General features: G+C 47.7%; 16 protein-coding genes across 16 annotated transcripts; 9 read left to right on the top strand and 7 right to left on the bottom strand.

Annotated features, from left to right (window-relative positions):
• Window positions 1-2,933: 2,933 nt before the first annotated feature.
• Window positions 2,934-6,418, top strand: DFJ58DRAFT_914520 (uncharacterized protein; the record flags this gene model as incomplete). The annotated part of the gene is made up of 12 exons (XM_041395392.1): window positions 2,934-3,013; window positions 3,100-3,225; window positions 3,286-3,560; window positions 3,740-3,883; window positions 3,974-3,984; window positions 4,177-4,386; window positions 4,445-4,627; window positions 4,676-4,929; window positions 4,986-5,221; window positions 5,272-5,611; window positions 5,721-6,278; window positions 6,326-6,418. 12 exons carry the CDS (start codon window positions 2,934-2,936, stop codon window positions 6,336-6,338), a joined length of 2,430 nt encoding a protein of 809 aa, XP_041243047.1. The 3' UTR covers window positions 6,339-6,418.
• Window positions 6,419-8,262: 1,844 nt separating this feature from the next.
• Window positions 8,263-8,862, bottom strand: DFJ58DRAFT_623116 (interferon-inducible GTPase-domain-containing protein; the record flags this gene model as incomplete). The annotated part of the gene is made up of 1 exon (XM_041381061.1): window positions 8,263-8,862. A coding segment is annotated over one exon (600 nt), but the record flags the coding sequence as incomplete, so codon positions are not given.
• A 2,644-nt stretch (window positions 8,863-11,506) lies between these two features.
• On the top strand, window positions 11,507-12,506 carry DFJ58DRAFT_792424 (uncharacterized protein; the record flags this gene model as incomplete). The annotated part of the gene is made up of 3 exons (XM_041390353.1): window positions 11,507-11,875; window positions 11,943-12,068; window positions 12,127-12,506. Coding segments are annotated over exons 2-3 (494 nt in total), but the record flags the coding sequence as incomplete, so codon positions are not given.
• Window positions 12,507-13,158: 652 nt separating this feature from the next.
• On the bottom strand, window positions 13,159-15,070 carry DFJ58DRAFT_684875 (interferon-inducible GTPase-domain-containing protein). The gene is made up of 3 exons (XM_041383286.1): window positions 14,989-15,070; window positions 14,795-14,880; window positions 13,159-14,733 (listed from the first exon to the last, which is right to left on the bottom strand). Exon 3 carries the CDS (start codon window positions 14,643-14,645, stop codon window positions 13,581-13,583), a length of 1,065 nt encoding a protein of 354 aa, XP_041243050.1. The 5' UTR covers window positions 14,646-14,733; window positions 14,795-14,880; window positions 14,989-15,070; the 3' UTR covers window positions 13,159-13,580.
• A 6,112-nt stretch (window positions 15,071-21,182) lies between these two features.
• Window positions 21,183-23,353, bottom strand: DFJ58DRAFT_746276 (uncharacterized protein; the record flags this gene model as incomplete). Its single annotated transcript, XM_041387452.1, has 11 exons — window positions 23,200-23,353; window positions 22,880-23,003; window positions 22,758-22,829; window positions 22,624-22,707; window positions 22,492-22,569; window positions 22,359-22,438; window positions 22,200-22,300; window positions 22,106-22,155; window positions 21,852-22,047; window positions 21,664-21,798; window positions 21,183-21,613 (listed from the first exon to the last, which is right to left on the bottom strand). Exons 1-11 carry the CDS (start codon window positions 23,220-23,222, stop codon window positions 21,183-21,185), a joined length of 1,374 nt encoding a protein of 457 aa, XP_041243051.1. The 5' UTR covers window positions 23,223-23,353.
• Window positions 23,354-24,820: 1,467 nt separating this feature from the next.
• DFJ58DRAFT_792440 (glycoside hydrolase family 31 protein) lies at window positions 24,821-28,259 on the top strand. The gene is made up of 9 exons (XM_041390354.1): window positions 24,821-25,604; window positions 25,658-25,990; window positions 26,052-26,287; window positions 26,356-26,625; window positions 26,685-26,786; window positions 26,847-26,937; window positions 27,108-27,351; window positions 27,407-27,548; window positions 27,606-28,259. The coding sequence occupies exons 1-9, from the start codon at window positions 24,908-24,910 to the stop codon at window positions 28,179-28,181; spliced, it is 2,691 nt and encodes an 896-aa protein (XP_041243052.1). The 5' UTR covers window positions 24,821-24,907; the 3' UTR covers window positions 28,182-28,259.
• Window positions 28,260-28,989: 730 nt separating this feature from the next.
• DFJ58DRAFT_728894 (uncharacterized protein) lies at window positions 28,990-29,541 on the top strand (the record flags this gene model as incomplete). The annotated part of the gene is made up of 5 exons (XM_041385662.1): window positions 28,990-29,022; window positions 29,076-29,171; window positions 29,227-29,255; window positions 29,307-29,345; window positions 29,397-29,541. 5 exons carry the CDS (start codon window positions 28,990-28,992, stop codon window positions 29,539-29,541), a joined length of 342 nt encoding a protein of 113 aa, XP_041243053.1.
• Window positions 29,542-29,832: 291 nt separating this feature from the next.
• DFJ58DRAFT_423757 (uncharacterized protein) lies at window positions 29,833-30,258 on the bottom strand. The gene has a single exon (XM_041380330.1). It carries the CDS (start codon window positions 30,166-30,168, stop codon window positions 29,926-29,928), a length of 243 nt encoding a protein of 80 aa, XP_041243054.1. The 5' UTR covers window positions 30,169-30,258; the 3' UTR covers window positions 29,833-29,925.
• A 1,369-nt stretch (window positions 30,259-31,627) lies between these two features.
• On the top strand, window positions 31,628-33,388 carry DFJ58DRAFT_684876 (uncharacterized protein). The gene is made up of 4 exons (XM_041383287.1): window positions 31,628-32,096; window positions 32,152-32,220; window positions 32,270-32,678; window positions 32,729-33,388. Exons 1-4 carry the CDS (start codon window positions 31,733-31,735, stop codon window positions 33,267-33,269), a joined length of 1,383 nt encoding a protein of 460 aa, XP_041243055.1. The 5' UTR covers window positions 31,628-31,732; the 3' UTR covers window positions 33,270-33,388.
• A 587-nt stretch (window positions 33,389-33,975) lies between these two features.
• DFJ58DRAFT_423833 (family 31 glycoside hydrolase) lies at window positions 33,976-34,932 on the top strand. Its single transcript, XM_041380331.1, has 4 exons — window positions 33,976-34,241; window positions 34,296-34,555; window positions 34,612-34,753; window positions 34,811-34,932. Exons 2-4 carry the CDS (start codon window positions 34,368-34,370, stop codon window positions 34,883-34,885), a joined length of 405 nt encoding a protein of 134 aa, XP_041243056.1. The 5' UTR covers window positions 33,976-34,241; window positions 34,296-34,367; the 3' UTR covers window positions 34,886-34,932.
• A 583-nt stretch (window positions 34,933-35,515) lies between these two features.
• DFJ58DRAFT_914527 (uncharacterized protein) lies at window positions 35,516-36,218 on the bottom strand (the record flags this gene model as incomplete). Its single annotated transcript, XM_041395393.1, has 4 exons — window positions 35,516-35,718; window positions 35,770-35,837; window positions 35,915-36,130; window positions 36,188-36,218. Coding segments are annotated over 4 exons (516 nt in total), but the record flags the coding sequence as incomplete, so codon positions are not given.
• A 970-nt stretch (window positions 36,219-37,188) lies between these two features.
• DFJ58DRAFT_661599 (uncharacterized protein) lies at window positions 37,189-37,917 on the top strand (the record flags this gene model as incomplete). Its single annotated transcript, XM_041382230.1, has 2 exons — window positions 37,189-37,251; window positions 37,303-37,917. Coding segments are annotated over 2 exons (678 nt in total), but the record flags the coding sequence as incomplete, so codon positions are not given.
• Window positions 37,918-39,420: 1,503 nt separating this feature from the next.
• DFJ58DRAFT_423887 (uncharacterized protein) lies at window positions 39,421-40,757 on the top strand. The gene has a single exon (XM_041380333.1). It carries the CDS (start codon window positions 39,572-39,574, stop codon window positions 40,406-40,408), a length of 837 nt encoding a protein of 278 aa, XP_041243059.1. The 5' UTR covers window positions 39,421-39,571; the 3' UTR covers window positions 40,409-40,757.
• Window position 40,758: 1 nt separating this feature from the next.
• On the bottom strand, window positions 40,759-41,597 carry DFJ58DRAFT_423886 (uncharacterized protein). The gene is made up of 4 exons (XM_041380332.1): window positions 41,428-41,597; window positions 41,163-41,366; window positions 41,036-41,103; window positions 40,759-40,980 (listed from the first exon to the last, which is right to left on the bottom strand). The coding sequence occupies exons 1-4, from the start codon at window positions 41,498-41,500 to the stop codon at window positions 40,780-40,782; spliced, it is 546 nt and encodes a 181-aa protein (XP_041243060.1). The 5' UTR covers window positions 41,501-41,597; the 3' UTR covers window positions 40,759-40,779.
• An 812-nt stretch (window positions 41,598-42,409) lies between these two features.
• On the bottom strand, window positions 42,410-42,890 carry DFJ58DRAFT_746284 (uncharacterized protein; the record flags this gene model as incomplete). Its single annotated transcript, XM_041387453.1, has 3 exons — window positions 42,410-42,612; window positions 42,675-42,763; window positions 42,816-42,890. 3 exons carry the CDS (start codon window positions 42,888-42,890, stop codon window positions 42,549-42,551), a joined length of 228 nt encoding a protein of 75 aa, XP_041243061.1. The 3' UTR covers window positions 42,410-42,548.
• Window positions 42,891-44,376: 1,486 nt separating this feature from the next.
• On the top strand, window positions 44,377-45,794 carry DFJ58DRAFT_886325 (uncharacterized protein; the record flags this gene model as incomplete). The annotated part of the gene is made up of 4 exons (XM_041394651.1): window positions 44,377-44,445; window positions 44,499-44,516; window positions 44,565-45,121; window positions 45,191-45,794. The coding sequence occupies 4 exons, from the start codon at window positions 44,377-44,379 to the stop codon at window positions 45,792-45,794; spliced, it is 1,248 nt and encodes a 415-aa protein (XP_041243062.1).
• Between the last annotated feature and the right edge of the window lie 12,824 nt (window positions 45,795-58,618).

Below are 58,618 nucleotides of genomic sequence, written 5' to 3' on the forward strand. Positions count from 1 at the left end.
TCTGTCACCGGGCATGCACCAAACACTGCATGATCTTTGTTATTGCAGACCGTGTCGGTGTTGGATACTGCCGTTGTTCACCTTGCTTTACACTTCTTCATTGTCGTGTCTCTCATGTTGTATAACTATTAATTTTACTGTTATTGCTCGTTCTAAACTGCTTGAAGCATTCTGAGTTCATTGTGTGCAAGTGTCATATACCATATATCCGGTTACAGATCCGATGATCTGGATCTCAGATCCGATCCAGATCCGATGAACATATCCATCGTCCGGTCCACAGATCCGCTTTGATTCTTATTTCATTTCCTGTTCATATAACTCTAACTATCGTTCATCTCCTTTCGGTATTCCTGTACACCGGTATACTGGTTATCCTTTACTTCCGCTTTGCTTACTGATCCGCTATGCTTACTGATCCGCTACACTTACGAATCCGCTTTTACTTGTACTTCATTCCCGGTTCATGATTCGTGATCCATCCAACTTACCAATACGCTCCACTTAGACTTTGCTTATACTTTCGTACATAGCCTCGCACCTTTGCTTATGGATCATTCCATTAGCTATCCGTAGTATATAAACCTTTGTATATGCGCTGTAGTAGATCAGTTCGAATATCATCTTAGATTGCACTCATTCCGTCTGGACTCTGAGTCCCTCCGTTATCCATCCGGACTTGAGTACGCTACTCTTGTCTACTCCGAGACTTAGGATAGATTCCTATAGTCTACATATCCGCCTCTGTCTTCGGACAGTCCTCACCCGTTAGTTTCTAGTCCGGATCCGATCCGGATTGGCCGTTACTCTATACACGCGATATTTTAGCTCTCTGAAATAAGGGGCAAGACTCGGGAAAGGGGCACAGCGCACGAGCTGAGGCCGAAGCCCTTCGGATCCGATACTACTTGAGTACGGTCTTAACAGTATATTCGAACTCATACCTTTCCGAGTTACTTAACATCTATCATGCCTCCTACCAAGACACAAACAACTCTGCACGCGGTCGGACTAACCTCCCTCCGTCGTGATCCGACACCTATAGTCAACACCTTCACCAGTTTCTCTCAGCGCCGTGTTAGCGCCCACGGAACTGCTCAAACCATATCCGAACTCCTTAATCGTCGACACCCGGAAACCCCAACACGCACTCCTGCCGTAGGACCTCCGGACGATGATGATCCCGATGATGGTGATGATGATTTCCCTGGTAATCCACCCGATGATAACGGTGGTGATCCGGATGATGATCCGGATGTTGAGGATGATGAAAATGACGGTCTAAACCCACAAGACCGCGTTATGCTTCGACTCTCAGAAGCCATCGATAACCTTGCTCGCAATAATCGTCGCGCGCCCGCATCCGAAGATTCTAGAGTCAAGGTCCGAGAACCGGATACCTTCGACGGATCCGAACCACGGAAGCTCCGTGCGTTCTTTGTCCAGTGTGAGCTTAACTTCCAGAGCAAGCCTAAGGCTTTCCGTACCGGAAGGGCTAAAGTCAACTTCGCCCAATCCTACCTTAAGGGTATGGCCCTTGAATGGTTTGAACCGGATCTCCTGTCCGATGATTTGGACGACCATCCGGATTGGATGGATGACTATTCCGTGTTCATGCTTGAACTCCAAGCCAACTTCGGGCCTCATGACCCATCCGGTGATGCAGAAATGCAACTCGAACAGCTCCACATGCGCGATGGACAGCGCATCAACAAGTACATTGTGGAATTCCAGCGTCTTGCTTCACAGGTTCGTGGCTGGGACGACGGAGCCTTACGACGCCAATTCTACAACGGACTCCCGGCCCGTATCAAGGATGAAATCAGTCGCATGGGTAAACCCTCTACTCTTTCCGAATACAAAGTCCTCGCTCAGACTATCGACGCCCGATACTGGGAACGGAAGGGAGAGATCTCTCGAGAAGCTAAACCCACTTCATCCACTACCCCTAAGCAATCCGCTTCTGACCGGATGAACTCCAATACGTCCGGATCCGGAAATCACAAATCCGGAAACTCCAATGAACAGAAGTCTACAAAGCCATCCGCGTCCTCGAACTCGTCCGCTCCTAAGGTTCCGGATCTTACTTCCAAACTGGGTAAGGACGGAAAGTTAATGTCCGAAGAGCGGCAGAGAAGGATGGACAAGAAACTCTGCTTATTCTGTGGCGGACCCGGCCATACAGCTCGGGAATGCACCAAGTCTACTTCGCGTGCTGCCAAAGGCCGCGCTGCAGTAGTCGCTCCGGAAGTCAAACCGGATGTCTCTACTGAGACAAAAAAATAGTCCGCGACTCTCCTAGCTCCGTGCAGGAAGAGGGTCGCGTTGACTCTGCCTGCACAAAGGAGTTAAGACTCAACGCTGTCGCGCTCTCGGATCCGACTTCCCTCTGTCCATATGTTTCACTTCCGTTACTTCCATCCGTATCCGAATTTCCAGCTCTCTGAAATAAGGGGCAAGACTCGGGAAAGGGGCACAGCGCACGAGCTGAGGCCGAAGCCCTTCGGATCCGATACTACTTGAGTACGGTCTTAACAGCAAGGAACAACAAAATAAGTAGCTAGAATGTGTGCAGTATTGTACACACAGTTTGAATACAAGCGCTTCAGGACAAAATCCCTGACGACATGAGATGTATTGATGATCCCCACATAATTTGTAGGGTTTTCATCCGACCGAAGTGGGTTTTTGTCTGATCAATTTCATTGGAGCATTCAAGTTACTAGTACATTGAATCATCCAGCCATAATACAATGAGACCATGTTTGCGAAGTAGATACATTCTATATAAACACCAACTAAGACCCTTGCATGAAGGGACTTAACATTCATGTAGTAGCTATGAATGCACAAGTTATCGTCCAACCACACTCCAAAAGCAATCTGTACTTCTTTTCAACCAAAAGATCCTCAACCTCCCAACCAACACCATCATGGCACGTCCTCCCATTTACAAGACAGATCAGGCCAAACTAGAGGCATCTCGTGAAAGACGCAGACATCACTATGCAAAGTAAGTTATTATACATTTTATGGCCTTGCTAGTTCCTGACCAAGTAAATAAAAGAAACAGGGACAGTATACTGCAAAGGCGGCGAGAGCTTCACATCATCAAGCCGTCACAGGAGATATTGGAAATTCAAAAGCTCTTGCCAAGGCCTTGGGCTATGAAGATGATGCTACTGCATCCGAGACGGAGGCAGACGATGATGAGAATGACCAACTGTATGTGTCGACATCATATTTTATAAATAGATGAAATGAAGTGTAATCAATGACCCACAGATTCAATCTCCCAGAGTGCCTCCTTGCTATCAAAAACATCAAGGACAAGATGCTGGCATTAGTCCCAGAACCCTGCACATTTACGGAGGGTGTCCTCCTTCAGTATGTCAAAAGCCTTCCGGATGATGGGAATGGCAAGGGTGACACCTCGATCATCAACACTCCAAAACTTAAGGTTGAAGCCTTACTCCGCCGTGCAATTCCTGCGCAGGACCAGATCACAAATTTCTGTGGAGTGTCAGCTGCTGAGTCTCGTGCCGCTGAATCAGTCTCATGTTACTTAAACACCGTGCTTGGTTATCTGGAGGACATTCAGTATTTTTTGAACATTGAAGGGATTTCCAAGTTGACAATTGCGCAATCAATGGGAGAATTGATGTACCAGAAGGGCATCCATCTCTAAATTTATGTATTTCTTGATTCATTTGGTTCATACTTGTAATGCAGAATACAGTTTGCTGTTTGTTCACGCGAGATATCCGTGCTGCCCTTAACGCACTTGAGGATCTTCATACAGATGCCTGTGCTGTCGAGGATGATGTACTCCAACAGGAGGGAGTGGGAGGCACATTGGAAGAGGCTCGTCAGGCTAGCAAAAGTGTCCACCAGGTTGTTAGCTTTCAGTGATCAAGTACTTAGATACACAATATCTAGCATTTGAATTCGAGATCAATGTCATATTTTTTAGTTAGATTGAAGGTCAGTTGGCTTTGTCATGCAAGAACGCAAACACCGCACAACCTTCTGAAATAAAAAAATCTTTCTCATCCTATCCTTACGCACCGAAAGTTTATACCAACCCGCTAAAAAGTACGCAACATATTAATAAAATATCTCCAAGAGTGCCGCTAACCTCATTTCAGATGGCTCCTCGACGATGGGCATCACCAGAGGAGGAGGAATTTGGTGTACACGTTCTACGAGCAGTATCAACAGTGTCAAGCAAGGAGGGACTACAGTACCTTCTGGAAGCCCTTTTATGAGGCTTGGGGTGCCAAATTTCCTGAGCGGCTTGTTGTCTTTCCCAATATTCCTTTAGATGAAGATCTAAATGAGGAACAAAAGCAAATTGTTAGTAAAGTGTACGAAGAGCGGAAGCTGGTATGTACATCAGATACTTGCCTGCCGTCACCATATACTGACACGTTCCCGGCATTAGCAACTCATGCACAAGCTTTGTAATGACTGGGGTTCATCAAAGGCATCACGCAAAGCAAAGAATAACGGAGAAAAAACTTGCACAAGCTTGATCGCCAGTATCACAGCCCCACAGAGAGCCCATGCTTTGCAATCCCACGAAGCCTATTCTAAGCTGTATTTTGCGACCCGCGTGAAGCCCGCTGTAGATGCTGAGATGTAATGTCTTCAACATGTTGCAAATCTGGCAAAGTTAGGTAACGGAATGGACGAGAGGGGGGGAAAGGATATCGATGACACCACTGCTGACGATCCAACGAGTACCTCCATGGAGAAAGGTCAGCTTCCCAAGAGGATTGCTGTCATAAAGCGAGTAACACGGGAATTATACAATCGCGAGACCCCAGAAGTCAAAGCTGAAGTGGCGGCATATATCGAGCAGCTCAACAAGAAGAAAAGTCAGGACTCGGAGGCTGCGAAGATGGGGGAAGATATAGATCATCAAGTGTAACTCACCTTCCTTGAATGTCGATAACTTGACGGCAGCTGACTTTCATGTGCAGGACCATTGATTGGCTTGTCGACATCCTGGCAGAGTTCTTTCAAGAGCTTGAGCGACTCACAGGGTGGTCCTTCTCTGTCCTCATGGGTGGGCCCACACCTGCATTAGGAGGAAAGATCAATGTCAGCAGCTTCCATGTTGGACGTACCGAGATGGGGAACCTCTTTTCAGAAGCATATCCTCACTTCAATAGCATGATAATGAAACCTTGGGTAGAGTTTGTTAATCGCGCACATTGTAAGCGTGAAACTAACTTACCTCGCATATAAAACTGATGTTCTTCACAGCAACTGCTGCGGCAAAAGGACTTCGGAAAGATGGTGGCGTAGAGTCGATGAATGACACCAAGACTGTCGGCATTGAATCAATTGATCTCAGTCACATGGTTATGAATCACCATGTGACAAATACATTGGAGCAGAATCCCGCAATGTCCAACTCATCCAACTTGGACACCGCCGCCCTTCTTCCACCCCTTGATGAGTCAGACGAACTCAATATTCTCGCTGATGCCTTCTTAGCATCGCCCGAATATTCCCAACATCAAGCTTCAGCTTCATCTTCCAATACATATTCCTCCATCAATCCATATTATGATTTTTCTTGGATGCCGCTAGCATTGCAGCCGTCAGCAGAAAACCTCTGAACAGGGCAAGACATACGCACCTGGGCTCTTTCTACCCCAGCCTTCGCCTCAGACATGCCCTTCTACACTTCCATTCATGTGTGCTCCTAGTCAGACTATGGCACTCCTGCAAAGCTTGCCAGGAGTCCCTCCTTCACAGATCCCTGCGCAAAGCCCACCTGCCGCTCTTGCACAGAGTTCACCTCCACCGTCAACCATAAATTCCATAGGTCCCTCCATAGTCAGCATCCCTGTGCAGAGTTCACCTGTTGTTCCTCCGCAGGTCTCCATGGATGCTCATGAGACGAGTCAGATGATGGCACTCCCACAAAGCTTGCCAGGGATCCCTCCTTCGCAAATCCCTGCCCAGAGTTCACCTGCTGCTCCTGCCCAGAGTTCGCCTCCCCTGTCAACCATGAACTCTACAAGTCCCTCCGCAGTCAGCATCTTGATGCCGCTGCCTGTTGATCAATCTGTGGACTCGCCTGATGCAAGTCTTAGTGTCCCTCCTCCCCACACTTCCAAACGACGCAGACACCACGATAGCAACAAGAGCGAAATCTCTGATGCTCTGGTCACTGGCCGCTCTAAGCGGGTCCACGTGGGATCAAAGCGCAATGATATTGCGAATACCATCGGGCAACACACTACTAAGTCGGCTACCCAAAGGTGAGCCTTGTTTTGTTACAGAATCTGATCACTGACATGTTTAACAGGAAAAGGGCCTGACCTGACTAGATAGTTGTTGCGTACAATGTATTCAATATGTAGCTTGTTTCAATGAATATCATTTCTTGTCGTGCACATAACATTTTGAGACCTCAAAACAAAAGGTTCAACACCAGCAACTGCGCATGAAGACTTAAGTTTCATGATACCAGGTGTGATGTATTAGCTATGATTGTGGTAGCAAGGTGATACATCACACCTCGGTACTTGAAAAAATGCTATGTACGCTGGGGTGTATGATTGCAGTAGCGAAGTGTGATACATCACACCTCGCTACTTGAAAAAAAAACTGCCAAGTACACTAGTACTGGAATGACATCATTGCGGTACCGAGGTGGGATACATCACACCTTGGTACTTGAAAAAAAAAATGCCATGTACGCTGGAGTAATACATCAGCGTGTCTGCAGCGCTGAGGATCCTCATTGATGTATCAGCGAATATTAGCTACTACTTACTCATGTGTTTTATACTAGTGATGTATCAGCCCTACTGAACAGACTAATGCTGATACATCACTTGTCAGCTGTACCTACTGGGAGGATCTGTGCTGATGCGGCTGGTACCTGATGGGAGGATCTGCGCTGATGTATCACTCCGCCCACAAGCCCAGACCACTCACAACATTCGAGTAATGTATCACTCTTATCAGTACCTACTGGGAGGATCCGCCCTGATGTATTACTCCTACAGCCTATCAAGCCCAGACCACTCACAATGTTTATGTATCACCGTTTTATGACAATTGTCACGTATTTGATGTATTATTCTGACAGTATCGACTGATTCAAGTTCATCGCCAGCACAGGAAGATTCAAGCCAGTCTTCGGAGATGTAACACCCCCCCAACATCAGGAAATTCACACATTCCTTATTTTGCCCTTAAACAGACTTATTCACACTTAACCACCTTGTTGAAAGTGGATCTACTTGTCCGAAATTTCAACTTGAATGTATTAAGAAAAAAAATGTTGAGATGTATTAATGGACATGTTTTATTATGTTTCACATTAAAAAATACAAGATATGCCAGGTGAATGATGTGAGAGAGAGAAAACAAGTTTTGAAATAAGTGAGATAAGCTGATTAAGGACGTTAAGGAATGTGTGAATTTACTGATGAAGAGAAAAACAAGAAAAGAAACTAAAACGAACCATGTCTTCCCCCCCGCTGTAACCAATATCTTCTCACCTTAAGCTGGTGTTATCGTCCGCGCCTCGGCCAGGACCATTGTACAAGACCCACCATACATGAAAACGCATATAAGTAGATAGATTAGTAACTGCATGTATTGTCTAACATAGGGCTACGCTCCAACAGACAATAAACAAGGATCCCAAAAACAAAAAAAAATTCAATAGATTAGTGCATACTCGATCACGCAGGACATGATGTGCAGTGCTCGCAGAACAAGTTAATGTGATATCATGTGCAACTACGTCTACAGATTGGGGGGGGGGGGGAGGTGTGCGGTCTGATGAGAAACTAAATAAAGATCAAAAACCAACAAAGATCAAAAGGAATCGGGATAACACGCTGCATGATGGACAATCGAGCGAGACGATCTGAACTAATTTTGAACAACCCCATGCAGATGCCTATGCACACATTCTGCAACATCATTTTGAAGCTGCCCCTCGTCAATTGCCATGGGGGAAGGCACATTATTCCACATCGCATGTACAGCGTCCTGGCAAACAATGTAAACTCCCTTAGGAGAGATATTGTTGCTCTCAAGGTTCGTTTGCACATTCTGGTACGTTTTGTTGACGAACTCCCTCCGGGTTTCAGCTTGATTTGCTGGAAACGAGAACGTGTCTTGTCGTCAGCACTACAAGGGTCGAACCCTCGTGGCATCTTGCCCAACGCCATGTTGTTGATGTGCTGGTCTGACTTCGAACGAACAATGAACACCTCAATGTTGGTGAAACTGCTCACAGGCCCGGAGAATGGCGAGGTCGGAGTCCAAGAAACGATTGTCGATTAGCACAATGATGCAATCGAAGATGTAGAGGCCTAAATTATTGAAGTACTGCCAGTCAGGCACATTCTGAGTGCCCGCACCGGGAACGTCGTACCAAAAGATCTGGGAGCCTGGGCGTGGATCAGTGTATCTCGTGACCGCATCGGTAGTTTCGACAACCTCCACAGGAGCAGCGATGGGGTCATTGTTGGACAGGCCCCGGACGGCATTAATAAAGGATGACTTTCCGCCTCCAGAAGAGCCAACGACCGCGAGGTGGAAGAAGCCCGGGCTGTAACGATACTCGGCCCTCACCCGAGCAATATCCGCCTCTGACGGAAGGCACTCGGGGCGAACTCCTTCAAACCACCGACGCTCTGTCGCGAGCCTTGCTTCCTCTGCTCTCCGAAGAGCTTCTGCAGCTTCAGCTGCCGCTCGTTCGGATTCTCGCTGACGATCTTCCACCGTTCTTCTTACTCTTTTTTCTTCTTCAACATCGAGCCTTGCCCTATTTAGTGATTTTGACATTTTGTCTCGCTCCTCGGTTGCCTCCCAACGTTTGTATGCCAAGAAACCTATAGGAAGGAGTGAAACCGCGACGGGTGCTGCAACAGCGGCAGTACCCAGGCCAGGAATAGCACCTAGTAGGCCTGCGATAGTACCTAGTATGCCTGTAATAGCACCTAGTAGGCTTGTAATAGTACCTAGTAGGCCTGTAATAGCACCTAGGCCTGTAATAACACCTCGGCCAGGGGGCATGCTGCACCAACAAAAGAGAGGGGGAGGATTGACGCTGAGAAGGGCTGTGCGCTAACGTGTTCTCCGTCTACGTGCGGTGTGACCTACTAGTAGTAGACCAAGATTAGCTAACTATGGAATGCGAAGCTTGAAGGTTCGCTCACCTTGATGAATTGTAGTATTGTGGAAACAGTGACAATTCGCCGAGAACTCTGCAGGGAGGGTAAACGAGTCGGACACGAGTAGCAAGGGGGTTCTTATAGTACTTGTGGAGACGAACACGAGGCCAGCACGAATCGGACCTAACGCCAGAAGCTTCCATTAATGTCGTCGGCAAGCTGTACAGTTATCCCATAGCTTCTAATGTGTACTCAGTTTCGACGCATCTTGGCCCATCCCAATAACCGTCGGACGCATGGTAGGTCACGGTAGATAACAAAGCCCTGTCTCAGCTTGTCGGTACGTCGAATGACATTGATTATCACTCATGACTGACAGATGTCTCTATATTTAGCCTTCTTCAGGCCATCAAAACGTGTCTGCGAGTACATGCGAACTTTTAGCTTACCATGTCTACCATCACCGCTAATACCCGTCAATATCGAGCATTGCTCCTTAAGTCTCTAGCGTCTGTCTAAAATCAGCAGATAAACGTAGCCTCGTGAGTAGTGAGTTTGACATATTGTCGTTGCTTCAGAGCTTGACTCATTTTTCATGATCGTCTTCTCGCCAAATACGGGGATTCTTCACTTTGACATGCTATGCATGGCTTATCAGTTGACATGTATTCGCGTGTGGCATTAATATTGCCCTCTTTGACCTGCTATTAATTCGAGGTATTTCATAACCGCATACCACGCACTCATACAATAGATTAATGCATACCTGATTACGCAGGACATGATGCACAGTGCCCGCAGAACAAGTTATGAGCAAATTATGTTATGCGAGGATAGCCTTGGAACGTATCCCAGCAAATGACGCAGTCATAGGTATATCGTCCCATACTGTCGTCACATCCAGAGGTCTGTCGCAATGTTAATGCTGTTTCATGCTATCCTGCGAATTGGTGTATGCGCGCAACGAAGTGTCTGTGTTCCGTGCCGAGGATCCAGTGCTCAGTATTGTGCGTGTCGCCTCTAGACACTGGAAGGGACCATTCAAACCTGTCAGACAAGGCAGTAAAATAACATTTTTCGAGGCGATTCGTCTCTGAACTATACAATTTCAAATAAGAGGAGCAGCGATTGTGATGCGCAGTGTGTGGTTGACGCGGTCTACCCTAGGCCCACATGGAAGTGACGTGCAACGTGTTAGTACTAACTGATTGCTGCCGGAGAGAACGAGAAGGACACCTGGCAGGTCCATTGACGAACGTATTAGCCATAAATGATGCTGCCTGAAGGAGTGTCATGGTCTTCATCGATGCTTCATCACATATTCAGCCATTGTCAGAGCTAGGAGCATCAGCTGCAATGTTGCGCTGCAAATCTACGCGTGAGATTTCGCAGATAGCGATAAAAATGAAGCTACCGCGCCTGTTCACCCTTTGCACACGGAAACATCGACTATGGGAGGCGGTGTATCCTGCACAAAAAGGCCGCTGGGTTAATAGGCGATATATGCGTGGTTGGAAGGCGATGGGTGCAGTGACAGAGAATAGGTGGGCGGCGCTAGCGTACGCTGAGACTGAAATACATATGCGATGTGATAATTGCAGGAGAAGACACACTCACATTCCCGCGGGCACCTGAATACGTCTGAGTTGCGGCCTGTGTCAAGGGAGAGGGGTTAAGATGTAGCAGAGAACTATATAGGATAATCATTGAGTCAATTGCCGGGAGGAACAAGATAAAGACACGTACATCTAGAGGATCGCGTGGTTGATTGCGTGAACAGAAAGGACTGGGTTTGTGCGAGGTGATAAGTGCAGAAGTTTGCGCAGGTGGGGAATGACAATAAACGCTGCGGGTCTATTGTAGGCAGATGTCTTGGGGGCATAGGGCAAAGGATAGTGTGAAAGGGAGCATCGCTATGTTAGACTACAATGATCATTCTTTCATCAGTAGAGAATTAATGGGCGACATACTTCAAGTATGTAAATGCCCGAGTGTTCGGTCGATCTTCAAGCGAATATTAGTGCCCAGAAGATGTATAATGGATAGACACACCTGGTGAGGTTCGCTTACCGCGCAGGCCTGTTGAACCGGAGCAAGGATTTGGTTGTGGAGTCTGGGGCTGCAACTTGCAAGTGAATGTAGCAAAGGATGACGTGTAAACTCGAGTCTCAACGTTGATTTTGAAGAACCGAAATTTCCACTGAAGACACTTTATGTAAAGGGCTGCTCAAGTCAAGCTCAAGTTGTGCTCAAGCCATATTTCTGAAAGTGCAATGTGCATAGGATGTTGCGGTTTAACGTTTACCGGCGGAAGCTAATTAGTAGGAGTTCCCGGATTGACCCGGTGACCTCAGGTGGGCGCTTCATTTGACCACCAACCAATTAATGTGATTTCTAGATCTATTCTCATTCGAAATCTCCTTCAACTCTGTCCTGGAGCATCGCTCTCAATATCTCATCCAACCAGCAGGCATATGTCACGGTGCACACCTTGAATAGAATGAGTACATGTTCTCGCTTTCTACCGTACCTAGCTATAATTACCAGCCGCATTGTGCCAGTGTCCATGTCCCAACCGTGACATGTGTACTAGCACAATTCCAGGAGCCATCAAGATTTATAAAATAACCTAACGACTGTCTTAATCCTTTTATTCAATGGGTCTGCATACAGATGACTAGTAATACCTGTTGGAGTGGTTGACTTTTGACGATGAGGTGAGTCGATTTCTGGCAACTGATGCCAGTGCCCAGCCGTTGATGTCTACCCAGCTCCCTCCTCTAGCCGCCTTCCCTCATGCCAACGCCCATTGACCCATGTTCTTATCGCCTCGCGCCCAAAACTGACTCACAAACAGGCAGGATCAAATTCTCGTTGCCTTTCGGAGCTTCTTACGAAGCTCAGCCTCAGGTGCGTCTTTCATCATTGGATTCCACGTTCGCTCATTACCTCGCTGGAATCCTAGCAGATCACTTCCTATGACTACGCCACCGTTCAGTATTTTGCATCCACACCAAGCTCCGCAATCGCAACCATTTTTCCCCGCACGAACTTAAGCAACCGGTATCCTTCATCTCAGGAGCCGTGCAGCGAGCACGTTCCTTCATATGTAGCCCCGCCATACACCCTACATGCATCTTTGTCTGAAGACGAGATTCAGACGGCGGTTTCTTTGCTGCGAAAAAAATCTGTGGCTGTGGACTTAGCTTCGAGACTTTATGATCACACGAGCGCTGCTCGTTTTGCGCACCACCGGTTGCATTTGCCTTGCATCACATTCCCTGTCACAGAAGTCAGCCTGAGGCCCAGTCGAGACCAGGACACATGTGTATGCAGTCAAGTCAGACGATGGGGCTCTGGCATGGAGATAATTAATATGTAGAGTCATTTATCATAGACTGACAATGAATATTTATAGATCTAGTCCTACAGTGGGCTCCCAATCGTCGATTTTGAGAACGGCTTCGATAAAAAGGTGAGCAAGGTTGGACTCGGCGTCGTAAGGACGGTTCAAAACGTTCAACGTTCAAGAGTCTCCTAAGTCGTGGTAGTTATATGCCAACTGATTGTTTATGTTTGTTTACGCGTCTCTAATTTGCTTGGGCCTTCCTTTGACCGTTTGACGCGATGGTGCTGGATTTGCAGAGGGTACAACTATTGTGTTTTCTGGATTTCGTGGATACTCAGGTACCTGCACAGTCTGTGAGCTGTGGACGGACGACATGGGAGTATAAATGTGCAGAATGTCGTCAGGCTCCTCACTGCTAAGCCTTCTACAATTCAATGGTGAGCAGTCCGAATCTTCCCCTCTCTTTTCACCGCTGACAAGTTGTCCAGCCTGAATCTACCGCATCTCCGCACGTGAGCTTGCACCTTCCTCCTGACTTCTCATCCTTTGGAGATGTTTGCGTTGAGTCGGATGCCACCAACAACACCGCCGACTCAAAAGACGATCACACCCACTGCTTTCAGTGACGATTCCCTTACAGAAGAACAAATACTTGATTCAGCTCCAAACGAGATCCGTCGCCTAAACCGTTTGCGTTTAAAGGTGAAGCGCCCGCCCATTTCCCAAGAATGAGTCGAGTGTCCAGTACAGTGCCATGCTTACATATAGATTGTCTGACTTCTTCACGGAACCTGGGCAACATGAGTTTTGCCTTTATTCACATACGATAGTGAGTGGATTGGACACCGGGGGGTAGCACGCCGCTACGATATGGTACATATAGTAGACAGGAGTATGAATCAGTCAAAAACACGTTCGGAGAATGTGATATCATGTACGTAGATCTACAGATTGAGAGAGAGGTGTACGGTCTGACGAGAAAATACATAAACAATAACTAAAAGGAATTGGGATAACGCGCTGCGTAATAGACCATCGAGCTATGTAGACAATCTGACCAATTCTAGAACATCCTAATACAGACGCCTACGCACACATTCTGCAATATCATTTTTCAGCTCTTCTTCGTCAATTGCCATGGGAGAAGACGAGTTATTCCATACCGCACGCATAGCGTCCTTGCAAACAATGTAAACTTTCTTAGGAGAGATATTGTTCCTCTTAAGATTCATTTGCAAATTCTGATGCGTTTGGTCGATAAACTTCCTCTGGGTTTCAGATTTAATTTGTTGGAAACGAGAACGTGTCTCGTTGACAACATTCAAAGGGTCGAACCCGCATGGCATCCTGTCTGACGCCATGTTGTTGATATGCTGATCTGACTTGGAGCGAACAATGAACACCTCAATGTTGGTGAACTGCTCACAGGCCCGGAGAATGGCGAGGTCGGAGTCCAAGAAACGATTGTCGATCAGCACAATGATGCAGTCGAAGATGTAGAGGCCCAAGTTATTGAAGTACTGCCAGTCAGGCATATTCGGAGTGCCCGCACCGGGAATGTCATACCAAAAGATCTGGGAGTCTGGGCGTGGATCAGTGTATCTCGTGATCGCATTGGTAGTTTCGACAATCCCCGTACGAGCGGCGATGGGGTCATTGTTGGACAGGCCCCGGACGGCGTTAATAAAGGATGACTTTCCACCTCCAGAAGAGCCAACGACAGCGAGGTGGAGGAAACCTGGGCTGTAGCGATACTTGGTCTTCATCCGAATAATATCCTCCTCCAATGGGCGGCACTCAGAGCGAACGCCTTCAAACCACCAACGCTCTATCGCGAACCTCGCTTCCTCTGCTCTCCGGAGAGCCTCTGGAGTTTCAGCTGCCGCCTGTTCAAATCCTTCCTGACGCCTCTGTGCGTTTTCTGCTGTTCTTTTTGCAGCACAATTGGCTCTTTTTTCTTCTTCCACTTCGCGCTTCGCCGTATTTACTGATTCTGGCATCTCGGCTAGCTCAATTTTTAACTGGAGATTGTGTCTCGCAGCTGTAAAGAGGAGTGTAGCGGGGAGGCATCCTCGAGCAACAGCACCTAGGCTGGTAGTAAAACTTGGGCGTGGAACTGGACCAGCATCATTGAACATGTTGCACCAACGAAAGACTCGGGGGGATTGACACTGAAAAGGGTTGTGTGCTAACGTGTTCTTCGTCTTCGTGCGGTGCGACCCACTACTATTAGTAGACCAACATTAACTGACTATGGCCTGCGGACTCAGCTTGAAGCTTCGCTCACCTCGATGAATCAGTGCAGTTCTGTGGATACAGCGATGAGGAGAGGCTCTGGAGGGTGAATGATTCAGACACAAGAACTTGAAGCGACTCCGAGTCAGTGAGGTCTTATCATAGTACTACTTAAAGGGACAAACACGAGGCCAGCACGAATCAGACAGGCACTAGGAAAGTGCTGCGCCAACGGGTCCGACTCACCCCCACGCTGTCACCTTTCTTTGTAGACTCGCGACCAGCCCCTCTGAGATCTATGAGGCAAGCCGTCGATATCGGAGGTGTCTGCACCGAGGCTATACTGTCATATTTATTAATACAAATCCAGGGATTGTAGAACACAGGGTATGCATACTTACGTGGGATCCCCGAACCCACAGAGTATGCATACACGCTGCGAATCTTTACAGGAAGTTGACAGGAAGCTTCGCTAAGCTTTCAATTGACTTGATGGTTATTTTTACTACTGAGGATAATTATAGAAACATCCTTGCTTCTGCTTTTTCGGTACCTGCCCCAATTCTTAAGTTGACAAGTCAAGTCCCACCGTGCCTTAGAGCCGACCGGGTGAGGCTCCATTTGGGTACCGTGCGCGCTTACTCCGCCTTATCATCGTCACACAACACAGTGGGATATGTCATACAAGCGCGGGGGGGCAGGCACGAATCTTTCAGCGCGGAGAAGAGATCTAAGATCGAACAAAGGTACATTAGAAATCTCCGATGCATGGCCAGGGTTGGCCCGCGGGGTGTGGCAGTGTGTACCGTGCCACAGATGCATACCAGGTAAAACTTTACAAATACCTTTGCAGGATCTTTGGGATCTGCCCGGGTAATTTGTGTTCGATCAAGCTTGCAAAATATCTCTCGTAGCTACAACATCCAAGAAAATTTTATTCTACTTGTACAATACATCATCTATAGGCACTCTGTACATGCTTGGATTTTTTCAGTGCCGGCTGATCATGGCGTTGAAGTGCTATGAACATTTTGCGTATTAGGTACCCTTTGCAGATTGGTGGGAAAGCGAGTTCCCAGATTCAATATAGGCGCTTCATTTGACCACCCACCATTCTGAACCAACGACTGTGATTTCTAGATCTATTCTCATTCGAAATCTCCTTCAATTCTGTGCTGGAGCATCGCCCTCGATATCTCATCCAACCAGCAGGCATTATCCCCTTGAATAGTATGAGTACATGTTCTCGCTTGCTACCGTACCTGGCTACCAGCCGCATTGTGCCAGTACCCATGTCCCAACCGTGACATGTGTACTAGCACAATTCCAGGAGCTATTAGGATTTATAAAACAACCTACTGTTTTAATCCTTTTATCCAACGGGTCTGCGTACGGATGACTAGTACCTGTTGGAGTGGTTGGCTTTTTGAATTGACCGTCGTCCTCGAATCTCGATCGCGCACTCATCAAATCCGATACCTCCTACATCTCATACCAACTCACTCACCCTATCTACGATGCGCACCATTGACGCTGACCACTTTATCTGCCGGATAAAGAACGAAAATCAACGATTAATCAACGTCGACCTTAATCGTCTCAATACCCCTTCGCCATAACCGACAATCGTGGTACAAAGAGCCCAGCTGTCAGATATAGATATGTTATTCAGTTTCTTGTGGACTCCTACTGCTGATCTTCTTCGCAGATCTCGACTTTCATCTGCTCCTCCCTGACGTCTGGCCAAAATGAATGACACCTCGACAAACCCACGACGCCATCCACGATCCTACTATGGTTGATACCAGCTTCTGGTGGATAACTCCCCCTGCACTTCTGAATAACCTGGAAAGGCTACATGATCAAATTTAGAGCTCGATCTCCCCATCAGTAGCAAGTAGCACTGACGAATAAGAAGTACCTGCTATCTTCTCGTACCCAGAAGGATAATGATGAGTTTTGTATGCCCGCCATAGAAGTTTTACTCAATCCGGCGATTGGCACGTCTGTGCAGAGACGTACATTTATAAATATGAATCTTGATAGCTTGTGACTCCCAAGCTGATCTCTTCTGACATGAACCGTACAGCCTCGATATCGTCAAGCATGCAGGCAACGGTTGTCGGATACGCCAGCGTAAACAATGGAATTTCCAGGCTGTTGATTTTATTCCCAACCTCCTTGTAGACACGCCTGTAAACGAGTCCCTGCAGGAACGATCAGAACTTCAAGCCAACGACAACTCACTACTGCTAGTCGTCGTGCCAGCCTTGCGGAATGTGCAAAGAGCTATCGCAGAGGTATCCTCATTCTGTCATGATATCAGCTTGCAGCACGCTGGAGTTCCTTCGCTGTGGATGATCTTGTCAAATTTCAGATGTCAGAATGAGTCGATCAGCACGTTTTTCTGTCTCTGTGCAAGCTGGTAGCCACTGAATCACATACTCTTCAAATGAAAGACTACGGCTGTCATGAGAACTTCGATTTTGAAGTAATCATCTCGGCGCTGACGGTGATGATATCTCAAAACAGGAACATCGAAGCGCCTGAGACACCTACTCAACATCTGCATGAATCTTTATGGGCGCAACCATGTCTCTGAGGAGTTTTCGGTACTTACGCGCACAAATCAGCAGCAGCATTTGAGTTTCACCCAGTCTACTATTCAGCAGGTCATTCAGTCGGACAAATATAAATTCAAACTCGGCACTAGGTATAAAATTGCCAGGGAATCAAAGAATCAAAATGTATACTCGATATTGCAGCAATAAATTGATCGTTACACAGAACTAGAAGGATTGATGTTAGCAACTACGAGGACGGACGGCAAAGACTAAGAACTCACGCATCTCGGCAACTCGACCAGCGTGTCCATGTGCCATGCGGCTCAAATCAATCTCAGGACCTCCTCTCGGAATCACCATTGCAGTGCCAGGAGAATAAAACGGGTATCGGGAAGCTGGAGGTACCCAGAAAAGGAGCCGATGATTGGGTCCCATCATCCATCCATCAATTTGCAGCAAGAAAGGGGTTGAATTAGAATTATGATGAGAGGTGGGTGCAAGCAAGTCAGCGGGGTCGGGCAGGGCGTGTTCCAGGCTGGATGAGAAGCAAATGAGGTGATTGTTTATAAGTGTTGGTTGGCATGATACGGTTGTCTTGGGGTGGAGGTGTGGTGCTTCGATGCAGCGAATATGCGGAAGAATCTGGCTCTCTGGACTCGGGAGATGGTTGCACTTTCACTGCACTCCACAGACAGACAGTATTATCGTCCGAACCAGACATGATGCGAGTACTATCCGGGGAGAATACCACTGAGCGAACACCGTCGGTGTGCCTCTGCAAGGGCTCACCCAATGGCTGTCCCGTCACTGCATCCCACAGCCGCACAGTTTTATCGGAAGAACCAGATGCGATGCAAGTACCATCTGGTGAGAACGAGACCGACAAAACTTGTTCAGTGTGCCCCTGCAAGGGCTCACCCAATGGCTGTCCCGTCGCTGCATCCCATAGCCGGACAGTCTTATCCTCCGAACCAGACGCGATGCGAGTACCATCCGGGGAGAACGAGACCGATAAAACCATTTCAGTGTGCCCCTGCATGGGCTCACCCAATGGCTGTCCCGTCACTGCATCCCACACCCGCACAGTCTCATCGGTAGAACCAGACGCGATGCGAGTGCCATCCGATGAGAACGAGACTGACCAAACCCCTCTAGTGTGCCCCTCTAAGGGCTCGCCCAATGGCTGTCCCGTCGCTATATCCCACACCCGCACAGTCTTATCGAAGGAACCGGACGCGATGCGAGTGCCATCCGGTGAGAATGAGACTGAGGTAACTGTTCCAATGTGCCCCTGCAAGGGCTCCCCTAAAGACTGTCCCGTCGCTGCATCCCACACCCGCACAGTATTATCGAAAGAACCAGACGCGATGCGGGTACCATCCGGTGAGAACGAAACTGATAAAACCCCGTCAGTGTGCCCCTCCAACGGTTTACCCAATGGCTGTCCTGTCACTGCATCCCACACCCTCACAGTCTTATCCTCCGAACCAGACGCGATGCGAGTACCATCCGGGGAGAACGAGACCGAACAAACCAGTCCGGTGTGCCCCTGCAAGGGCTCACCAAATGGTTGTCCCGTCGCTGCACCCCACACCCGCACAGTATTATCCAAAGAACCAGACGCAATGCGAGTACCATCCGGTGAGAACGAAACTGACAAAACCTCGTCAGTGTGCCCCTGCAAGGGCTCACCCAATGGCTGTCCTGTCGCTGTATCCCACAGCCGCAGAGTCTTATCGTAAGAACCAGACGCGATGCGAGTACCATCCGAGGAGAACGAGACCGACAAAATCCCTCGAGTGTGCCCCTGCAAGGGCTCACCCAATGGCTGTCCGGTCGCTGCGTCCCACAGCCGCACAGTCTTATCAAAAGAACCAGACGCGATACGAGTACCATCTGGTGAGAACGAGACCGACAAAACCTGTTCAGTGTGCCCCTGCAAGGGCTCACCCAAAGACTGTCCTGTCGCTATATCCCACAGCCGCATAGTCTTATCCAAAGACCCAGACACGATGCGAGTACCATCCGGTGAGAACGAAATTGAGGTAACTGTTCCAATGTGCCCCTGTAAGGGCTCGCCCAATGGCTGTCCTGTTGTTGCATCCCACAGCCGCACAGTGTTATCGAACGAACCAGACGCGATGCGAGTGCCATCTGGTGAGAATGAGACTGACCAAACCCCTTCAGCGTGCCCCAAGGGCTCACCCAATGGCTGTCCCGTCGCTGCATCCCACACCCGCACAGTCTTATCCTCCGAACCAGACGCGATGCGAGTACCATCCGATGAGAATGAGACTGACCAAACTCCGTCAGTGTGCCCCTGCAAGGGCTCTCCTAATGGCTGTCCCGTCGCTGCATCCCACACCCGCACAGTCTTATCCTCCGAACCAGACACGATGCGGGTCCCATCCGGTGAGAACGCGACTGAGCGAACCACTCCAGTGTGCCCACTGATTACGATCTGAACTACAGTCCAGTTCAAATTACGGCCGGACGCTAGACGAAGGTTGTTCGGAAACCTTGTAGTAAAATTGGTAGCCACGGTGGAGTTAATGGGTGAGAATGGCAGCGCTGATAGATACAGATGCGGTGTGCTGTGCAAAATCATGCCGCCAAACACTTGAATGAATCTCTGTACATCCATCGTGGTGGATCGCAGATCTTCGTGTCCAGAATGGCCCTGTATTTATTTATGAGCTGTTCGTCCGATACTGCCTCATAGCCATGTGCTCACCTTCAGCCACTTGGCAACGAGTGGAAGCACAGTAATTGCACCGCTGATTGCATTGAGAAGGCCGAGTGCTTCAATCCAGAACAACAGTCGCTCATCGTCGAAGAATGATCTAATCGTCTTTGCAAGCTCATCGTCGAAGTCCGTTTTTCGAACATGTGTAGCCCAATATCGACAGGAATAGGAGAGATGTGGGGGAATGGATGTTTTGATTCGTTGAGGCAGTCCAGTATCTTCATGATTAGGGAGGTATGATGACTTTAAATCACATATATTGAAGCGAAGGCTATGTTCCATCACTCGAAGTGACGCCAACGCTAAGTCGTGGTGTTGCGTCTTCGTCACCCTCGACGAAAAAGTCTCCGCTGGATAATTTGTCTGTGAGGAACTCTTGGAAGGATGCGTGAAGGGGTCTGACGGGGATGCCGGGTCCGTTGTGCCACTGAGGAGAGATCCCATATGTTGTACGATGTCCACTTTGTAATGTTTGCTGTGGTTTGGAAAACAGTCCCGCATGGCGTCGAGAGACTCGAACGGGAGGGGTTCAGCCGTGCTGAGTATTTGTCCCATCACGGAACGAAACTCATCTAGTGCTTCCTGGTACTCGACATCGCCATACCGATGTCGTGGCCAGATTTCTGCCAAAATAAGCCGATACATATCATACAGCTGTTTGTCCATTTCCCAGGATCGCGGTTCACGACAGTTTCAAAGCGAGACCTTGGGTTTACGCCGGGGAGGTCTTCCTTGATGTATTCGCATGCAAGACGCGCCCACTCGAAAAGTCCATCGGCTTTCGCAGCAAGGTTTGCACATTCTTTGTCCTCAAAACGCGACAGACCTTGTAGCTTGTCAGATACAAAGCGCAGATGTCGCGCTCCGCCACTGCTGTTGGAATCTCGTCCATGGATAACCGTAGAGTATGCTGAACACCGTGAAATGCATCTTCGATGTCATGAAGTGGACGAGAGGGTAACGAGAATCCGAAAGTTGGATGGAAGTTCTGTGATTTTGGGAAAACTTTTGTTCTGGAGTTTACCGGTAAGTATGCGGAGAAGATCCCGTCGCGTCTCCACCCCGCCGCTCTCGTCCAGCGCCTCGATCACGATCAAGACAGGTCCCACACTAGGACCTAGAGAATTTCTTCAGTGGTTCCATGAAAAGCTTTCTCCCACTGCTGGAAAATATCCCTGGAGTTCTTGAGCGACGTGGAATTCTTGACTGCAATCCGCCAGTGATCGTCTCATCTCTGGATCACGATCCGCTAGGTCACGAGCGATGGTGGAGAAAACTTTTTCGTGGTGTTTCTCGGCTTCTTGGGCCTTGTCGAAGCAGAAACAGGAACCGAGCACTCCCATGTCATTGAACCACTTGGCAATCGTGTGAGCGATGGCTGATTTGCCCGTGCCTGCAGGGCCAGATAGCCACAGCACACGTTCAGCAGCATCTCCACTGCCATTGATCCAATCCGTAATCTGGGAGAGAATCTCCGTGCGCGTCCCTGGTAGGCACTGTTTCATAGTATTTAGCCCTACGCCCTTTGCATAAGCGATATCCCCGAGATCCAGGGTATCGCCTGAAACGGTGTGAGTGAATGTATAGACAGGAGCGTGTCAGAATTCTTACCCGAACGTTGAACGAAGACGGCCACGTCTCGATCAACCTGGTCCCGGAATTGTTGCATGAGTTCGTCCAGAATGTTGCTGTACTGATTAATGATGGCATCAGTTTCCGAGAGAACAGTTTTCCCAAGTCTCTTCCCTATGATAATAGTATAAGATTCATGTACGAAGTGCGATAGCTCGGTGACTCACAAAAGCTCTTCGTCTCAGAGTAGTCCCTGATGAAACGGGCGCACTCAAGAGTCTGCTGAACGATCTTTCCAACAATCTCGCACAGCGATTCAATTTTGCCAAGATTGTCATCTTGGGTCATGAAGCGGTAAACTTCAGCCAATTTCTTGAGAAGACTATTGATTGATTGGTCACGCTCTGCTTGAGCGATGATAGTCTACATGGAATTATGGCTTCTGAACAGGAGACAGAACTTCGGGAGACACTGAACGTACCTTGGATGCAGCAGAGAGCACACCAGCGCCATTTTTGCGTACGGATGTACCTATACAACTTGATTAGTCCGCTTCCTATCAACAAGAATGACACATACATCCGTAATCTTCTCAAGGACAGCATCGATAATCTTTAGAGGTTGGAGATATGTCGTCTCGAAATCATCCATAGCAGCGAGACCTGCTGAGGCATTGCTGGCAGCGGACGCCACAGAAGTCGCATGTCCTCCGAGTAGCCTCATGCTTTTCGTACCCCTCACGGGCACCCTGAAGTTCAGCATCAACTAATTGGAGATCAGGACCTTCCTCCACGCCAGAAGGGGCAGCCCGAACCTGCGCGAACGCCGAAATTTAGAGAAGGAAAAACAATCAACAGATGAAAATACCTGTAAAGCAGGTATTCCGGACAACCCTTGATTCACGGAGTCACAGGGAATCTCAGATGTGGTGGTATGCGACGCGTCCTAGGCGCCTCTAAGATAACTGAAGGACCGGGGATAACGAGTTTAAGCACTTACCTCGACTTCTTGGTTCGATGAAGCGCCTTCAAGTTCGACGTTCTGGGCCACAGTGGTGCGGTTGCGTGTTTGCTTGAAGGGTTTCTGCATGATCTCAGCTGTATTCAGGACAATCAGCATTCGTGTCTACGCACAGGAAGTTTTTTCGTTATGCCATTTTTCAATTTCCGCAGGGACTGACCAACTCCTCTAAGAGGTTTGGCGCTCTGGGCGAAAAATATATGAGGGCTGCGATGGATTACAAGAGACCACGTACCCAGCTTTCACGAACATTTGCTTGGCTGGATCTGGAGGCTCCTGAAGGAGGATCGGGCCTATGGTTTTCACTCATTGCGAGTAGTCGTAGATTTGGATTGGTGTGAGAGAAATGGTGAGATACACTGTGAGAAGGGAATGGGCGTCTCATCTTTTGCAACTGTCCTTCGAAGCATAGCCAACACGTTAACTTGTTACTTGAGGCGCTAATCATTCAGCCGCGCAATTCCCGCCAGTTTATAGCGGCGGGCGCATCACAGTGCACGATAACGATGAAGCATCGAGAGAACCCGGTCTACTCCAGATTTGAATTGTACTTACATCAGTGCCTTAGATATTAACATCGTCAAAGTTGGCCCGGAGCCTGCATTCTTATGTGGTGGCGTTTAAAGTCCCATTCCAGCTGTTCTAACTTCAAGCATACAAGGAGACCGGTGCATTGGATGAAACGATGGTGCCGATATTGACAAGGCGGTTCCGCCGCAAGTACTGTCATAATATGATATAATAGTAGAACTGCGAGACTGCCAGTGCCAGTGGACGTGACTCGGACTCGTGTGACCGACTCCGAGTCGGAAGTGACATCCATCCATCAAGGCATCACGTGGAAATCATTGCCACTGTACGTTGTGCATATTCTGCACGACAAAGTTGAGACATAAGCTCTTGTAGGCGTACTCTTGCAAGATCTTATGTCTCGACTTTGTCTTACAATACCGTAACATTTTCTTGCGTCAGTCTCTATATTCATGATTGAGACTCGAGTAGTTCACATTCAACGTGCCGCGGAATCGTTGGTACAAAATGAATTTATCGATATGATATCAGGCCTGAGCACGCCTCACCACTGGCAAGCGTCTGACTCATCATTTAGTATTCACCCCGGCCAGAGACTAGTGGAGATACACCAGTAGCTTCAGATGCTCAAAAGTGTGTCATACAAACTTTGTTATCGCTGCCCTTGCTAACAGACATCGAAGTTTCATGACGTAGATGATAACCACCGCGTTGTTAAGTTGCCACTTAGCCGCCCTTTGACTGGATAATGGTTAATTTGCATGCACTATGGAAAAGGGAAAACTATTGTGGTTTGTGGCCTCAGTGGCTAGTCGGCACATGCACAGGTCAATGCTTGTGGACGGAAGACATGGGCAGTATAAATGTGCAGAATGTCGTTATACTCCTCACTGCTAACCCGTCTGCAATTCAATGGTGAGCAGTAATCTTCCCCAGTGTTCTCTCCGCTGACCGATCGTTCAGCCTAAACTCTACCAGCACCTTCGTACATGAGCCTGCACTTTGGCCTCTTTGAGGACGATTGCGTCGAGTCAGATGCCACCAATAGTTTTGCCGACCCAGAAGATGAGCACACGCTCACTGCTTTTGGTGAACTCTCCCTCAGCCAAGAAGAAATGCTTGGATTCGCCTCCAAATGACATTCGTCACCGTAATCGATTGCGCTTGAAGAAGAGACGTAAGAGTGCCCAGTACAGTCCGCAGGTGCGCATTGGGTTTATTATATGGTTAGTTGCACTCTTATTGACCGCTTCACGATAGATTCCGGGTGGAAAATTCTGGGATCCATTGACGTCTTCACTAGTTTCGACTCCTCTAACACCTGCCGAGTTTTTCAATGGATTTAGACACTCCGTGCGACGTGCTTTTCAGCTTGCACAAGCAGAAGCTGCCAAGGCTGAAGCCCGACCTCGTGCAGCTGAATCAGGAGAGTCAACCTCCAGTAACTCGAGTGCTTCCTACGATTACGAATCGGGGCAGTCGGTCATCGTAAAGGATATGCCTGAATTGGTCAAGGAATGGAAGAAACTGACTCAGAGACCTGCAATTCCGAAATGGGATGTCGATGATTGAGTCGCGTTCACCCTTAATGTAATCGTATATATGCTGTATATCAATAGACACCTTGTACAATCCGAGTGTGTGTCATTCTTACATAATCGACAGACCTTCTCCTCCTCACACGTCTCCACACTGCTTGAAGCCATACCACTCATTCATCACGACCAAGAAAATGCGGTCCCTAAGGACCCTCCTACTCCTACTCATCCTCCCAACAGCCTTCGCCTTCAAACAGTCCGACTTCAAAACATGTTCCCAGTCTGGTTTCTGTCGCAGAGGACGCGCCCTTGCAGCACGCGCACAAGAATCCCCATCATCATGGCACTCCCCATACTCAATCGAACCCCCAGAATTTCTTTTACTTAACCCTCGTCAAGCAGTGTTCACCACAAGCGTTCACTCGTCCATCCATCCCAACGTCAAATTCGTGTTTGATGTTATTATACACGAGGACGGCATTGTGCGCGTGCGAATGGACGAAGAGAACGGACTGAGGAAACGATATAACGAGGCTGCTCAGTGGGCGCTTATTGGAGAACCTTTGTTGAGTGAGGATGTTATCTGGACGATCAAGGGGGGCAAAGCCAAGGCTGTTTATGGACCGAAGAAGGATATGGAGCTCGTCGTCGACTTTAACCCTCTCAAGATCACGCTTTTCCGGGGTGGCAAGGAACAGGTTGTATTGAACGGGCGCGGCTTACTGCACATGGAGCATTTCAGAACCAAGGAGGACTCTAAACTAACTGAACATATCGAAGGCGAGGGACAATCCGTCCTCCAAGTCAACCCTGCAGCATGGTTCGAAGGTGACTCCCAAGACGCCTTCTGGGAAGAAACATTCTCCACATGGACAGACACAAAACCCAAAGGTACGTCCCACACTCGTCATTAACACTGAGACTACAACCCCCAACGTCCACAGGCCCCGAATCCCTCTCCCTCGACATAACCTTCCCCAACCATGCCCACGTCTACGGAATTCCCCAACACGCCACGAACCTCTCTCTCCCAAGCACAACAGGCCCCACCGCAAAATACACAGACCCCTTCCGCCTCTACAACGCAGACGTCTTTGAATACCTCTCAGACTCGCCGACTTCTCTCTACGGCTCGATCCCACTTATGCATGCGCATTCTGCAACGTCGACAGTCGCTGTTTTCAATGTGCTTGCATCTGAAACATGGATAGATATCGCTCATATGGAAAAAGGCGGCGTAGAAAACGCACTGGATATCCGAATCCGGGATCCTAGACGTATTCCTACTCCCAGGCCCGACACCCACTGACGTCTTCACGCAATACGCACACCTAACAGGAACAGCGCCCCTCCCAGCCCACTGGTCACTCGGCTATCACCAGTGTCGCTGGAACTACGTCAGTTCAGATGACGTGCGCGGTGTGCAGAATAGGTTTGACGAGGAGGATTTCCCGGTGGATGTGTTTTGGTTGGATATCGAGTATGCGGAGGATCACAAGTATTTTATGTGGAATAAGAAGACGTTCCCGGATCCGGTGGAGATGACGAAGGACGTGGAGGCTGTTGAGCGGAAGGTCTGTTCTGTTTTGTTCATCCTTTCATTTTATTTCATTCTTCTCGCGCTCACGCATATACTCCCCAGATGGTAGTCATCGTCGACCCGCACTTAAAACGCTCAAACGACTACCCAGTATACAAACGCGCATCCGAACTAGGAGTCCTCGTTAAACCCAAGAGCGGCGAGGGCGAGTACGAAGGATGGTGTTGGCCCGGCTCCAGCTCATGGATCGACTTTTTCCATCCTGGTTCATGGGACTTTTGGGTGTCGCTGTTCAAGACGGAGACTATCGATGGTCAGTGGAGTTGGACGGAGAGTACTAATAATATCGGTATTTGGAACGATATGAACGAGGTACGCTCTCTTCGATGTTGGAGTAACTTGTTTATTCATTGTTGAAAACGAAATGCTAGCCGTCAGTGTTTAACGGACCGGAAATCACGATGCCGAAAGACAACGTTCATTACGGCGGTTGGGAGCATAGAGACGTGCATAACATCAACGGAATGCTCTTCGTACGTCCCTCATTCCTTTTTCCGAGTCTGTCCGTCAAGCTTACGATAATAATCCTGCAGGCAAACCACACATTCCAAGCAGCAGAAGCCCGTACAGATCCCCCACGACGCCCATTCGTCCTCACCCGCGCCTTCTACGCCGGTTCTCAGCGTTTCGGGGGCGATGTGGACGGGCGATAATCTTGGTACGTGGGAGCATATGGCTGTAGGAATTAAGATGGTGCTTGCGAATGGAGTTGGGGGGGATGGCTTTTGCTGGGGGTAAGTCCTTCCTCCTTTCCTTCTCCTTCCTCTCATTTTTAACCATTCACTTGCTCACAGCCGACGTTGGCGGCTTCTTCGGAAACCCCGAACCAGAAATGTTAGTGCGCTGGTACGTAGTGGGCGCATTCTCACCCTTCTTCCGCGCACATGCGCATATCGACACGAAGCGCCGAGAACCGTACCTTCTTGAGGAGCCGTACAAGAGTTTATTGAGGGATATTTTGAGGTTGAGATATTCGATGCTTCCTGTGTGGTATACTGCGTTTAGGGAGACGAGTGAGAGCGGGGTTCCTATCCTCCGGTGCGTTTTTCTTCCTCCATTGGACGATGTGATTGATGTGTGCGTGAACGCACAGGCCTCAGTATATGATGTTCCCTGGGGACGAAGCTGGGTTTGGGATCGATGATCAGTATTATATCGGGTCGTCGGGATTACTTGTTAAGCCTGTGACGCAGAAGGGGCTGAAGGAGGTTTCCGTGTATATTGCCGAGGATCAGGTTCGTTCCTTTCATTTCTCCACACACCCTGACGCTTACACATACCCAACTACCTAGGTCTACTACGACTACTTCACCAACCTCGCCCACCGCCCCAAAAACCGACATATCACCCTCCCCGCAAACCTTGACCAAATCCCCCTCCTCATTCGCGGAGGCTCCATCGTCCCCACACGCGAACGCCCGCGTCGTTCCTCGCCGCTGATGAAATACGACCCATTCACCCTCCGCGTCGCGCTTGATACTTCCGGGAATGCGCACGGGGAGGTGTATCTTGATGACGGAGAGACGTACGGGTATGGAAGGGGGGATGTTGTCTGGCGTAAGTTCGGTGCGGAGAGCACGAAAGGAAAGGGGAGAGGAGTTGGGACGGTGCGCATCTCGTCCGCTGATCTTGCCGCAAAAACACAAGTGGGTGCGTACGACCCCAAGAACGAATTCGCGCGCAGTGTGGGTGATGTGAGAGTGGAGAAGATGGTTGTTCTTGGACTTGGGAAGAAGCCTTTGAGCGTCGTTTTGGATGGCGGGAGGGAGCTTGAGTGGGAGTTTGCCTCGGAGGGTGGAGTGTTGGTCGTTAAAGATCCTGCAGTGCGCGTGGTGGATGATTGGGCTATCATTGTGAAGTTGGAGTGAGATACCATGTTGATGATGTTTAGATCATTTGTGCTTTGCGTTGTGGATGTCCATTGCTTTCATGTTTTGATCTATCATCTTGTGCGCCACGGTGCGCGAACATGGTCGGTCGATCAAAAAGGGAAAACGATTTCCCAACGCCAAGTAGAGGTTTACCAGAGTAAGCAAACATGCAAGGTAAGAAGAAATATAAGTCAATGTCTGCTGAACAAAAATTGGGTAAGACGGCTCGACTGGGATAGATCCTTAAACGTGCGTAGTAGGTTCGTGTGCTAGATATGGTATACGAAAGGTGAGTCAAAAACCAATGTATCAGACACGTCACCTAAAATGGTAGACAAGCGGAATATACGATCCACACTCGAAAAGGATGGATACATTGCTCCGGAAGCGCCCGCGCTCGTATGATCCACCGAACGGATAGATGCTATCAGTATGTGACACCCGCTCGTTCACCTCATTAATTTATCGTTATGACAGCATAGACCGAGGAGTAAGGGAAGGGAAACATCATGAGGATATGTTATTAATTTAAAGGCCATCACGTGTTACGGCTCGATGATGGCTACAACATTAAATTGAGGCGAACAGGTCGATTCAATAGAGCCTAGGGTCTTTTCGTTGTGAATACCGTCACGGAGGGTGTTCGGACTTTGTCTGTGCAGAGTTTGGAGAAACTCGAAAGAACCGAGTAGGGTCCGACTGATAATAGGGTACCATGGACTCATAGGAACCTCAACTGCGGCCGTACACCTTTAAACACCTCAACCACCCTCAGGCTGGTGTATCTGTGATCTTATCACAAAATATGGATCACGACAACCTAGGAGCTACGCTCAGAGTATTCACCTTTCTAGTATTCATGCTAAAACACACTAACGGACACATTTTCAGGCGCAACGGCAGAATGCTACACCAGAACCAGGACAGGGGGACTATGAGATGCAAGCGCACCCTTCAAGTTCACCTTTGTCCGCTTTTGATGTAGAGGTGCGTCTATTTATTCTCGTGTTTCTCTCCGGTACAAGCCCGCATTTCAATCTAGGCCGGTGTCGCACATAACACTGAGGGAAGGTATGCAGTTGTTATGATTACTTGTACGCATGGCCACCATCTTCCTTGCAGACAAAGGCACACCGAGATTGCAGTAAGACATGAGAGAAGGTATGCTGCTGTTATGATTACCTATGCGCATGGCCGCTAACTTCCTTGCAGACAAAGGCACACCGAGATCACAGAAAGACTCGCCGAATGTGGAGAATTTTTTGCAAATTTTAGTCTGGTCATCGGGATCGTCTTTCTTGGCATCCTCGCAGTTTCTGGCATCAGTGTGGGTGTGTACTACGCCACTAAACCCTGATATTGATTACATACTACTATCATCTATCAAGTCGTGTATTACAGCCACGAGTTCATGGTACCCTGTTATCATTCGGATCTTTCTCGGTTCCTTCGAACGACTGAGCAAACAAAGTCCGGACACCCTCACGTCATTCACAATGAAAAGACCCCAGACTCTGTTCAACATCTTCGCTTCAAGGCAATGTTGCAGCCGCATCACCAGCTGAGCAGTACATAATCCTCAACTCTCCACTGCCCGCACGCCGGCTCCCGCCCTCCCCAACCACCCGCTACCGTCTTTTCTTCGTTAGCGTCTCTCCTTCCGAGTCGTTACTCCTGTCGATGACGTGGCACTTACACTTCGTTAGGATGTTGTATTATTTGTATTCTATCATGTAGCACATCAATGAATACGGTTATATGATGGATAGTCTTGTACAAGAGCGTGTGTCCAGCTACCGTTAAATAAAGCGCGCCTCGAGTTCTGGAGCAGGACAAGAGCGGCGGAAGTTACGGAAGAATGGAATTTGGTACGATGAAGTGCATATGAGATAAAATGGGGGAGTTTTACTTGTGAGTTAGAAGGGGTGTACTTCGGACGAGTAAAAAATGGATAATGAAGAGCACAGCCGCGAAGCCTGCTCATGGCCGTAAAATGAGTCAGAGTGTCTTGTTGTAGGTTGAGTAGACTGAGGTTTGGGTGGCGCCTAGGCTATCATCATCCACACAATGCGCTATCGACAGTACTGAACTGTGAGACGGGAACATCGGCGAAGTGGAGTGGAACGAGTGAGTCGTGAAATTCGCTAGTCACGAGTGCAGTGATATGATTGTGTATAGTATGCCGCGACCGCAGACACGGCTCCAGTACTCCTCTAATATCTGGTCGAAGGGCATTAACAAGCATGCAGGATGGCGTTGGCGTGAATGGTATGGTTATTCGAGGCGCTGGTTGCTGCAGTGCATCACCATGTGTGGTGTATGCACGGTAGGTATGAATGGAATCACGATCACGAGTGGCAATGCCCAGTGACGCGTGAATAGCAGTGCTCTGCGCCGCTCGGTCGTCAAAAGCGCGTCTTCTCAAGCTTTTCCCGTACTTCGAAGGTTTAGTATTGCGGCACTCCAAGTTCAGCAGTGGTGCATCCCCAGCGTAATGTGTCTATTTGACGTCGTCGTCGAATCACAGGTAATAGTATTCCCTGTCCATGTCAGTATTTGAGCTCTGTTAACACAAATGCTATCATAGCTGCGCATGTGCCGGCGCCGCTGGTGCGACAACTCCACCGAGTATCTGCTGATGTGCGCGTCGCCAGTGGTTCTACTAACATCCTCGCTGACGAACTAGCGAGTCCGTCTCTGACAGAGCAGGAGATACTGCACTTACTCGCAGAGGGCGAGGTGTCACCCAGTATGGCGATATTGGGGTGCTGGAGTCATGCGGAAGCTGTCGACGGATGTTTACAGCGAGTGCGTTGCGGGGCCATGCGAGCCCACATCACAGTCTGCTCGGAGAGTTGAATGTTGTGTGTGTGTATTACTAAACAAGTCTGCATTTGTTACAAACTGTTAATAAAGGAGAGCTAATGCACTAAAAATGCAAGACGTTAACATGTCGAAGAGGCGGTGACGAGGAGAAGATCGAACCGACGAAACCGGAGTTAAAAATGGGGGGAGTTAGCATACGGGGGAATGAGGATATGATATGTTGAGACCGTTAGCATGATACTGCTTGGTGACGGCCACGACATTAAGCTGAAGCGAAGATATTGAACAGAGTCTGGGGTCTTTTCATTGTGAATGACGCGAGGGTTTGAAGTCGTTGGAAGGAACCGAGAAAGATCCGAATGATAACAGGGTACCAGACACCGCCTGCGCACATACCACGCACGGTAAGATTATGTCAGTCGATATCACTGGTGTGAGTGGTCCTAAAAGGCAAATAAGTTTTTTTTTCAAGGTTGGGGCCCGTCTGTTTGAATTTCAAACGGTGATCCGGCATCGTGACCTTCCTAATGCGTGAAATTACTATTCGGCCTGCGGAAAGTCACGTAGTAGTTACACCTCATATAATATCAAATGAACTTGAAAACGTACGCTCAAGAGATAAGACCAGCCCATTTTCAGTCTAGCCTCATTAATTGTACTAGGACGGGCGTATATAGTGAACAGGATGCATACCGTGATACACCCCAAAGCGACATCCAATAATGCGCCTACTGATTTGCGTTTTCCTTTACCTCGTTGGAGTGATCCAAGCTGCAAATACAACAACTACTACTACTAGTGACAATTTTAAAGTCCCATCTGCATCATTCTCTACCAGAACCCTATGGACAATAATCTCCAGCTCCGGTCTCACTCTGTTTGCATGTATATACAGTGCCATCCACACCAATATTCCGAGTCCCGAGGATAGCCCCCTTCGTATTCTATGGCGGCGGTTTTGGATCATGATAATGGCGCTCATCGTTCCTGAACTGATGGTCGCGTGGGCTGTGCGCCAGTGGCTCTGTACTCATCAAGTTACAAAACAGTTCGAGGAATCGGGGTACTATCCCAGTGTCCCTGAAAGTGAGTTGTGCTTTTGGAAACTCTGCATCTCACTACTCACTACACACGTTCTCAGAAAAGGAGTTTTTCCTTGTGAGGTGGGTCAAAAGGTTGATTGAGGTTTATGTCTCAAAACAGTCTGAAGGTAAGCCCCACTCGTGCTCACCTAAACATGGGCTCATGCGCATCCTTAGATTATACGTGGACTCAGACTCACAGCTTCTTTGTGCTGATGGGTGGTTTCATGCTTTATGTGGACAGGGAACCCTGCCTTACACTACGTTCTGATGACATTCTCAAACTGATACGTGAAGGGCATATCGACGCCCCTACCCTAACGGAAAAACAGATCGGCGACAAGAGCAAAGGCAATGCGATATCGAAAGGACTGATCATCCTTCAGGTAGCCTGGTTTGTTATGCAGCTCATCACCCGCGCCATCTATCACCTCGAAACCACCCAGCTCGAAGTGGGGACACTTGCTTTTGCGGTTCTCGATTTCCTCACCTATGCTGCGTGGTGGAACAAGCCACTCGGTGTGGAGTGTCCGCATCCAGTGTACTGGAAGTCGACCAACTCAAAGCCAGAGGATGTCATTGATGAGTATGTATGTACCTCAACAATTATACCGCTGCTGATTATGTCTACCTTAGTTTCAATGAAAGAGACAAATTCGCTCAGTTTTGGATCTTGGCTCTAGTCAGCCCAATTCATGAACTGTTAGGCTTGTCTGAGATTCCCACATCTCGAAAGCTCCGAGTTCCAACATTCGATGGCAGCATCAAACTCGAAGGTTCGAACAAGTGGGTTCTTCAGCTTGCTGCATTGCTTATGGCAACCATATTTGGCGCCATCCATGGTATGGCTTGGTTTTTTGCCTTCCGCACATACCGAGAACAGCTGTTATGGCGCATGAGTGCCATCGCTGTAACTTTCACACCCTGGCTTTGTTTTGTTCTGCATCGCGCAGGCATTTACATTCATCCATTTGTACAAAGAGCCAGGGTATTTGGGTTGAATTTTTTCGTATTTGGCTCGATTTGTATGGTATTTGGCTTGATTATTATTGTATCTGCCATAGTATACATCACAGCTCGTGCTGTCCTCTTAGTACTCATGTTCACCACTTTACGCGATCTTCCTCCCGGCGCACACAAGGCGGTGGCATGGACCAGTTTAGTACCGCACTTATAATTCTTGATCATGGTACTTGTCATGCACTTATACTTCCGTTGATATTCAGAATAGCGCTATGATCACATGACCTACGCACATATGTGAATCGAACAACAATATTATTGCTGATGTTGCCCGCCACTGTGCACACGTGCATGACCTACACTCTTGCAAACTCCAATGTCCCGACTTTGTCTTATAATACCCCAACACTTCCCGCGCCAGTCTCTATCCCGATATTCATGATTGAGGGTAGTTCAAATTCAACGTGTTATGGAACTGCTCGTACAAAATTCGAGATTCTGAATTTATTGATATGATGAGGCCTGCGCACGCCTCACCACTGGCAGGATCCGACCCATCATTTAGTATTCACTCACAGTCCCCGGCTAGAGACTAGTGGAGACACGCCAGTGGTTCAGATGCTCAAAAAGTGTGTCATACAACTTGAAACTTTATTATCGCTGCCCTTGCTAACAGACATCGAAATCTCATGACGGAGATGATAACCAACGCGTTGTTAAATTGCCACTTAGTTGCTCTTTGACTGCATAATGCTTAATTTGCATACACTGTTTGTGGTTTGTGGCCTCAGTGGCTAGTCGGTACACGCACAGGTCCATGCTTGTGGACGGAAGACATGGGCAGTATAAATGTGCAGAACGTCGTTAGGCTCCTCACTGCTAACCTGTCTGCAATTTAATGGTGAGCATTGAACTTCCCTAGTGTTCTCTCCGTTGATCGGTCGTTTAGCCTAACTATACCACACCCTCGCGTATGAGCCTGCACTTTGGCCTCTTTGAGGACGATTGCGTCGAGTCAGACGCCACCAATAGTTTCGCCGACCCAGAAGATGAGCACACGTTTACTGCTTTTGGTGAGCTCTCCCTCAGCCAAGACGAAATGCTTAGATTCGCTCCAAATAACGTCCGTCGCCGTAATCGAATGCGTTTGAGAGAGAGACGTAAGAGCGCCCAGTACAGTCCACAGGTGCGCATCGCGTTTACATAGTTAGTTGTACTCTTGTTGACGGCTTCACGATAGATTCCGGGGGGAAATTTTTGGATTCATTGACGTCTTCACTAGTTTCAACTCTAACACCTGCCGAGTTTTTCAATGGTGGGTGCGTTCTCGCCCTTCTTCCGCGCACATGCGCATATCGACACGAAGCGTCGAGAACCGTACCTTCTTGCGGAGCCGTACAAGGGTTTATTGAGGGATATTTTGAGGTTGAGGTATTCGATGCTTCCTGTGTGGTATACTGTGTTTAGGGAGACCAGTGAGAGCGGGGTCCCTATTCTCTGGTACGTTTTTTCTTCCTCCGTTGGACGATTTGATCGATGTGTGCGTGAATGCGCAGGCCTCAGTATGTGATGTTCCCCGAGGACGAAGCTGGGTTTGGAATCGATGATCAGTATTACATCGGGTCGTCGGGGTTACTTGTCAAGCCTGTGACGCAGAAGGGGGTGAAGGAGGTTTCCGTGTATATTGCTGAGGATCAGGTTCGTTCCTTTCATTTCTCCACACACCCTGACGCTTACACATACCCAACTACCTAGGTCTACTACGACTACTTCACCAACCTCGCCCACCGCCCCAAAAACCGTACATATCACCCTCCCCGCAAACCTTGACCAAATCCCCCTCCTCATTCGCGGAGGCTCCATCGTCCCCACACGCGAACGCCCGCGTCGTTCCTCGCCGCTGATGAAATACATGATCCCATTTCACCCTCCGCGTCGCGCTTGATACTTCCGGGAATGCGCACGGGGAGGTGTATCTTGATGACGGCGAGACGTACGGGTATGGAAGGGGGGATGTTGTCTGGCGTGGGTTCGGTGCAGAGAGCAAGAAAGGGAAGGGGAAAGGGATTGGGATGGTGCGCATCTCGTCCGCTGATCTTGCCGCAAGAACGCAAGTGGGTGCGTATGACCCCAAGAACGAATTCGCGCGCAGTGTGGGTGATGTGAGGGTGGAGAAGCTGGTTGTTCTTGGACTTGGAAGAAGCCTTTGAGCGTCGTTTTGGATGGTGGGAGGGAGCTTGAGTGGGAGTTTGCCTCGGAGGGTGGAGTGTTGGTCGTTAAAGATCCTGCAGTGCGCGTGGTGGATGATTGGGCTATCATTGTGAAGTTGGAGTGAGATACCATGTTGATGATGTTTAGATCATTTGTGCTTTGCGTTGTGAATGTTCATTGCTTTCATGGTTTGATCTATTATATGCATCATCTTTGACATGGTCGACGATCAAAAATCACATTGCCTATCTCGAGGTTAAGTCAAGTATTACGTAAACGACTGGAAGAATTCCTATCAGAATGGGGAACACGATTTCCCAAGACCGTACTGCAGTGTAACACAACCACAAGTAAAGGTCTACCAGCGTAAGTAAACACGCGACGCAAGAAGAAATATACGTGATTGTCTGCAGAATAAAAAATCGCGTAAAACGGCTTGATCGGGATAGTTCCTGTATGGATAATGAGGTTTCAAAAATCACCATAACAATAGTTTTACTTACACATAGAGCGCCGGGGGAACCTATCACGGCTCGTAAACGCGCGTAGTTTTGCGCGCCAGAGATCACGCCTATGCGAAAGACAAGAACATGAGCGCTTGAGCGTTGACGCGGACGTTGAGCGTAATCCGAATTCACAAGCACGCACCGAAAGCAGTGAAGAACTTTCCTAGCACCAGTACCGTAGGGTCTAGAGCTTCAGGTACGGCCAGGATGATGAGCCCTGACGCGGTCGGTAGGCCAGCGGCCGCGAAGATAAGGCGTATCTTCAGGCGTTCGCCCAGATTGTAAAACTCCCTGGCATTTTCTGCTCTGGTGGCTCTTTCGAGCTCGGTCCATGTGGTCCCCACGATAGAGAGGCAAGCTGATACAGCCACATGTCAGGCCTTCAGGGATGGCAAGTACATTGAATTGCGCTTACCGTCAACGATATAACCTTCGACGTTGGTCATTGAGCCTAAGCCCGGAATCTGAGTTGTTTTGTTGGTTCATTTGGGACTCGGAAGGTAATGGAAAAATTGAAGACCGATGTGCATACTGTCCTACTTATATACACAGCAGGAATAAATTATATTTTAACCTAGCTTCGATGGTAGCTGCAACATTGTGATACATTTGACATATGCGCATGTGTCGGTCCAAGATCGTTCCTTCCTAATATGGTAATTTGTTTAGCGTTCAGTTCTACGAGCGTCAACATATTAATATGCACGTGTTCGTGATGATTGCAGGCGCCCAACCAGCTTGCCGCGTATACCACTGCTTACCTCTGTCCGCTCAGGCTCTTCCCAATTCCACTGGCTTTTACTTTGGGTCCAAATACCTATAGCTCTCACTTCCTCATGTCAAAAGCATCCAGCACTGGCGGCGCCGAGGACCAGCGCGCCTATACAGACGAGCAGCCTGCCTCGGAACAGGATACCCTAGGACTCCCGGAGGATTCAGAGTAAGTCGCGGCTTCCTGGGATCTGTCACCCATATAACAACAAGATAGGGAGAAGGAAAATGGCGGACCTTCAGAGGTGAAGCTACCATCAGAGATGCAAGTGGTTCCACCATGATACTTCTGTGTAACTCACCAGAACTGCAGCCCGAACACTGGGATCTTCCCAGCCATCAGAACCTCACGAACAGGAAACTGCTTCCAAAGTTGCAGCGGACGACGATTTAGTTCCGTAAGTCCCTATCAATGGCGACTTTAAACAAGTTCATGAACTATCTCAGTCAGGTGGAGAAGGACCAGCCAAATCTCGCCGAATTGTGAGCAAAAAATATGCCGAGCGGATCGCAACTGATGATACCTTACACGCAGAGCAAATGTCATGAAGCAAGTGTTGGATGTTCTCCAGGACTCGACAATTGCGTTGAAGAGTGGTAAGGATAATCGGTCTCGTTTCTGGGGAGTGTACAAAAGAGTCGCGGAAGGAACACGACGGCGAGTTTCTCGAGCGATACACCGGAGACATGGACATCGTTTTGGTCTTCGTAGGTTTCGCGTGCCTATCTTTGACTCGTTGAGGACTAATGTTTGATCAGTCCGGTCTTTTCTCAGCAGTCAGCACGTCTTTTATAGTGGCGATGGAGTCTGGTCTCAGTCCCAACCCCAGCGACACCACGAATGCCCTTCTCACACAACTCGTGTACATCGGGTTCGGCAACTTCACTGCAGCGGGCTCCACTCCTGCAGACCCAGCATCTACGTGGTCGGCGAGTGCCCCAGCTCTGAGGATCCAAATGATCGCATACGCAAGCTTGTCCATGAGCTTGCTAGCAGCATTCGGGGCCGTACTAGGCAAGCAGTGGCTCGGCTACTACAAGTCGAACAGATATGGTCGCGGCTCGCAGGAGGAACGAGGAAAGCGCAGGCAAGAGAAGTTCGACGGCCTCATCACTTGGTATTTTGATGCTGTCGTGCAATCCTTTCCGGTCTTGCTTCAGATTTCCCTTCTTCTCTTTGGGATCGCCCTCGGCGCCCGCATGTGGTGCGAGCAGCCCAGCATCGCTTGGGTGATCATTGCCACAACAGTCTTCGGATTTCTGTTCTATTCGCTGACGGTGATGGCATGTTTGATATCTCCCGCCTGTCCATTCCAGACGCCGGTGTCGACGGTGTTGCGCATGTTGGGTATGCACAGTAAGATCATTTTGTGATTTCTTGTGGCCGTTTCCAGTCTGAATCAGCATTGCAGGAGTTTTACTCCTGATCTTCGCACCAGCCTCCCGGTACTTCCAGCAGCTCAAGACGCCAGCACACGGTGAGCTATATTTTATTTCAGTGTGCATAGGTTGTGACCATTTCTTGTCAGCTGTCCTGCAACGAATGCTTGGTACCCTCAGACTGAGGTGGACCCGACTGTCTGAAGCATTGAAAGGTGATGTTCTTATCTACTCTTACACAGGATGCCTAGTGCTCATTTCACTTCCCAGGTCCTGTGCGTGCTACTGGCGCATTCACACGATGCTCTCTTCAGCTGTTATCCGCTACGCTTCACAAAGGGTTACGTTCTTTGGTTCCGCGCTCTTCAACAAATGTTGTAGACTCAGAGGCACAACTGGTCGACCAGGATCTGGATATTTTGGCGGAGAATGATGGCACCCTTACCCTGGACCTCCCGGACATACCCACCAGCGATCTCGAAGCACCTAGCGTCAAGTGGCTGCTCGAAACATCCACGGATCCTGAAGTTTTTCTTGCTGCTGCTAGCTTTATTCCACAGGTCGAATGGCCCCTGGATCTTGACATCTCGGACATACTGCCTCAGCTGTATGATATTTTTACAAGTTGTGTTGACATTCAGGAGCGCATCGTACCGTCGTTGGAGGATAAGGCTTCTGCCTGTATGATGGCTCTGACTCATCTATACTACGGACGTATTCTTCAGGCATATCCTGGCCGTGGTGAATTTCTTGGTCGCAGGCGAGAAGACTTTGATATGTTTCTTCAGATGAAGATGAGCCTGGGGGACATGTGTACAGCCGACTGCACGGTGCTTCACACAACTAGCAATCTCTGTCGTCCAGAAGATGATGAATTTGGATGGTTTCCTTCTGTGTCAGGGGCTTGTCCGGACTCCGTCCTCGAGCAGCTGTCACATGTTCTTCCTTATCACTTTTTTACTGGGCGAGTGAATGAAAGTGGAGAAAGACTCGCCACAACAGTGATATCAAAATTGTTATCATCTCCATCCTCTCCGTCGAATCAAATCATAGCCAATTGTACTCTTCTTGCTTGCATCATGGTCGGGGCTCAGATTGATAAGAAAGACATAGTTCGGATTGATAAAAGGTGCTGTCAACTCATTTGGTAGTTTTCTGCCATGATTAACAAAGAGATTGTATAGTTCTGCTCTGCCTCGCCTCAGGGAGACCCTTGTAGCGCAGTTCCAAAAGGCTCTCTGGGCATGTGATGGAGGTGAGCTCGACAAAGATAGCACAGGAGTCGCACGCCGGGCATGGAACCTCCTCGACATTATCTGTCGCATCCTCGAGCTCGCTGGACGTCATTATCTTCCTTCATTCCACACGATGCGGAACCTGGACGTAGTGCAGGAAGATTTATTCACGAGCAAGGTCATCCGAACAAAACGATGCCTCAGTTTCTTTGGCGGCTCTGCAAAAGATACTGCACTTTATATTCACTACTACCAACGTATCTCGTGACCCTGCCAACTTGTGGTATGCCCACTTGTTTTTGGAAGGCGAATCCCACACACCAGAAGACTTCGACTGGCTGGTGGACTACCTCGACTACATCTATTCCGACGACCACGAAGCGGCGTATGTCATCCTTTTGCTACTGGGTAACATGGGAGTGCGCTGCAGCCCCGCTAAACAACATCTATTCGTTGAGAGGCTCATCGCCTGCATGGACAGCACCATGCCTTCCCATTTACGCCAGGCCGCTCTTCGCGCTGCTCACAGTGCTCGAGAAGAAATGGCCTCGATCGATGCTATTGATGATGCGAGGCTACGGGACATGGTTTTGACCAAGCTCTCCCCCGTCATCCTGTCCGTGGTTTGCCCGCCACCAGGTGCAACACCCGATGAATATCCTGACCCCACTACCAATTATCCCCGTAACTTGTGCTATCTGGAACTAGTCTTTGCCCTTGCGAGGAATTCCAACTGGTACCCCCATTTGTTTGGGGATCGTCATATTGATCGGTGCATTAGCATGATACCAGAGTACTGCAAATCCGAATCCTACGGCCAACATGCCTTTTATATAACTGGAATCCTTCTCCGAATTGCACCTGAGCAGAAGTCGGTTACATCACTCGATTCTATTACAGAGCAGCGGTGGTGGGACGCCATGAGAAGCGCATGGAACCGTCCTCCCCATGACATTCACAACACACGCTATTTCAAGCCCCTTCTTGTCCTTGTGGATGGCACAAAGAAGTATATGCAGATTGCACCGAAATCTGATCTCGAGTCGCTCATCGAAAATGTGGATCGGTTTCTCGCAAGACTGGAGCGGGACATGCAACGGCAGAGGCGACGGCAGGAGACGGGATTGGAGATGGAACCGGAGATGCCAAGTTTAGAGCAGAGAGAGGGGATCACCATTGCTGTGAAGGAGTTGAGGACTGCAGCCAGCAACAAGCTGGAGAGCTTTGATCAACAATTATTAGTCCCCTGATTAAGACGGTGCTTGCATGAACGCAAGTGGGTGCGTACAACCCCAAGAACGAGTTCAAGCGCAGTGTGGGTGATGTGAGGGCGAAGAAGCTGGTTGTTCTTGGACTTGGGAAGAAGCCTTTGAGCGTTGTTTTGGATGGCGGGAGGGAGCTTGAGTGGGAGTTTGCCTCAGAGGGTGGAGTGTTGGTCGTTAAAGATCCTGCAGTGCGCGTGGTGGATGATTGGGCTATCGTTGTGAAGTTGGAGTGAGATATCATGTTGATGATGTTTAGATCATTTGTGCTTTGCGTTGTGAATGTTCATTGCTTTCATGTTTTGGTCTATCATCCCGTGCACGAACATGGTCGGACGATCAAAAATCACATTGCACAATCACGAGGTTAAGTCAAGCATTACGTAAAAAACTGCAGCAAATCCCAAAAGGATGGGGAAAACAATTTCCCAAGACTGCGCTGTGTAACACAGCGTAGTGTAGAGATTTGCCAGCGTGAGTGAACATGCAACGACGCAAGAAATGTACGCGAATATCTGCTGCATGAAAAATCGGGTGAAAACGCGTGATTGGGATAGATCCTGCAGCGATGAATAATGAGATTTCAAAAATCACCATAACAATGACTTGACTTACACATAGAGCACCGCGGGAACTCATCACAGCTCGTAAGCGTGCGTAGTTTAGCACGCCAGAGATGACGCCTATACGAAAGACAAACATATCAGCGTCGAAACATTTGTCCGAATCCACAGGCACGCACCGAAACCAGTAAAGAACTTTCCGACGACCAATGCATCGGATGGGTCTCCCGGTGTAGTCAGGATGACGGTCGTCGATAGGATCGTACAGCTAGCGACTGTGATGATGATGCGGTTCAACAAGCGTTCGCCCAACCTATGAAACTCATCCGCTCTGGTGGCTCTTTCGAGCTCGGTCCATGTGGTCCCCACGATGGAGAGGCAAGCTGATACAGCCACATGTCAGGCCTTCAGGGATGGCAAGTACATTTGAATATTTGCGCTTACCGTCAACGATAAAACCTCGACGTTGGTCATTGAGCCTAGTAAGCCCGGAATCTGAGTTGTTTTGTTGGTTCATAGCGTCTTTTTGGGACTTGGAAGGTAATGGAAAAATTGAAGACCGATGTGCGTACTGTCCTACTTATATAGCCAGCCGCAATAAATTATATTTTAACCTAGCTTCGATGGTAGCTGCAACATTTTGATACATTTGATGTGTCGGTCCGAGATCGTTCCTTCCTAATATGGTAATTTGTTCAGTGTTCAGTTGTGCAAAGTACCACTGACGTTTTCCATCTCAACCGCACCCTCGTTAGATCTGATATCCACGCGCTCATAATCGCAATATTTGCTGTGCTAAAAAGGTGCATTTCAAAAAAATCTATGTATACATTAATTACAAGCTTAATTACTTCCCAGTTGATCTGTTTCCTCGTCCTTGTTCCCGGACGCATGGTCCCAGTCACTGCGCCTTGAGTTCTTTCTCTCATATTCGGCGCACTCTTAAGTTATTAACCACATTCGACACACCAGGCGTAGTTCCATTCTCTGCATTCAATTCAAGCCCATAACTCCACCTCTACACTCATGAATGTATGTGTTGCGCTCGTCATGTTTTCTATCATCCAAGGGCTTCCCCTGCCATTCGCCAATCCGACAACCACTGTGACTACCCATACAGTATACTCTTCAGACTATATTCGTTCATCTGTGACCTTTTCACGTCTTTCTGAAGCATCACTATCTGCGCTACAACAACAACACATACGAGACGAGACACACAGGAAAGCTATTACGTCCTCTTCTAACACTGAAGAAGACGCGGACGTTCCTCTATCCTGGATGGCTACATGAACAAGGTTTTTTACAGATACTTCCAATACCGCTGCCCTCGCTCAAGGAAGCGTGGATACAAGTATCATCTCTTGTCTTGTGCGCGGACTTTCGTATTGCACCGGCATCAGAAAAAAAATAGAGAATGTCTGACGCTTTACGACGAGCTCCCAATGCGTACGTTGGCAATCCTGCGCGGTCACCCAACTGCCAGACAAAAGGCATGGGATTAAGTATCGGGAATTCTAACGTCATTCTGTGAGATAGAATCAACCCATCCCACGAGGCACGTTCTAGAGTTGTGTGAACGGGAGTGCCTTGAATGTCGTCCATGGCGAATCTCGCGTGCTCGGGTTGCTGTTGACAAAGTCCTAAAGAATGGAAGTGCAGCTTGTAGCGACGAAGAACGAGTGGCTCACCTCCCGATGACTATGGAATCCAAGATCCGAAGATTACACGCAACGACACCAATAGACTTGACGCGAGAGAACGCAGCTGTACTACCGGCCTGAATATTAATCAGCTGGGCCTGCACGGCGATTACTCGGGAGGTCACCAACAAGGAGGGATGAGGTCAACGTAGAATATTGAGATGGCTCGCGCATATAAGTGGCTGGTTTCCATCTAGCGTGCATGATTGATCCGCGAAGCTGGAACGAAGATGCTACACCGTCTCCATTGGCCAGAATATTCGTTCTAGTTTCGCGATGAGGGCTGTGGCTATATGCTGTATGGGCGGTAAGGGACCAGATGAACACCGACGAAGTATAATAGCTCGTGGTGAATGAGCAATTTCGATGAGATGACACGCCACTACGAGGTATTATACGGCGGGTGCGAGTAAGACATAGAAAGTAGATAATAGCAGACGATCGCGTTCGCCAGCGTTGAAGACGGTGACCTGGAACAAGCGAACCGAGTTAGATCTGACGAAAGACTGACATGGCCTGATATATCAATTCCATCGACTTCCTCCCGCACCGTGGACCCTTATTCGCCTTATTCATCCTCTTTATGATGGTGGGTAATCGCCCTGTGGAGCCGCAACATGTTGATCAGTATCAGACGTGACTGAAGGTAAGTGCCATGGAACGCACGAGTAAATCAATCAAGGACTAAAACAAGGCAGAGGCGTCAAAAGCATATTAAGATTAGTGAGCAATGTCTACTCACTGCGTCTCCATTCCCACTCCCACCAGTGAGCACTTCATCAGATCAGGAGTCAGTGGTCGAATTGATCAAGTCTGAAGTCGGGCAAGGAACCTAACGTCAGCATTGGAAGTCAACTCATCCAAAAAAGCACGTACTAGAACTGGAGCGGCGCAAACGCGGAACCAATGGAGCTGTTCCGAATGGTGTCACGTCCCCAACATGCATTGTGCTATCGAGAGGCCAGATATCGGAGGGCTTAATTCACATGGTCAAATCCGAGGAGCGTACGTGCAGCATCATTGCCACTGCATGATAGAGCCACGGAGAGACCATGTTGTCGCTATGGAATATGGTGGATCTTATGGATGGAAGGGGTCATGGTCACCAATGAGGAAATATTGGGTGAGCTTTCTGTAATATGTTATGATGGCCGTAAAGTTGAGAATGTGGGTATGTCAGTGTGAGGCCTGCTGCTCTGAGAAGAGGTTGAACGTTGACGTTGAATACTTGTACTCATAGAAAGCGATGCAGCCGAATCGAGCTGGTTCTACTAGTGATGAATATTTGCTGATAGTACTGCCAGTACTTGGTGGCGTGCCGTTCACACTCTCACATCTTGGACTCTTAAATTTAGTTCACGTGACCCACGACACCGCTCCTATTAATAGATCTAAGATCGGAAGTGACCTCGCGAAAGCCAGTACTTGGACACTGGACACCCGCAGACCACTAAAGTGGCTAAAGGCACCGCCGCAGCCAAAACCCTTCCCCCTCAACTAGCTGTGTCTGAATACGTGCATTAGCATGAAACACAGACTGTTTTAGATGACCAATCGTGTCATGCACATCCGCCATTAAGTTGCTTCGATTTGGATTATTTTGTACCCTCACTGTTCGAATGAATAATACAACAAGCCTTGGAGCCTCTTTGAACTCTTCCCAAGTTGCACGTACTTTTCAAGTTGCAACATGCAAACAAGTAATTTGAAAGTCAATCTTTCGACGGTCTCGGATATCATTGCTGCGCTGCAGACCATCGTAAGTGCCGAAGTTTTAGACACTCCTCTGCGAATAACAACCATTCATTTCAGCTATGTTCACGAGTAATCGTACGTCCGTGAGGATATTTCATCCGATGCGTTATTGACCATTAGCAGCCTGAGGTATTCGACCTCGAAACTCCGTACTCCCGAACCACATTCCCCAATCCCAATCACTGCGCAATTGAGCTCAAAGACCAAAGCATCAGTGCAATTATCACCAAACGCCAACACCAGTTGGACAAAGTTTTGCACGATATCTCTGGTTTGCAAACAGTCATGGATGGTATCCACACACTTCAGCAGCCACTCATCAAGCAGAAGAACAACAACATCAAATCCATTAATTTGCACAAGAGGCTCGTATCGCCCCTCTGGCGCTTGCCAACAGAAATCCTGTCCCAAATCTTTTGCCACTGTCTTCCGCAATTTCCGGGACTCAATGAATTACAGCCCCCATCAAAGCTAACTGCACCTATGCTGTTGACCAGAATATGTCGATGGTGGAGGGAGGTTGCTATGGGCATGCCTACCTTGTGGTATACACTGTCTATGAAAGTTCACGACAGAGATTGGCAGCAAGCAGCCTTCTTCTATGCCTCTTGGCTCAAGCGAGCACGAGGATGTCCACTCTCGTTAAGACTCCAGTTCCACGCAGAAAATGACTCAACCAAGTTATGACGCCTTCTTTGGCCTTACATCAATCAAATCTCATCACTCTCTGTCTGTTTCTACCATCCTAGCACAGGTGAATTTAGCATGTTCAGAGACCTCCTAGCACTTGAGGAGATGTCCGTATTCATTTACGAGAATATCTCTCGTGGTGATATGCCAGCTGATATTTCATACTCTATCTTGCAACTGCCGTTCACTCTGTGCAGTTTCGATGCATCAGGGTGGTTACTCAACTTCAACGACATGTCCTCTTGCAATCCCATATGGGCCCATCTGACAACACTCAGGATCAGGGTATCAGAAGCAAAAGCTGTTCTCCACTTGCTCCTGCTAGCTCCCAACCTATCCTCGTTAACGATTCACATAGAATCCGAGGATGTCCAAGCATTAAGGCCATTCACACACACAAACCTTCAAACCTTGGATATCAGTTGTGAATGTTTTCTTGACCCGGGGTCCCAATTCTACCACCTGTTTAATGCTCTCTCACTCCCCACTCTACGCATACTTGCTGCTCATGATGTACTAGAATGGCCTCATGAGGAGTTCAAGGCATTCCTGTCACGGTCAGAGTGTCCGCTGGAGAGTCTGATCATCAGCGGAGAGGTGACAGATGAGCAGCGCGCAAAATATGTTGCCCTTGTTCCTTCGCTCCAATTTGTATTGCATTGATACTCGTTACAGATTTTGTGATATACAGTGGCTCAAAAAACCGTCCGTATGTTTTGGCATTTTTCACTATCTATAATATTGTGTGAGAACAAACAAATGCCTCAAAAACATGCTTATACCACATTGTAGTATGGCTTCAGGGCTTTCATTTGAGCCCTACACCGTGGGAATCGGTGGAGATATGGTGGAGATACAAGGCTCACAAAATGGTGACTCATGCGGACAGTTTTTTGACTCAAGTATTTTACAGTAATAACCAGGTATTCTAGTATTTTGTATGACCTCCCTTGGCTTTAATTACTGCCTCTATCCTTCTAGGCATACTCTCAATTAATTTCTGGCAATCCTCAGCTGTGATCTTCCCCCATTCCACTGCTACTCTCTCCCAAAGCTCTCATACTCTTTTAGGGGGGTTTTCATAGGCTTGAAGCTTTTTCTTGAGTGTTCCCCAGAGATGTTCAATGACATTGACATCAGGAGACTGTGCTGGCCAGTCAAGAACATTGATGTTATGTTCTTCAAACCATTCCCTAGCTCTTCTGGATGTGTGCTTGGGATCATTATCCTGTTGGAAAATGATATCTTCTTCATCAATCCCTGATTCTGCCAAGCTAGGCAGCAAGTGGTCATTTAAAATGTCCACATACTGCTCAGCATTCATCTTCCCCTCAACCTCAGCAAGCATTCCCACACCATTCCATCCCATACAGCCCCATACCATTAAAGAACCTCCTCCAAACTTGACAGTCCCATTAACCTCTCTGTCTGTTAGGCCATCTCCCTTCTTTTTCCATACATACACCTTCCCATCTGACCCAATCCTATTGATTTTGGTCTCATCTGACCATATAACATGCTTCCAGTCCTCTACAGTCCAGTGTTGATGAGCTAAGGCAAAGGCTAGTCTTCTCTGCCTATGTTTGATGGAGAGAAGAGGCTTTTTCTTCTTTGTTACTGCCTTGAGATGAGCTGCCTTGAGAACATTCCTCACAGTTTGTGAAGAGACAGGGGTAGTGATGGTGGAATTGATATAATGGGTGGCTTGGACAGCATTATCAGCCTTTCCTGTAGTGATATGTTGGATAATAGCCCTTTTGTCAGTAGAGGTAAGCTTGGATGGACGTCCTCCACAAGAGTTTTCCTTGTCTGGGTGGCTTTCTTTGATGAACTTGGCCACAGTGGACTTGCATATTCCAGTTCTAGAGGAAATTTGGCGAGCAGAGAGGCCAGCATAAGACAGAGAGAGGATATTATCTCTTTGAGCAGAGGAGATGGCTTTCATGGTGATTATGACTATGATACATGAGATATTCTGGTTTATATAGTTAGATATAGTCATAAAATAACATAATGACACCACTTTATAATTTATATAATAGTGGCATGATTTTTATGGTGTCATAAATAATGATTTATATAGTTTTAATATACACTCAAAAAACTGTCCACATGAGTCATCATTTTATAAGCCTTATATCTCCACCATATCTCCGCCGATTCCCACGGTGTAGGGCTCAAATAAAAGCCCTGAAGCCATACTACAATGTGGTATAAGTATGTCCTTGAGGAATTTGTTCATTCTCACACAATATCATAGATAGTGAAAAATGTCAAAACATGCGGACAGTTTTTTGAGCCACTGTATGATGGTCAGTCATGCTACTCCGTATACTCTATGCTACCACTGCTGTATGCTACCAGCCTTGTTGAAGACTCTGATTACAACTTTGAAAGATGACATCGCTGCAGATCATGCCTTTTGTCTATGGTGTTTTGTAAGCTTATCATACATTATAACTTTATCCCTGCTTTTCATCATCACATCAAGAGCATTGAGCATGTGAGCATGCCTGGTTGGTATGTGCTGCGTCCTGCTTCCCTACAAATGACAGTGTTTCTGTATGACCCTCCCTTGATGCAGCCTCGCACATATCAGATTGATGATTATCCTCCTCTCAGTGTTTTGTATGATGTCGCCGAGTATGTGTCGCATCATGACTAGGGCTGCACACCGTACCGTATACGGTAGAGGTACAGTAGACGGTGAACCCATCTACCGTACATAGTATTGGCCGTGGACAAAGCAGACAGTACGGTACGGAGTATTATATGGACGTATACGGTAATGTACGGTACATACGGAATGTAAATCAACTATGAACAAGCTCATTTAGGGCCAAACGAGCCAAGCGAAGCCTTGCCTTCATGAGCATCAACGTTCTGATAGTCTCAGGCTTGAGACTTGCACGTCGCAGTGAGACCGTGTCGCGACCACCGGAGAAAATTCGTTCAACAGCAACAGCAGATCCTACAACGAAGAGAACTAAGTACAGACACCTGGAACATGAAGTGAGTACTCACCAGGTATTGAAAGGACATCACGGGCAAGTCGAGAGAGGTTCGGAAACTGTGCTCGGCGACCCGCCCACCACTGAATGGGGTCGCAAAGGTCAAAGTCCTCTTGCGAAAGTTTTAGGTACTCCTCAAATTCATCTACCAAAACATTTGACCGCTTCTTGTACCTCGCCGTGAAATTCACCTTCGAGGGAGAATTTCTACCATCAGACACATTTGCGTGATGGCCTGTGCTGGCAGACAGCGATGACGCACTGTCCTGCGCAACAGATGTAGTGGCATAGTCTTTTTTATACAGGGCGTGTAGGTCATTCTTCAGTGAGTTGATTTGTGACCGTGTACTTGCATCATTGGCATCGCAATCATCACGGAGACCTTTGTAAGTAATGCGGGGATCGAGAACTTGAACTAGATTAGCTATCAAAATAAATCTAAATTCAGTGCAGGACTCACTCGAAGCCCAGACATAGTACGGTGAGTCATCAATCTTGAAGAAGTAGTCGCTGAGCTTCCGATGCGCATTGATCAAAGCGAGCCGTATCTTTGCTGGGGCTGAGTCTGGAAGATTCGCTAAATCATCCCGAAGTGACTCCTCAAGGCCTCGAAATATAGCATGAGCTGAAGACAACATTGGGTGCTTGGTTGTTGACATTTGAGTGGTTGCTGACCGGAATGCTTTCAGCCACCCCGTCACTAGTTCAATTGCTTGCCAATCGTCATCAGAAAGTTCATATTGTCGTAGTTCACGTGTCTTTGCCACAAAATCATTGATAGCCTTGCGGGAATCCAATGCACGACCTGTGAATTTGATTGGTACTCAATCATAAATTATGGAACTGTACTTACGAAGCATTTGATGTGTCGATGACCAGTGGGTCTTGACGTCCAAAATGAGCATGAGCGCAACTTGACTGAGTGTATTCTCAGTCTTCTTGAGTGATATTGTGACCTCCGCAAGCCATGCCTTGCGTCGCTGTGGGCTTGACCGAACTGACCGAACAATCTTTCGAAGCTGTTGGATCCATCCATTAGTAATGTGTTTTATGAAACTGTGATTTCAATACCTTGTCGACAGCCGACAAAACCCCCTGCAGAGTGCCAGATTGATCATCGTCGTTGTCATCCATTTCATCAAGAAGTGCAGTGTTATCATCATGCTCACGGTCTATGGGAGCAGTAACTGAGTCCTGGTATGCAGATTCTCTACGTCTCGAATCTGGCTTGATAGCACCAATGCCTTCAAGAAGCTGCATTGCAGATAGGTGCACAATATGTGGCAAACAACGGATCCGTGCTTTCTTGTGCGAGAAGTCGATCCCCTCAGCGGAACACTTTTCTTCAAGGGATTCAAGTAGTGTATCGTTGTTCGTAGCATTGTCACATACGACACCCATGATCTAAGATAGAATGAGTACACAAAATCACGCAACCCGCTGTTTCGTACCCGATCTTTGAGTCCGTAAAGTTCGAGTGTGTCCCACACAGCTTCAGCAAGATTAGCACCACTGTGTTCACCAATAATTTCACGAAAATCAATCAAAAGCTCTTCTGTTGATGCGAAGTTGAAGGTTGGGCGCAAAAATGATGGGAGGGGACATACCTAACTGCCAGTCATTGGTCACATAATGCATGATAATTGCGAGGAACGCAAATTGGTTGCTTGAGGTCCAAGCATCTAGGGAAAGGCTCACTTTCGCCTCGAGTTCCTGAAGAAGGTTGGTAATGTATGAGAAAATCTTTTTTGAATTGTTCAACTTACCTGAACCATGTCTTTGATTCCTTGGATAGTCTCGTCACCCATCTTCATGATACGACGTTTGATTGCCATTTGTCCAGGGATACGTAGCGAACCTTGGTGAGTGTACTCAATGAATGCTTTGAACTCTGGCTTTTCGACCTCGTCAAACGGCTGGTCACATGCAATGAGCCATTTCGCAAGCAGGTCTTCAAATTTGTCTTGGTTCCAGGCACCAAATGTTTTGTTGACTTGCTTGTTGAAGGCATCAACGAGATTTGCAGATGCTTGCTCAAGCTGTGTCAGGTATGCTGCTGCTGCGTCGGGATCAAGAACTTTTTCGCCTCATGCCATTTTGAGCTCATCTTCGGTGGGAGGTGTTCCGCGAGACTTCAGGATGAAGTATAACCAATACATAGGTGGAAAATGTGTTTTGAGATGCCCGATTAAGCCTGATAGTCACACTGTATTAGCAAGAAAGATGCTAGCCAAAACACGATACAACTTACCATTCAGGCTGCTTTTCATTGCACGTGTAATGGTGAGGACCTTCCGATTATCCAAGTAACACTTGTAGTGTTTATCTCCCGGATCACCAGCCTGACCCGCAGCATTCGACTGTACGACATCATAGAAGTGATATATCGGGTTCCGCTTGGTAGCCTAATAATTTCGTAAGAACTGAACTCTCTGAGACAAAACGGCACCATACCTTGACAGCAGGCACGGAACCTCGAAGGGGTACAGCATCTTCCAAGTCGACAGGACTTTCTTGCATAGTCACGGTCGTAGCAGCTCTTCGGCTGGCAGATGCCCGAGTGGTTGACTTTTTGGTCAAGCACTTGCGCTTGTTTTGCCTGTTTGATTGTTCCGGAACTGTTTTTGAAGGCAACAAGTGCGCGAGCTTGTTTTGCATAATATTGAGTTTATGAACAATGCTCTAGAGCTATTCTCAACTCACCTCTTCGTTTGTGATTTCAATGACATCCGATTCACTATCAGAGTCCGATGCAGTATCCGACGGCGAGCTTGAAGGACTAATGTAGTCACTCCCTTCATCATCCAGGTCACCTTCAACGGCAAGACCCTCAAAGCGATTCTGTGTGGTTTTCGACTTCTTGGTTCTCCTGGGCTTAGACTTGGTGGCAGGAACATTTGGACTACCTTCAGAGGCCAATTCTGCTGTGATACTCTCAGTTAAGCGTGCGGTATTCTTAGTGCGGTGCCCACGACTGAGGACAGTCTGGAATTGCGGTTCATTGGTAGGACTAGAGGACATTGAGGGCAGAAATACGAGAGGGACAACAAACTAGTAACTAGGGAAGTCTTAGTAGAATATTATAAGGAACATACGGAGAGTACTGCTTCCATCAGCGTGAAGCGCATGCAGCAAACTGTCAGACTTATTGCAGTCGTCGTCGTCGTCGTCACAGGACATGGCGGTTCAGGGCAAGAAGTCGCAGATAAACCGGCACCCTTTCCGACCGTAAAGGCCGTAAAGGTACTGTTGACGGCCGTATGGAATACGTCTTGTATGGTGTACGGTCCAGCCGTACACCGTACATATTGATTTCTTTGTGCAGGTCCAGCGGTAATGGCAACCGTATCCGTCGACGGTTGCCGTACAAACCGTCTATGACGGCGACGGCGTGCAGCCCTAATCATGACATGGTATCAAACTTCGGTTACATTCTTGCCAGGTTCAATGTTCAATGTTCAGTATTCATGTAATGGTGAAATGATGTATTAAAGCAAAATCATGGAAGAAAAATACCGAATGTTTATGCTGAATCGAATCTGCTGATATGGATGGTCATCAAGATAGGAAATAAAATAAGTGATTTAGGTCACGGTGGAGCTCGATGTGACAATCATACCAGCGCTAGGCACGTATGAGTGTCATAGGCACAATTTGCCTTACCTTGAGGAAAGGAGTAAAGCGCTAGTCACCAGCGCTATTCAGCTCCCAAGCTATCCGCTTTGGAACCGCTTTTCTCCCATAGGCACGCTGCCCGGCCCAGACGCCTAGGTATTCCGTCCTCCCATGTCCTGCCTATGTCCACCTACCTCCGCTGGGCATTATTTTCATTAAACGTCACTACTCATCAGTTGCAGGTCTTATTACATGCATCCTCGTGTTCCGCTGCGCTGCATGTCTTATTACCTGTCGCTACATCGTGCCTCCATCAGTGTCACTACTATTCTCACCTATGCATTCCCGAACTTTTACGCAGTATGATAAAATGACCCGTCGCACATACAGTACAGTACTTCCCTTCCCGGACCTTGCTGTGTTGGAGTGACTTTAGTCGCTATATCCTAGTTTTGGTGCAATCGGATTCCGCTCTTGCCAATCTCTCTGATCGCATGTCGCTTGACTTGCTTCGAGTGCGGCGTCGCTAAAGTTCCTTCATAAGTTTGATCTTCGCAATGTCGGGATCGCTGTCGGTAGTCGAGCTATAATCTAGTCGCTATCAGGCATTCCACTTGCACTATCAACCTTATCCCTCGCTTTCCCTTCTTTTGATTTCTTCTCGCTGTGCTAGTCGGACGTCGCATAGCGCTATCGCATAGGACAACTTGCATAGCGCTACTTACTTATACGCACGTTTCTCTGTCGGAACTCACTTGTCGCTAGTCGCTGATCGCTACAGCGCTACTCATTGGTTTTTGGTCTTAGGTCGCTATAGGTTATTAGCCCTTCGCATCATCGCTACCAGTAGCGGTGGTATCAGCTGAGCAACTCACCAAAGACATTAACTTAGAAGGAGGATCAAAGCAGAAATAGTGGAATCTGCACTACCAGACCACAATTCCATGCTATCATTGACAATTCTGAGTTGAGGTTCTTTCATCCGATGACATGACAGGACGCTCAATCTATGTGTTGCTATTAGTTTTTTGCTGATGGGCGGAAAATCAAATGAATCATAGATCCAATAATGATCTGATTCAATCAATTAACCATGTCCTGTTGCGATATACAAGGTTTGGACAGTCACAACACGACATGGTTGATTGATTGATCGAAGCTACTTAGACAAAAAAAACCCGCAGGGTTTTTTGCCCGAAACATCGACCCAAACCTAGCAGATAGAGTCCAAGGGTAAGCATGAGGACTTGAGGGAGGGTGGGCCAAAGGAACTCACGGAACTATTAAGGCGTTGAGAGAGATGCATCGAGTGGAAATGTGAAAATGATTACCAAAACATTTATTAGAGCGAGATGCAGGGAGCACTGGGTGGGTGCGACAAACGAGAGTGAACTTGAGTAGAATTTGCGTATTTCTGACAATAGCATCCGCCACCTTCAAAGCTTCATCAATGAGCTGGGCAGTACCAGCAGCCTCACTAGGCCAATCCTTGACAGCCATATCAGCTTGTTGTCGCAGGTGGTTGAAGAAAGAAGGAAGAGAGGAATCACCTGGTCAGGCTCCGGCTCGATGGAGCAGGGGATGTTGTCTGGTGTGGGTTCGGTGCAGAGAGTACGAAAGGAAAGGGGAAAGGGGATTGTGATGGTGCGCATCTCGTCTGTCGCAAGAACAGACTCACAATCGGGATCGGGCCGTCGAGTGAGAGTAAAATATGTGACATTGTCCAATTATGAAGTCAAGTCATGTACGTATACTAGTTCGCACCAGACTATACTTCGTAACTGGACAATATATGTCATTTTACTATATAAAATATCGTAAAAACTTCACATGATGACGGTAAAGGCAGCAGCTTGGGGAGCTGCACTGACAGTCATCATGAGCTCGGTGCTGTGTACCATAGTGAACATAAACGAATGTGAAGAAAACGTGTGAAATGGATTGACCGTGAGAGATCCTGTATGAATAGTGACAGAGCGCTACAAGAACTCATCAAAAGTACATACTGCTCTACTTATATAGACAGCCAGGAAATAAAATTATTATATTTAACCTAGCTTTATTGTTGTCCATGTCATCCCTCGGCGACTCTATGAAGGTTCTGTCCGATTTGCACCTGGATCTCGATTGCATACTTGCACCTTCCTAACACAGGTAATTTGTTTGGCGTTCAGTTTGTACTGACACTTCAACTAACAATTTTTACTTGCACAGCCATCCTCTGGCACCACACCCCTCGCTCGGTCTGGCAGCCGCATGCTGAGCATAATCGGAAGGTTGCGCTAAAAAGGTGCATTTTCAAAAAATATAATGTACATTACTTACAAGACTAATTACATCCTCATTCTTGTTCTCGGACACATCATGATGAGAGTCTGCACTTGTGGATGATGTATTGCTCTCGTCACCATCCAAGGGCTTCCCCTGCCTTTCAGCAATCCGAAAACCACTGTAACTACCCATATGGGATACTCGTTCATCTGTAAGCTTCTTACGTCTTTCTGAAGTATCACTATCTGCGCTACAACAGTAGCACATATGGGACAAGACATGCAGGAAAGCCATTACATTCTCTTCTAACACTGAAGAAGACACGGACATTCCTCTGGCACCTTCGCCTGCTCAAGACTTCCATTCTCCACTTTCCGGCTCAGAGACAATGAGATCGGACACTTGGTGTACCAGCAGCTCGTATGTCATTGACAACGGATGTTCTCAGTCACGCGCCGTTGCTATACCTTCGAAAAGGCGGGAGAGGCGATGAACTGTGAACGAGGGGTTTGCATAGTGATCATAGGGTCGTTGTGCGTTGTTTCCCTGCCTCTTTCCAAAGTAAGTCCAATTGACAACTGTATTGTATTTGGAACAATGTGAACGAGGTACTTATTCATTGGTGAAAATGAAATACTAGCCGTCAGTGTTTAACGGACCGGAAATCACGATGCCAAAAAATAATGTCCATTATGGCATGTCCATTACGGCGGTTGTGAGTATAGAGACACGCATAACTTCAATGGAATGCTCCTCGTAGATCCTTCGTCTTCTTCCCTCGTCTTCTTTCCCTCGTCTTATGTCCGAGTCCTGTCAGTCAAGCTTACGATACTATTCCCCTACAACAAACCAACACATTCCAACAGCAGAACCCGTACAGATCCCCCATGATGCCCATTCGTCTTACCCCGCGCCTTCTATGCCGGTTCTCAGCATTTCGGTGCGATGTGGACATGTGATGACCTTGGGTACGTGGGAGTATATGGCTGTGGGGATCATGATGGCGCTTGCGAATGGAGTTGCGGGGGTACCTTTTGCGGGGTGTAAGTCACTTCCTCCTTCCCCATCCCTATCACCCTCATTTCTAATCATCCCCTTGCTCACCAGCTGATGTTGGCGGCTTCTTCGAAATCCCAAAACAGAAATGTTAGTGCACTGGTACGTAGTGGGCGCATTTCTCACCCTTCTTCTGTGCACATGTGCGTATCAACACAAAAGCGCCGAGAAATGTACCTTCTCGAGGATATTTACAAGAGTTTGGTGAGTGATATATTGCGGTTGCGGTATTCGAAGCTTCCTGTGCTGGTTTAGAGAGATGAGTGAGAGCGGGATTCCTATCCTTCAATGCGTTTGTTTTTCCTTCGTTGGATGATGTGATTGCTGTGCGTGTGAATGTGCAGGCCTCATTATGTGATGTTCCCCGAGGACGAAGCTGGGTTTGGGATTGATGATCAGTATGACATTGGGTCGTCGGGGCTACTTGTTAAGTCTGTGACGCAGAGGGGATGCAAGAGGTTTTCATGTATATTGCTGGGGATCAGGTTTGTTCCTTTCATTTTTCCACACACCCTGACGCTTACGCACACCCAACTACCTAGGTCTACTATGAGTACTTTAAAACCACACCTACCTACCGCCCCGAAACTGACACATCACCCTCCCCACAAACCGTCGACCAAATCCACCTCCTCATTCGCGGAGACTCTATCATCCGTTGTCTTAATAACCGAGGGTCTTATATAAATACGTGTAAGAATGTAATGACACCACAATTACACTGGATAAGACTTCTTGCCATCCTCGATTAACACGGTCTAATGACTTTTCTTCTTTCGTGGTAGATAATGTGTGAGTTCTTGGGAGGCTCGCTAAACCAATCAGTCAGATTAACTTAGCCGGAGCTTTATTATCTCTGATTGAAACTATGGGATTGTCTAGGATATACCGTCTAGACACTTGAACTGGTTTCCTGAATATACGGTTAACTGTTGAGAAGCTGGTCTCGAATGTGACTATGTGGACCAAAGCTCGTGTTGGTCAATATACAAATACCTGGTGAGAACGCTGGTCTCACAAATAACAAACAATGACAAATAAAAAAACAATGACAAATAACAACAATGACCAAAGATCGTGTTGGTCAGTATACAAATACCTGGTGAGAACGCTGGTCTCACAAATAACAACGTTGACCAAAGCTCGTGTTGGTCAGTAAACACTACGTGGTAAGAACACTGGTCTCACAAAACTGGGTTTCTATCGCGAGAAACTTACGTAATCTCAAGGGAAACACTTTCCCTGCACTTGCCTGGACATTCTTACAAAGGAAATGGGCTTTGTAAGCAGCAATTTGTTCAGACTGAAGCTTCTTAGGTGAGAGTTCAATTTGCTCAAGTGGGAGTTCTTGAATGCAACAGTGGGAGATCTATTTTTGGGGGGGAGAATGGGCTCTCCTTATATACATTTTGTGTGGGAATATTATGTAAGTAAAAAGGTGATGTAATGACTTCAGAATGTGAGAAGAATATTCCAAAAACTGGAGCAGAATGTTCTAGCAGGTGCAAAAGAACATTCCAGAATATTCATGGTGGGATAATGACATCATTCTGAGTCACTATGAGTCACTATGAGTCATTATGAGTCATTGGAATGTTCTAGCAAATTCCATGGAACATGACATCATTATGACATCACTATGATATCATATCTTTCAACCAAAATACCTGCAGGAGTGTAGGTGAAGTCCTATGACATCATTATGACATCATACCCTGTAGGTACAATTTTATGAAGCATCTGATTAGTCAGAGCATCCTAATAGAAAAGTAAAGTAAAGAAACACTAGAGAAAACAACTCAGAAATAATGGAACAAACAATAGTACACAATACGCGGGCTTTTTAGATAGGTTTTTGTTAGGCTTTGAACTTTTTCTCTATGGGTTTCTCTAGCCAAAGTGAATAAGCCAAAGGAAAGGCAATACCTTAACCTTCATTTTGCTTCTCATATCAACTAGGTCATTATGTGATTCCCATCTCACATATGACTTTTCTTCAAAACATGGTGGATTCATGAATCACTGAGGGAAAACTGAAACTATTGGACCAAGGTTTGATACCAAGGTATGGGTTGACTAGTCTGAGGACTAAGCTAACAGACTTTGTCTTTTAGGGGGATACCTAGTAGTCATGTCCATGCATGATTCCCAAATCATGCAGGACACCGTACACGCGAATGCCCACGCCATTCCTCGCTACTGATGAAACATGACCCATTCACACTCCGCTTCACGCTTGATACTTCCAGGAATGTGCGCAGGAAGGTGTACCTTGATGATGGTGAGACAGATGGGTATAGAAGCAGTACGAAAGGAAAGGGGAAAGGGATTGGGATGGTGCGCATGCCATCTGTTGATCTTGCCGCAAGAATAGACTCATGAAGCCGAGCCACAGGAAATATATGTGAATGTCTGTTGTTGAGACCAAACACTTACCTATCTTTCTTGTTGTGCGTGAAATGGCTTGAGTGAGCGAGATCCTCTATGAGGTTTAGTAAAGATTGGCGTGACAAATTTACTTTGACGTTGTTGGGACACTTAAATAGGGTTTCCAGGAGCATGTAGTTCCACACGCCAGTGCCGATACCTATATGAAAGGCAAATGTGAGTATGGGCAACAAGGTACATACCCAGCAAAATAAAGAAAACAGATACAACCGAAATCATAGATGGGACTTAGCTTGATCGTTCCACTTCATCACGGACCCGAGCCATCCAGATGTCGCCAATATGGTAACTGTTGATATAGCTATGCAGCAGTCAGTCATGTACCTCTGGCGCCTCAGTAGACACCCACCCAACATATGAAACTTCTTTTCGTCTTGTGCTTACTAGGGCTCGTTGAGCTTACAACAATTGAGTCTGCGAAATACTAACGTGTGTTGCTGAGACCACGCGTTTTGCTAAACAGACCTGTATTTCACAGACTAGGTGAGTGTCCAACACGACAACTGGAAGACAATGAGCGAGAGATTTAGTGAAGACTAAATGCTAAAAACATCGATACAAGTTTCTTCAGTTGGGGGGGGTTTGTTACAACCAAGTACACCCCTATTCATTTTCCCTTCTTACCTTGTATTACGTCACGATCGCTATCATGCCGTCGCTAGACTTCTCTTATCACTAGTTGTATTACATCACGATCGCTATCATGCTGTCGCTAGATGATCTATTCTTGTTATCTCTGACTCATTCTAACTTCGTCGTACCGGCCCTAAAGCAGTTATCTTTTACTATATAAACTCGCTTTGTACTATGTAGTTCTTTACTTTAATCTTACTAGGTTTTACCTGGAACCTCCTTCGCTTAAGACCTCCAATCTTAAGTCGTATTGAGCTTGATTCAAGTCGAGGACACTCTCCTTGCCTTGTCTTAGAACATTGAACTTTGGTATATGCTGAAGCCTTGAACCGACCTTGGCCGATTACTCTTATCGAGTAGCCATACGTCAGAACCATCCTAGTTCGTAACAGGGTTGGGGTTTTGGCTGTGGTCTTGATCGGCTTTTTTCCGGGCAATGCAGACAAAAATATC

This window comes from Suillus subalutaceus (assembly GCF_016647625.1).
Source record: "Suillus subalutaceus strain FC151 chromosome Unknown DFJ58scaffold_65, whole genome shotgun sequence".
NCBI lineage: Eukaryota > Fungi > Basidiomycota > Agaricomycetes > Boletales > Suillaceae > Suillus > Suillus subalutaceus.

Excerpts from the sequence above, each read along its gene's own strand:
- DFJ58DRAFT_684875 (XM_041383286.1), bottom strand. The coding sequence starts at position 14,645 with ATGTTCAATGATGCTGGTCCAGTTCCACGCCCAAGTTTTACTACCAGC.
- DFJ58DRAFT_423833 (XM_041380331.1), top strand. The coding sequence starts at position 34,368 with ATGGTGGGTGCGTTCTCGCCCTTCTTCCGCGCACATGCGCATATCGAC. Across the intron at positions 34,556-34,611 it reads AGCGGGGTCCCTATTCTCTG|GCCTCAGTATGTGATGTTCC; the intron begins GTACGTTTTTTC and ends GTGAATGCGCAG. Across the intron at positions 34,754-34,810 it reads TGTATATTGCTGAGGATCAG|GTCTACTACGACTACTTCAC; the intron begins GTTCGTTCCTTT and ends CCAACTACCTAG.
- DFJ58DRAFT_423757 (XM_041380330.1), bottom strand. The coding sequence starts at position 30,168 with ATGAGCAGGCTTCGCGGCTGTGCTCTTCATTATCCATTTTTTACTCGT.
- DFJ58DRAFT_423887 (XM_041380333.1), top strand. The coding sequence starts at position 39,572 with ATGGGAGTGCGCTGCAGCCCCGCTAAACAACATCTATTCGTTGAGAGG.
- DFJ58DRAFT_423886 (XM_041380332.1), bottom strand. The coding sequence starts at position 41,500 with ATGAACCAACAAAACAACTCAGATTCCGGGCTTACTAGGCTCAATGAC. Across the intron at positions 41,367-41,427 it reads TCGAGGTTTTATCGTTGACG|CTTGCCTCTCCATCGTGGGG; the intron begins GTAAGCGCAAAT and ends TGGCTGTATCAG. Across the intron at positions 40,981-41,035 it reads GTTCCCGCGGTGCTCTATGT|GATCTATCCCAATCACGCGT; the intron begins GTAAGTCAAGTC and ends TCATCGCTGCAG.
- DFJ58DRAFT_792440 (XM_041390354.1), top strand. The coding sequence starts at position 24,908 with ATGCGGTCCCTAAGGACCCTCCTACTCCTACTCATCCTCCCAACAGCC. Across the intron at positions 26,288-26,355 it reads TGGAGGCTGTTGAGCGGAAG|ATGGTAGTCATCGTCGACCC; the intron begins GTCTGTTCTGTT and ends TATACTCCCCAG. Across the intron at positions 26,787-26,846 it reads ACATCAACGGAATGCTCTTC|GCAAACCACACATTCCAAGC; the intron begins GTACGTCCCTCA and ends ATAATCCTGCAG.
- DFJ58DRAFT_684876 (XM_041383287.1), top strand. The coding sequence starts at position 31,733 with ATGCGCCTACTGATTTGCGTTTTCCTTTACCTCGTTGGAGTGATCCAA. Across the intron at positions 32,221-32,269 it reads TGTCTCAAAACAGTCTGAAG|ATTATACGTGGACTCAGACT; the intron begins GTAAGCCCCACT and ends GCGCATCCTTAG. Across the intron at positions 32,679-32,728 it reads CCAGAGGATGTCATTGATGA|TTTCAATGAAAGAGACAAAT; the intron begins GTATGTATGTAC and ends TGTCTACCTTAG.